Raw genomic sequence first — 72,089 nt, 5'->3', positions numbered from 1 at the left:
AATTTACAGAAAATATCCAAAATACAACATGCTACTAGTATGCACCCACGCTACACCATCCATAATATACCCAAATCACAGTTCCTTAGAATTAAATGCATTGGTTCAAACCATACTGCTTTTGAGGAAGCCAAAACAGATCTTAAAAATAGATTCTTAGAAAGGGGATATAACTTTTTTGATATCCACTCTGCCAGCACATGGTCTGATAAACAAGAAAGAAACACATTACTACATTATAAGGTATCGCCGGAAACAACACAAACAAATATTCTTAGATTTGTTACTACATATGGCAGAAATCACAGTACCATTAGAAACATTCTGGATGATAATTGGAATATTTTATTAGCTAATAATCATCTCAGGGAAATATTGGGACCCAGATGTCAATTTTCTTATAGGAGAGGTAGAACTCTGGGTAATCTATTTTCACATTACAAACATAAGGAAAGTGGAGGGGCTAAATACAAACAGTTAACAATATCAGGTGATCCACTCTTGGGCACATTCCCCTGTGGCCATTGTATCTCATGTAACCAAGTCAACAAGTTGAAACAATTTACCAGTGCTAATACTAGCAATGTATATGATCTAAGGATCTTCGGTAACTGCTCTAGCACTTGGGTAATATATTTGGTCACATGCCAATGCTCTGCATTTTATGTTGGACAAACATCATGTTCACTAAGAATCAGGATTGGGGAACACAGGAGTGATATCAGGAACAATAAGGATACTAGTGCATTGTACCGGCATACTATCAAACACTCAAATTCCAAGTTTATATTTTCAGTCATTGATTAAATTACTGGTGTCCGGAGCAATATACAAGGTTGGCACAGTATCCTAAATCATAAAGAGAACTATTGGATCACTCATCTAGGGTCTCTTTTTCCCCCTGGATTGAATGACCATCTTTAAACATGTTTTGAATATAATGAGTATAAAGAATTTTGATTTAAATAATGGCCCAATATAGCTTACTGGTTGTGAGATATATACTCTTATAAGATATACTTCTCACATTTGTTGTTTAGTGAAAATGTATTGGTATGACTTAGGTCACCAGTATATAGTATTATGTTTGTATTATGACCTCTTTGCCCGTTTAATAATTATTATGAATAGTTTTGACGGATTGCTCAATTACATTGAATATTACCTTCCCCTATAAGAATATTCGTTCATTTATTTTAGTACATTGGATATGTGCAGCAATAATATAGATGAATATTTGGATTGTCAATACTTACCTGTAACATTTATATACTGATTTTTTTTTGGCCTATTATATATATGTTTCTCTCAACAAATTAAGACTTTGCAATTTTGCTATGTAGATATATATATATATATATATATATATATATATATATATATATAATTTTATATATATATATATATATATATATATATATATATATATTGTTTTATATATACATGAATTATGGTGTTTAAACATTTTTTTTGTATAAGCCTAACTATATGTATGCCTACCAACACTTTTTTCTCTCTCTTTTGTCTTTTTTGATATGTAAATTGTGTTTAAAATACTGTGCCTTTGGCATATATTTTCTCTTTGCAGTGTTGGATTATACCAATGCTGCTATTGATGGAGGTAACATATAAATATTTATGGCATTGGATACTGGTAATTCAAATTTGTTACACTGAAGAAGGCAGTTTGCCGAAACCGGTTTGTCGTTTTTTATTGCAGGATATTTTGGTCCTGCAACTTCTGCAAGTAATACCTTATTTAAAATAAACAGGACTTTCACTGCTTATGCTGGCCTCTTGTGTTGCAGAAATTAGAACAGGTCAATTAGGTTGTCATACATAAGTTACAAAGGGTCATTTAAGGTTAATGACCTGTTAACTGAGGGTGTGGAGCTAGGAACTAAACATTCTATTTAAGGGGTAAAATAAAACATTTCAGAGCTTTACTGGAAAGGCTCACCAAGACTCTGTTACAGTCTGCTTTGAGAGAAATGTTTGATTACTTCGTATTTCTTATAGTTTGTACTACTTGATTCACTTTTTCTATTTTGTTTATAATGATTTGTTTTCTTTACACTGTGTTTTACTTGTATTCACTTTTAACTGCATATTAAAACTTGAAAGGAGACTACAGCTATTTCTCTTGTGAGTCAGACAGAAACTAGAACAGATCAATGAAGAAGTCACACATAAGTTACAACAGGTCATTTAAGGTTAATCATCTGTGAACTGAGAGGGTGGAGCTGGGAACTCAAACTTCTATTTAAGGTGTAAAGTAAAACATTTCAGAGATTTACAGGAAAGGCATATCCAGTCTCTGCTACAGTTTGTTGTGAAGGAAAGGTTAGTTTGCATGTCATTTGCTGTATTTTATATTACTTTATTGCCTTTTTCTATTTTATATACTGGTATTTGTTTATTTTACACTGTGTTCTACTTCCATTCTGCTTTTAACTGCATATTAAAACTTGAAAAGAGATCACAGCTGTGTCTTTTGTGAGTCAGAAAGAAATTAGAACAGGTCAAGTTAAGGAGTCACACATAAGTTACAACAGGTCAGTTAGGTTAATCATCTATGAACTGAGGAGGTGGAGCTAGGAACTAAACCTTCTACCTATTGCAAAATAAAACATTTCAGAGCTTTACTGGGAAGGCTTGCCCAGTATCTGCAACAGTTTGTTGTGATGGAAAGGTTAGTTTGCTTCTAATTAGTTATATTTTCTATTGCTTTATTGCCTTTTTTATTTTGTACACAGCGTTTTGTTTTCTTTATACTGAATTTTGATTGTATTCTGTTTTTAACTTCATATTTAACTTTGAAAAGAGACCGCAGCTCTGTCTCTTGTGAGTCAGACAGAAATTCAAACATGTCAATTAAAAAGTCACACACAAGTATCCAACAGGTTAGTTAAGATTAATTATCTGTGAACTGAGGGGTTAGAGCAAGGAACTAAACCTTCTATTTAGGGGTAAAATAAAATGGTTCAGAGCTTTTCTGGAAAGGCTCACCCAGTCTCTGCTACTGTTCATTTTGAGCGAAAGGTTAGTCTGCTTCTTATTTGTTGTATTATTTGTTTTACTTTATTCCCGTTTTCTATTTTGTATACTGTTTTTTGCTTACACTATGTTTTACTCGTTTTATGCTTTTACCTGCATATTAAAACTTGAAAAAAGACCACAGCTCTGTCTCTTGTGAATCAGACAGCAATTAGAACAAGTCAATTAAGGAGTCACACATAAGTTACAACAGGTCAGTTAAGGTTAATCATCTGTAAGCTGAGTGGGTGGAGCTATTTATTATTTAAGGGGTTAAATAAAATGTTTCAGAGCTTTACTGGAAAGGCTCACCCAGTCTCAGCTACAGTTTGTTGTGAGGATAAAGTTAGCTTGCTTCTTATTTGTTGTATTTTGTATTACTTTATTCTCTTTTTCTATTTTGTATTCTGTGATTTGTTTTCTTCACACTGTGTTTTACTTGTTTTAAGCATTTAACTGCATATTAAAATTTGAAAAGAGACCACAGCTCTGTCTCTTGTGAGTCAGAGAGAAATTAGAACAAGTCAATTAAGGAGTCTCACTTAAGTTACAAATTGTCAATTAAGGTTAATCATCTGTTAACTGAGGGTGTGGAGCTAAGAACTAAGCATTCTATTTACGGGGTAAAATAAAACATTTCAGAGCTTTACTGGAAAAGCTCACCCAGACTCTGCTACAGCTTACTGTGAGAGAAAGGTTAGTTTGCTTTTTATATGTTGTAGTTTGTACTACTTTATTGTATTTTTCTATTTTGTATACAGTGATTTGTTTTCTTAATACTGTGTTTTACTTGTATTCTGCTTTTAACTGCATATTAAAACTTGAAAAAAGACCACAGCTCAGTCTATTGTGAGTCAGACAGAAATTAGAACATGGCAATGAAGGAGTCATACATAAGTTACAACAGGTCAGTCAAGGTTAATCATCTGTGTGCTGAGGGGTTGGAGCTAGTAACTACCTTCTATTTAAGGGGTAAAATAAAATGTTTCAGAGCTCTACTGGAAAGGCTCACCCAGTCTAAGTAACAGTTTGTTGTGAGGGTAAGGTTAGTTTGCTTTTTATTTGCTGTATTTTGTATTACTTTATTCTCTTTTTCTATTTCGTATACTGCAATTTGTTTTCTTCACACTGTATTTTACTTGTTTTATGCATTTAACTGCATATTAAAACGTGAAAAGAGACCACAGCTCTGACTCTTGTGAGTCAGACAGAAATTCAAACATGTCAGTTAAGGAGTCACATTTAAGTTTCCAACAGGTCAGTTAAGATTAATTATCTGTAAACTGAAAGGGTGGAGCTAGGAACTAAACCATCTATTTAAGGGGTAAACAGAATGGTTCAGAGCTTTACTGGAAAGGCTCACCCAGTCTATGCTACTATTTGTTTTGAGTGAAAGGTTAGTCTGCTTTGTATTTGTTGTATTTTATATTACTTTATTGCCTTTTCTTTTTTGTATACTGTGTTTTGTTTTCTTTACAATGTATTTTACTTTTATTCTGCTTTTAAAAGCGTATTAAAACTTGAAATGAGAACACAGTTCTGTCTCTTGTGATCATACAGAAATTAGAACAGGTCAATTAAGGAGTCACACATAAGTTACAAAGGGTCAGTGAAGGATAATCATCTGTGAACTGCAGTGTTGGAGCTAGGAGCTAAACATTCTATTTAAGGGTTAAAATAAAACATTTCAGAGCTCTACTGGAAAACCTCACCTAGACTCTGCTACAGTTTTCTCTAATGGAAAGGTTAGTTTGATTCTTATGTTATTGCCTTTTTGTATTTTGTATACAGTGATTTGCATTCTTTACACTGTTTTACTTGTATTCTGGTTTTAACTGCATACTAAAACTTTGAAAGAGACCACAGCTCTGTCTCTTGTTTGTCAGACAGGAATTAGAACAGGTGAATTAAAGAGTCACACATAAGTTACAACAGGTCATTTAAGGTTAATCATCTGTGAACTGAGAGAGTGGAGCTAGTGACTCAAACTTCTATTAAGGCGTAAAGAAAAACATTTCAGAGATTTACTGGAAAGGAGTATCCAGTGTCTGCTACAGTTTGATGTGAGGGGAAAGATTAGTTTGCATCTTATTTGTTTTGTTTTGTATTACTTTACTGCCTTTTTCTATTTTGCATTCTCTGGTTTATTTTCTTTACACTGTTTTTACTTGTATTCTGCTTTTAACTGCATATTAAAACTAGAAAAGAGAGCATAACTCTGTCTCTTGTGAGTCAGACAGAAATTAGAACAGGTCAATCAAGGAGTCACACATAAGTTACAACAGGTCAGTAAAGGTTAATCATCTGTGAACTGAGGGGGTGGAGCTAGGAACTAAGCCTTCTATTTAAGGGTAAAAATAAAAAAAAATCTCAGCTTTAATGGAAAGGCTCACTCAGTTTTTGCTACATTTTGTTGTGAGGGTAAGGTTAATTTGCTTATTTGTTGTTTTTTAAATTACTTTATTGCTTTTTTCTATTTTGTAAAATTTGATTTGTTTTCTTTACATTGTGTTTTACTTGTGTTCTGCTTTTAGCTACATATTAACACTTGAAAAAAGACCACATATCTGTCTCTTGTGAGTCAGACAGAAATTAAAACAGGTCAATTAAGGAGTCTCACATAAGTTACAAAAGGTCAATTAAGATTAATCATCTATGAGCTGAGGAGGTGGAGCTGGGAGCTAAACTTTCTGTTTAAAGATTAAAATAAAAGGTTTCAGTGCTTCACTTGAAAGGCTCACCCAGTCTCTGCTACAGTTTGTTGTGAGAGAAAGGTTAGTTTGCATCTTATTTGTTGTATTTTGTATTACTTTATTGCCTTTTTCTATTTTGTATAATGTGATTTGTTTTCTTTACACTGTTTTACTTGCATTCTGCTTTTAACTGCATATTAAAATGTGAAAAGAGACCACAGCTCTGTCTCTTGTGAGTCAGATAGCAATTATAACAAGTCAATTAAGGAGTCATACATAAGATACAACAGATCAGTTAAGGTTAATCATCTGTAAGCTGAGTGGGTGTAGCTAGGAACTAAACCTTCTATTTAAGTGCTAAAATAAAATTTTTCAGAGATTTAATGGAAAGGCTCACCCAGTCTTGGCTGCAGTTTGTTGTGAGGGTAAGGTTAGTTTGCTTCTTATTTGTGGTATTTTTTATTTCTTCTTTTTTTCTATTTTGTATTATGTGATTTGTTTTCTTCACATTGTGTTTTACTTGTTTTATGCATTTAACTGCATATTAAAACTTGAAAAGAGACCACAGGTCTGTCTCTTGTGAGTCAGACAGAAATTAGAACAAGTCAAATAAGGAGTCTCACATAAGTTTAAAAGAGTCAGTTAAGGTTAATCATCTGATAACTGAGGGTGTGGAGCTAGGAACTAAACATTATATTTACGGGGTAAAATAAAACTTTTCAGAGCTTTACTGGAAAGGCCCACCCAGACTCTGCTGCAGCTTACTATGAGGGAAATGTTAGTGTTCTTCATATTTGTTGTAGTTTCTAATACTTTATTGTCTTTTTCTATTTTGTATACAGTGATTTGTTTTTTATACTGTGTTTTACTTGTATTCTGCTTTTAACTGCATATTAAAACTAGAAAAAAGACCACAGCTCCATCTATTGTGAGTCAGACAGAAATTAGAACATGGCAATGAAGGAGTCACACATAAGTTACAACAGGTCAGTCAAGGTTAATCATCTGTGAGTGGAGGGGGTGGAGCTAGGAACTAAACCTTCTATTTAAGCGGTAAAATAAAATATGTCAGAGCTTTACTGGAAAGGTTCACCCAGTCTTGGCTACAGTTTGTTTTGAGTGCAAGGTTAGTTTTCTTCTTATTTGTTGTATTTTGTATTACTTTATTCTCTTTTTATATTTCGTATACTGTTATTTGTTTTCTTCAAACTGTGTTTTACTTGTTTTATGCATTTAACTGCATATTAAAACTTGAAAAGAGACCATAGCTCTGTCTCTTGTGAATCAGAGAAAAATTAGAACAGGTCAATTAAGGAGTCACACATAAGTTACACAGGGTCAGTTAAGGTTAATCATCTGTTAACTGAGGGTGTGGTGCTAGGAACTAAACATTCTAGTTACAGGGTAAAATAAAACATTTTAGAGCTTTACTGGAAAGGCTCACCCAGACTCTGCTACAGCTTGCTGTGAGCGAAAGGTTAGTTTGCTTCTTATTTGTTGTAGTTTGTACTACTTTATTGTCTTTTTCTATTTTGTATACAGTGATTTGTTTTCTTTATACTATGTTTTAATTGTATTCTGATAAAACAACCAAAGCCAAGGCGGAAAATAAAACAAATAAAGATAAAAACCACCAACTTCAGGTACAAATAAACCAGGTCCCAGAATTGCAGAAAAAGAATTTTATATCCACTGCGTGTTGAATACAATAGCAGCAAAGGAACAGTATCCACAAATACACAAGCACGGGGCCGCATAACTAGTTAGCATGGCGGAGTCTCGTTCGTTATCGGAATTAACCAGACAAATCGCTCCACCAACTAAGAACGGCCATGCACCACCACCCACAGAATCGAGAAAGAGCTATCAATCTGTCAATCCTTTCCGTGTCCGGGCCGGGTGAGGTTTCCCACCAGGAGTGGAGCTTGCGGCTTAATTTGACCCAACACGGGAAACCTCACCCGGCCCGGACACGGAAAGGATTGACAGATTGATAGCTCTTTCTGTGGGTGGTGGGGCATGGCCGTTCTTAGTTGGTGGAGCATTTGTCTGGTTAATCTCCGCCATGCTAACTAGTTATGCGGCCCCGTGCTTGTGTATTTGTGGATACTGTTCCTTTGCTGCTATTGTATTCAACACGCAGTGGATATAAAATTCTTTTTCTGCAATCCTGGGACCTGGTTTATTTGTACCTGAAGTTGGTGGTTTTTATCTTTAATTGTATTCTGCTTTTAACTGCATATTAAAACTTGAAAAATGAGCACATTTTGGAATCTTGTGAGTCAGACAGAAATTAGAACAGGTCAGTGAAGGAGTCACACAAAAGTTACAACAGGTCATTTAAGGTTACTCATCTGTGAACTGAGGTTTAGGATCTAAGAACTAAACATTCTATTTAAGGAGTAAAATAAAACATTTCAGAGCTTTATTGGAAAACCTAACCCAGACTCTGCTATAGTTTGCTATGATGGAAAAGTTAGTTTGATTCATATATTATTGCCTTTTTCTATTTTGTGTACAGTGATTTGCTTTATTCTGCTTTGAACTGCATACTAAAACTTTGAAAGAGACCACAACTCTGTCTCTTGTTTGTCAGACAGAAATTAGAACAGGTCAATTAAGGAGTCACACATAAGTTACAACAGGTCATTTAAGGTTAATCATATGTGAACTGAGGGAGTGGAGCTAGTGACTCAAATTTCTATTTAAGGCATAAAGTAAAACATTTCAGATATTTACTGGAAAGGCATATCCAGTGTATGCTAAAGTTTGATGTGAGGGAAAGCTTAGTTTGCATCTTATTTGTTGTGTTTTGTATTAGTTTATTGCCTTTTTTTTTATTTTGTATCCTGGGATTTGTTTTTTACACTCTGTTTTACTTCCATTCTGCAATTAAGTGAAAATTAAAACTTGAAAAGAGACCACAGCTCTGTCTCTTGTGAGTCAGACAGAAATTAGAACAGGTCAGTTAAGGAGGCACACATAAGTTACAGCAGGTCAGCTAATGTTAATCATCTGTGAACTGAGGGGATGAAGCTAGGAACTAAACCTTCTATTTAATGGGTAAAATGAAACATTTCAGAGCTTTAATGGAAAGTCCCACCTAGTCTCTGCTATGGTTTGTTTTGAGGGTAAGTTTACTTTATTCTTTATTATTATTATTTATTTTTTCTATTGTGTATACTGTGATGTGCTTTCTTTACACTGTGTTTTACTTGTTTTACGCTTTTAACTGCATATTAAAACTTGAAAAGAGACCACAGCTATGTCTCTTGTGAATCAGACAGAAATTAGAACAGGTCAATTAAGGAGTCTTCCATAAGTTACAAAGGGTCAGTTAAGGTTAATCATCTGCTAACTGAGGGGTTGGAGCTAGGAACTAAATATTCTATTCTAGGGGTAAAATAAAACATTTCAGGGCTTTACTGGAAAGGCTCACCCAGACTCTGCTACAGTTTGCTGTTAGGGTAATGTTACTTTGCTTCATATTTGTGGTAGTTTGTACCACTTTATTACCTTTTTCTATTTTGTATACTGGGATTATTTTCTTTACACTGTGTTTTACTTGTTTTATGCTTTTAACTGCATATTAAAACTTGAAAAGAGACCACGGCTCTGTCTCTTGTGAGTCAGACAGAAATTAGAACAGGTCAATTAGGGAGTCATACATAAGTTACAAAGGGTCATTTCAGGTTAATCACCTGTTAACCATGGGGTGAAGCTAGGAGCTAATCATTCTATTTAAGGGGTAAAATAAAACATTTCAGAGCTTTACTGGAAAGGCTCACCCAGACTCTACTGCAGTCTGCTTTGAGAGAAAGGTTAGTTTACTTCATATTTGTTATAGTTGTACCACTTTTTTTGGCTTTTTCTGTTTTGTATATAGTGATATGTTTTCTTTACACTGTGTTTTATTTGTATTCTGCTTTTAACTGCATATTAAGACTTGAAAACAGACTACAGCTCTGTGTCTTGTGAGTCAGACAGAAATTATAACAGGTGAGTGAAGTAGTCACCCATAAGTTATAACAGGTTATTTAAGGTTTATAATCTGTGAACTGAGGGGGTGATGATAGGAACTCAAACTTCTATTTAAGGGGTAAAGTAAAACATTTCAGAAATTTACAGGAAAGGCATACTCAGTCTCTACTACAGTTTGTTGTGAAGGAAAGGTTAGTTTGCATGCCATTTGCTGTATTTTATATTACTTTATTGCCTTTTTCTTTTTTGTATACTGGGATATGTTTTTTTTAACACTGTGTTCTACTTCCATTCTGCTTTTAATTGCTTATTAAAACTTGAAAAGAGACCACAGCTCTGTCTCTTGTGAGTCAGACAGCAATTAGAACAAGTCAGTTAAGGAGTCACACATAAGATACAACAGATCAGTTAAGGTTAATCATCTGTAAGCTGAGTGGGCGGAGCTAGGAATTAATGCTTCTATTTAAGGGGTAAAATAAAATGTTTGAGAGATTTCTGGAAAAGCTCACCAAGTCCCTGCTACAGTTTGTTGTGAGGGTAAAGTTAGTTTGCTTTTTATTTGTTGTATTTTGTATTACTTTATTCTCTTTTTTCTATTTTGTATTCTGTGATGTGTTTTCTTTATCCTGTGTTTTACATGTATTCTGCTTTTAACTGCATATTAAAACTTGAAAAAAGACCACAGCTCTGTCTCTTGTGAGTCAGACAGAAATCAGAACAAGTCAATTAAGGAGTCTCACATAAGTTACAAAGGGTCAGTTAAGGTTAATCATCTGCTAATCATCCTTGTCTTTTCAAATACCATAAACTCCCATCGTAATAATAACAATCTCTCATCAGCACTATTTCTGGATCTGTCAAAGGCCTTTGATATGGTGGATCATAAACTTTTAATCAATACATTGCCTTCACTAGGTCTTGACACCATTGCTGTACAATGGTTTAGTTCCTATCTATCTGGCAGAAAACAAGCAGTTTTATGGCAGACCAAACTCTCTAAGCTACTACCCAATACATTAGGAGTACCTCAAGGATCTATTCTAGGGCCGCTATTATTTTCCATTTTTATCAATGATCTGCATACAGTTACTCCTAATGCCAGTTGTATACAATATGCAGATGATTCCACGTTAATCTGCTCTGGTACTACCCCTTCAGATTTACAACTGTTAACCCAGTCTACTTTCAGCAAAATAGAAAACTGGCTCTCCAGTCGTCGCCTGATTCTCAATCCAAAAAAAACTAAAATGTTGTTGTTTCTTCCAACAAAAAAGTCCTACCCCATTAACTTTACTATCCAAGCAAAGGATGGGACCATTATTTCTCCAGACCTCTCGACAAAATTACTAGGGGTAACCATAGACAACAAACTAAAATTTGATATACCATAAGCCAAATAATTAAGACCATTAACAAAAAGCTAGGCTCTTTATATAAAATAAAAAGCTTCCTGACCCCCCAAGCTAAAATGGCCATTGCCCAGACTCACCTCCTCTCATCACTCCTGTACTCGTCCCCCTTACTTCACAATATAAGTAAAACTGTCATGAACAAACTCTCTAAATGCTACAATCATATTGCAAGGTTTGTTACTGGGTCCCCATATAGGACCCATCATTGTACCAATTTAGCCAAACTCAACTGGTCTGAGCTTCCTAACCTAATTACTTTCAACCTACTAGTCCTTACTCACAAAATCATATATAACCCTGAATATGGTCCTTCCCTCAAAGCACTACTTCCCCTTTGTAATAATCCCCGCCCATTGAGGTCATCCAACCGTCTCCTAATCCAATCACTCAAAACTAATAACTCTGCTGGAGACTTCCTTCTCTCCAACGCTGCAGGTAAAATTTGGAACAAACTTCCCCATGATATTATATCCATCTCTACTTTAAGTCAATTTAAAGCTAAGCTAAAAACTCATCTGGGCTCAATGCGAAGTTGCCATTGCCTAAACCCGGGATAGTCCACTCTAGAATGTAATAACTGTCTATAACTCATGAATATTCTACATCTCCTTACTATCCTACTCCTCTTACATTTAAAATAAATTAGAAAGAATAAGTTAGAATGCTCTTATTTTGAATGTATATTTTGCTTCATTGTTTAGTTAAGTGTTTTGTAACCTGTGTTTTGGAGCTTTTCTCCCCGGGCCTCCGCTGAAAATGGACATGCATCCAGTCGGATCCTCCCGGTCAACAAATGTAAAATAAATAAATAAAATAAATAAATAAATGAGGGTGTGGGGCTAGGAACTAAACATTCTATTTATGGGGTAAAATAAAACATTTCAAAGCTTTACTGGAAAGGCTCACCCAGACTCTAGTACAACTTGTTGTGAGGGAAAAGTTAGTTTGCTTCTTATTTGTTGTAGTTTGTACTACTTTACTGTCTTTTTCTATTTTGTATACAGTGATTTGTTTTCTTTATACTGTGTTTACTTGTATTCTGCTTTTAACTGCATATTAAAACTTGAAAAAAGACCACAGCTTGGTCTCTTATGAGTCAGACAGAAATTAGAACAGGTCAATGAAGGAGTCGCAAATAAGTTACAACAGGTCATTTAAGTTTAAGCATCTGTGAACTGACTGGGTGGTGCTAGTGAATGAAACTTCTATTTAAGCCATAAAGTAAAACATTTTAGAGATTTACTAAAATGGTGTATCCAGTGTCTGCTACAGGTTGATGTGAGGGAAAGGTTAGTTTGCATCTTATTTTTTTGTGTTTTGTATTACTTTATTGCCTTTTTCTATTGGGCATACTGGGATTTGTTTTCTTTACACTGTGTTTTACTTCCATTCTTCTTTTAAATGCATATTAACACTTGAATAGAGACACAGCTCTGTCTCCTGTGAGTCAGACATATTAGAAGAGGTCAATTAAGGAGTCACACATAGGTTAGAAAGTGCAGTTAAAGTTAATTATCTGTGAGCTGAAGGGGTGCAGCTTGGAACTAAACTTTAATTTTAAGGGGTAAAATAAAATGTTTCAGAGCTTTACTTGAAAGGCTCACCCAGTCTCTGCTGCAGTTTGTTGTGAAGGAAAGGTTAGTTTGCATCTTATTATTTGTATTTTGTATTACTTTATTGTCTTTTTCTATACTGTATACTGTGATTTGTTTTCTTTACACTGTTTTACTTGCATTCTGCTTTTTACTGCATATTAAAATTTGAAAAGAGTCTGCAGCGCTGTCTCTTGTGAGTCAGACAGAAATTAGAACAGGTCAATTAAGGAGTCACACATAAGTTACAAAGGGTCAGTTAAGGTTAATCATATGTTAACTGAGGGCGTGGAACTAGGAACTAAACATTCTATATTTAAGAGGTAAAATAAAACATTTCAGAGCTTTACTAGAAAGGCTCACCCAGACTCTGCTACCACTTGCTGTGAGGGGAAAGGTTAGTTTGCTTCTTATTTGTTATTTTGTTATTACTTTTATGCCTTTCCTTATTTTGTATTCTGTGGTTTGTTTTCTTTACACTGTGTTTTACTTGTATTCTGCTTTTAACTGCATATTAAAACTTGGAAAAAGACCACAGCTCTGTCTCTTGTGTGTCATACAGAAACTAGAACAGATGAAATAATAAGTCACACATATGTTAGAAAGAGCAGTTAAGGTTAATAATCTGTGAGCTGAGGGGATGGAGCTAACAACTAAACTTTCTCTTTAAGGGGAAAAATAAAATGTTTCACAGCTTTTCTGGAAAGGCTCATCCAGTCTCAGCTGCAGTTTAATGTGAGGGAAAGGTTATTCTGCTTCTTATTTAATGTATTTTGTATTACTGTATTGCGTTTTTCTATTTTGTATACTGTGATTTGTTTTCTTTACACTGTTTTCCTTCCATTCTGCTTTTAACTGCATATTAAAACTTGAAAAGAGACTGCAGCACTGTCTCTTGTGAGTCAAACAGAAATTGGAACAGGCCAATCAAGGAGTCATACATAAGTTACAACAGGTCAGTTAAGGTTAATCATCTGCGAGCTGAGGGAGTGGAGATAGGAACTAAAGTTTCTATTTAAGGGGTTAAATAAAATGTTTCAGAGCTTTATTGGAAAGGCTCACCCAGTCTTACCTCCAGTTTATTGTGAGGTAAAGCTTTTTCTGCTTCTTATTTGTTGTATTTTGTATTACTTTATTGCCATTTTCTATTATGTTTACTGTACTTAGTTTTTTTTACACTGTGTTTTACTTGTATTCTGCTTAAAAACTTCATATTAAAACTTAAAACATAAAAAGATAGTGAGTCAGACAGAAGTTAGAACAGGTCATTAAGGAGTCACATATAAGTTACAAAGGGTCAGTTAAGATTAATTATCTGTGAACTGAGTGGATGGAGCTAGTACCTAAACCTTCTAATTAAGGGGTAAAATAACATGGTTCAGAGCTTTACTGGAAAGGCTCACCCAGTCTCTGCTACTGTTTGTTTTGAATGAATGGTTAGTCTGATTCTTATTTGTTATAGTTTGTATTACTTTATTCCCTTTATCTATTTTGTATACTGTGGTTTGTTTTGTTTACACTATGTTTTACTTATTTTATGCTTTTACCTGCATATTAAAACTTGAAAGGTGACCACAGCTCTGTCTCTTGTGAGTCAGACAGCAATTAGAACAATCAATTAAGGAGTCATACATAAGATACAACAGGTCAGTTAAGTTTAATCATCTGTAAGCTCATTGGGTGTAGCTAGGAACTAAACCTTCTATTTAAGGGGTAAAATAAAATGTTTCTGAGCTTTACTGGAAAGTCTCACCCAGTCTCGGCTACAGTCTGTTGTGAGGATAAGGTTAGTTTGCTTCTTTTATGTTGTATTTCTTATTTATTCTCTTTTTTTTCTATTTTGTATTCTGTGATTTGTTTTCTTCACATTGTGTTTTATGCATTTAACTGCATATTAAAACTTGAAAAGAGACCACAGGTTTATCTCTTGTGAGTCAGACAGAAATTATTAGCAAGTCAATTATAACAAATCATCTGTTAACTGAGGTTGTGGAGCTTGGAACTAAACATTCCATTTATGGGGTGAAATAAAACATTTCAGAGCTTTACTGGAAAGGCTCAACCAGACTTTGTTGCAGCTTACTGTGAGGGAAGGGTTAGTGGTCTTCTTATTTTTTTGTAGTTTGTACTACTTTATTGTCTTTTTCTATTTTGTATACAGTGATTTGTTTTTTTTTTATACTGTGCTTTACTTGAATTCTGCTTTTAACTGCATATTAAAACTTGAAAAAAAGACCACAGCTCAGTCTATTGTGAGTCAGACAGAAATTAGAACAGGGCAAAGGAGTTGCACATAAGTTACAACAGGTCAGTCAAGGTTAATCATCTGTGAGCAGATGGGGTGGAGCTAGGAACTAAACCTTATATTTAAGGGGTAAAATAAAATGTTTCAGAGCTTTACTGGAAAGGCTCACCCAGTCTCGGCTACAGTTTGTTGTGAGGGTAAGGTTAGTTTGCTTCTTATTTGTTGTATTTTGTATTAATTTATTCTCTTTTTCTATTTCGTATACTGTGATTTGTTTTTTCACACTGTGTTTTACTTGTTTTATGCATTTAACTGCATATTAAAACTTGAAAAGAGACCACAGCTCTGTATCTTGTGAGTCAAGAGAAAAAATAGAACAGGTCAGTTAAGGAATCACACATAAGTTACACAGTGTCAGTTAAGGTTAATCATCTGTTAACTGAGGATGTGGTGCTAGGAACTTAACATTCTATTTACATGGTGAAATAAAACATTTTAGAGCTTTGCTGGAAAGGCTCACCCAGACTCTGCTACAGCTTGCTGTGAGCAAAAGGTTAGTTTGCTTCTTATTTGTCATAGTTTGTACTACTTTATTGTCTTTTTCTATTTTGTATACATTTATTTGTTTTCTTTATACTGTGTTTTACTTGTATTCTGCTTTTAACTGCATATTAAAACTTGAAAATAAAAACACAGCTTGGACTCTTGTGAGTCAGAAAGAAATTAGAACAGGTCAATGAAGGAGTCACACATAAGTTACAACAGGTCATTTAAGGTTACTCATCTGTGAACTGAGGGGTGGTGCTAGTGATGCAAACTACTATTTAAGGCATAAAGTAAAACGTTTCAGAGATTTACTAAAATGGCCTATCTAGTGTCTGCTACAGTTTGATGTCAGGGGAAAGGTTAGCTTGTATCTTATTTGTTGTGTTCTGTGCTACTTGTTTGCCTTTTTCTATTTTGTATATTAGGATTTGTTTTCTTTACACTGTGTTTACTTCCAGTCTGCTCCTAACTGCATATTACAACTTGACAGGAGACCACAGCATTGTCTCTTGTGAGTCAGACAGAAATTTAAATATGTCAGTTAAAGAGTCACACATAAGTTTCCAACAGGTCAGTTAAGATTAATTAACTGTGAACTGAAAGGGTGGAGCTAGGAACTAAACCTTCTATTTAAAGGGTAAATCAAAATGGTTCAGAGCTTTACTGGAAAGGTTCACCCAGTCTCTGCTAATATTTGTTTTGAGCAAAAGGTTAGTCTGCTTCTTATTTGTTGTATTTTGTATTACTTTATTGCATTTTTCTTTTTTGTATAATGTGTTTTGTTTTCTTTACAATGTATTTTACTTTTATTCTGCTTTTAACTGCATATTAAAACTTGAACTGAGACCACAGCTCTGTCTCTTGTGAGTCCTACAGAAATTAGAACAGGTCAATTAAGGAGTCACACATAAGTTACAGAGGGTCAGTGAAGGATAATCATCTGTGAACTGAGGTGTTGGAGCTAGGAACTAAACATTCTATTTAAGGGGTAAAATAAAACATTTCAGAGCTTTACTGGAAAGGCTCACCCAGACTCTGCTACAGTTTTCTCTGATGGAAAGGTTAGTTTGATTCTTATATTGTTGCCTTTTTGTATTTTGTATACAGTGATTTGCTTTCTTTACACTGTTTTACTTGTATTCTGCTTTTAACTGCATACTAAAACCTGAAAAGAGACCACAGCTCTGTCTCTTGTTTGTCAGACAGAAATTAGAACAGGTCAGTCAAGGAGTCACACATAAGTTACAGCAGGTCATTTAAGGTTAATCATCTGTGAACTGAGGGAGTGGAGCTAGTGACTCAAACTTCTATTTAAGGCATAAAGTAAAACATTTCAGAGATTTTACTGGAAAGGTGTATCCAGTGTCTGCTACAGTTTGACATGAGTGAAATGTTAGTTTGCATCTTATTTGTTGTGTTTTGTATTACTGTATTGCCTTTTTTATTTTGTATACTGGGATTTGTTTTATTTACACTGTGTTTTACTTCCATTCTGCTTTTAGCTGCATATTAACACTTGAAAAGAGACCACAGCTCTGTCTCCTGTGAGTCAGACAGAAATTAGAACAGGTCAATTAAGCAGTCACACATAATTTACAACAGGTCAGTTAAGGTTAATCATCTGTGAACTGAGATGGTGCAGCTAGGAACTAAAGCTTTTATTTAAGGGGTAAAATAAAAAAATCAGAGCTTTACTGGAAATGCTCACCCAGTCTCAGCTTCAGTTTGTTGTGAAGGAAAGGTTAGTTTGCTTCTTATTTGTTGCATTTTTTACTTTATTTCCTTTTTCTATTTTGTATTCCCTGGTTTATTTTATTTACACTGTGATTTACTTGTGTTCTTCTTTTAACTGCACATTAAAACTTGAAAAGAAGCCACAGCTCTTTCTCTTGTGAGTCAGACAGAAATTAGAACAGGTGAATTAAAGAGTCACACATAGGTTAGAAAGGGCAGTTAAGTTTAATTATCTATGAGCTGAGGGGGTGGAGTTAGGAAATAAACTTTCTATTCAAGGGGTAAAATAAAATGTTTCAGAGCTTTACTTGAAAGGCTCACCCAGTCTCTGCTACAGTTTGTTGTGAGGGTAAGGATAATTTGCATCTTATTTGTTGTATTTTGTATTACTTGATTGCCTTTTTCTATTTTGTATACTGTAATTTGTTTTCTTTACACTGTGTTTTACTTGTGTTCTGCTTTTAACTGCATATTAAAACTTAAAAAGAGACCACAGCTATGTCTCTCGTGAGTCAGACAGAAATTAGAACAGGTCGTTTAAGAAGTCACACATAAGTTTCAATAGGTCAGTTAAGGTTAATAAACTGTGAGATGAGGGGGTGGAGCCAGCAACTAAACTTTCTATTTAAGGGGAAAAATAAAATGTTTCAGAGCTTTTCTGGAAAGGCCCATCCAGTCTCGGCTACAGTTTAAAGTGAGGTAAAGGTTATTCTGCTTCTTATTTGTTGTATGTTATATTACTTTATTGACTTTTTTATTTTATACACTGTTTTTTTTACACTGAGTCAGACAGAAATTAGAAGAGGTCAATTAAGGAATCACACATAAGTTACAATAGGTCAGTTAAAGCTAATCATCTGTGAACCGAGGTGGTGGGGCTAGGATCTAAACCTCCTACTTAAGAGTAAAGTAAAACTTTTCAGAGCTTTACTGGAAAGCACACCCAGACTCTGCTAAAGTTTGCTGTGAGGGAAAGGTTAGTTTGATTGTTATTTGTTGTATTTGTCTCTACTTTATTGCCGTTTTCTATTTTGTATACTGTGTTTGACTTATATTCTGCTTTTAACCACATAGTAAAACTTGAAAAGAGACCACAGCACTGTCTCTTGTGAGTCAGACAGAAATTAGAACAGGTCAATTAAGGAGTTGCGCATAAGTTACAACAGGTTAGTGAAGGTTCATCTGTGAAGGGAGGGGGTGGAGCTAGTAACTAAACCTTCTATTTAATGGGTAAAAAAAATGTTTCAGAGCTTCACTTTAAAGGCTCACCCAGTCTCTGCTATAGTTTGTTGTGAGGGTAAGGTTAGTTTCTTCTTATTTGTTGTATTTTGTATTACTTTATTCCCTTTTTCTATTTTGTACACTGTGATTTGCTTTCTTTACACTGTGTGTTACTTGTTTTATGCTTTTAACTGCATATTAAAACTTGAAAAGAAACCACAGCTCTGTCTTCCGTGAGTCCAACAGAAATTAGAACAGGTCAATTAAGGAATCACACATAAGTTACAACAGGTCAGTTAAAGCTAATCATTTGTGAACTGAGGAGTGGAGCTAGGAACTAAACCTTCTATTTAAGGAGTAAAGTAAAACATGTCAGGGATTTCCTGAAAAGGCATACCCAGTCTCTGCTACAGTTTTTTGTGAGGGAAAGGTTAGTTTGCAGCTTATTTGTTGTATTTTGTATCACATTTTTGCCTTTTTATATTTTGTATAATGTGATTTGTTTTCTTTTCACTTTTTGTCTTGCATTCTGCTTTTAACTGCAGATTAAACCTTGAAAAGAGACCACAGATTTGTTACTTGTGAGTCAGACAAAAATTAGAACAGGTCAGTAAAGGAATCACAAAGAAGTCACAACAGGTCAGTTAAGATTAATCATCTGTGAGCTGAGGGAGTGGTGCTAGGAACTAAACCTTCTATTTAAGGGGGAAAATAAAATGTTTCAGAGCTTTACTGGAAAGGCTCACCCATTCTCGGCAACAGTTTGCTGTGAGGGAAAGGTTATTCTGCTTCTTATTTGTTGCATTTTGTATTACTTTATTGCCTTTTTCTATTTTGTATACTGTGATTTGTTTTCATTTCACTGTTTTTTGCATTCTGCTTTTAACTGCAGATCAAACCTTGAAAAGAGACCACAGATTTGTTTCTTGTGAGTCAGACAAAAAATAGAACAGGTCAATAAAGGAGTCACACAGAATTTACAACATGTCAGTTAAGATTAATCATCTGTGAGCTGAGGGGGTGGCGCTAGGAACTAAACCTTCTATTTAAGGGGTAAAATAAAATGTTTAAGAGCTTAACTGGAAAGGCTCACCCAGTATTGGCTACAGTTTGTTGTGAGGGAAAGGTTAGTCTGCTTTTTATTTGTTGTATTTTGTATTACTTTATCGCCTTTTTCTATTTTGTATGCTGTGTTTTGTTTTCTTTACAAAGTGTTTTACTTGTATCCTGCATTAAACTGCATATTAAAATGTGAAAAGAGACCACACCTCTGTCTCTTGTGAGTGAGACAGAAACTAAAACAGGTCAACTAAGGAGTCACACATTAGTTACAACAGGTCAGTTAAGGATCTGTGAAGTGAGGGGTGGAGCTAGGAACTAAACCTTCTGTTTAAGGGGTAAAATAAAACATTTTAGAGCTTTAATGGAAAGTCTCACCCAGTCTCTGCTACTGTTTGTTGTGAGGGTAAGGTTAGTTTGCTTCTTATTTGTTGTATTTTGTATTACTTTATTCACTTTTTCTATTTTGTATACAGTGATTTGTTTTTTTTTTTTTTACATGGTGTGTTCCTTGTATTCTGCTTTTAGCTGTATATTAAAGCTTGTAAAGAGACAACAGCTCTGTCTCTTGTAAGTCAGACAAAATTAGAATGGGTCACTTAAGGAGTCACGCATAAGTTACAACAGGTCAGTTAAGGTTAGTCATTTGTGAAATAAGAGGGTGGAACTAGGAACTAAAGCTTTTATTTAAGGGGTAAAATAAAAAAAATCAGAGCTTTACTGGAAAGGCTTGCCCAGTCTCTGCTTCAGTTTGTTGTGAGGGAAAGGTTAGTTTGCTTCTTATTTGTTTTAATTTTATTACTTTGTTGTCTTTTTTATTTTGTATACTGTGGTTTATTGTCTTTACACTGTGTTTTACTTGTATTCTGCTTTTAACTGCATATTAAACCTTGAAAAGAGACCACAGCTCTGTCTTTTGTAAGTCAGACAGAAATTGGAACAGGTCAGTTATGGAGTCACAAATAAGTTACAACAGGTCAGTTAAGATTAATTATCTGTGAGCTGAGGGGTGAAGCTAGGAAGTAAACCTTCTATTTAAAGCAAAAAATAACATGTTTCAGAGCTTTACTGGAAAGGCTCCCCCTTTCTTGGCTACAGTTTGTTGTACGGGAAGGGTTATTCTGCTTCTTATTTGTTGTATTTTTTATTACTTTATTGCCGTTTTCTATTTTGTATACTGTGATTTGTTTTCTTTTCACTGTTTTTTTGCATTCTGCTTTTAACTGCAGATTAAACCTTGAAGAGACCACAGATTTGTTTCTTGTGAGTCAGACAAAAATTAGAACAGGTCAATAAAGGAGTCACACAGAAGTTACAACATGTCAATTAAGATTAATCATCTGTGAGCTGAGGGGTGGTGCTAGGAACTAAACCTTCTATTTAAGAGGTAAAATAAAATCGTTTAGAGCTTTACTGGAAAGGCTCACCCAGTATAGGCTACAGTTTGTTGCGAGGGAAAGGTTAGTCTGCTTCTTATTTGCTGGATTTTGTATTATTTTATTGCCTTTTTCTATTTTGTATACTGTGTTTTGTTTTCTTTACAAAGTGTTTTACTTGTATTCTGCTTTTAACTGCATATTAAACTGTGAAAAAAGACCACAGCTCTGTCTCTTGTGAGTGAGACAGAAACTAAAAAAGGACTATTACGGAGTCACACATAAGTTACAACTGGTCAGTTAAGGATCTGTGAAGTGAGGGGTGGAGCTAGGAACTTAACTTTCTATTTAAGGGGTAAAATAAAACATTTCAGAGTTTTCATGGAAAGTCTTACCCAGTCTCTGCTACTGTTTGTTGTGAGGGTAAGGTTAGTTTGCTTCTTATTTGTTGTATTTTGTATTACTTCATTCACTTTTTCTATTTTGTATACTTTTTTTTTCTTTCTATAGTGTTTTACTTGTTTTATACTTTTACCTGAATATTAAAACTTGAAAAAAGACCACAGTTCTGTCTCTTGTGAGTTAGACAGAACTAAAACAGGCCAGATAAGGAGTCACACATAAATTACAACAGGTCAGTTAAGGTTAATCATCTGTGAAATGAGGGGGTGCAGCTAGAAACTAAATCTTTTATTATTTAAGTGGTAAAATAAAATGGTTAATAGCTTTACTGGAAAGACACACCCATTCTCTGCTACTGTTTATTTTGAGCAAAGGTTAGTCTGCTTCTTATTAGTTGTATTTTGTAGTTCTTTATTGCCTTTTTCTATTTTGTATACTATTTTTTGTTTTCTTTACAATTTATTTTACTTGTATTCTGCTTTTAATTGCATATTAAAACTTGAAATGAGACCACAGCTCTATCTTTTGTGAGTCAGATAGAAATTAGAACAGGTTAATTAAGGTCTCACACATAAGTTACAAAGGGTCAGTGAAGGGTTATCATCTGTGAACTGAGGTGGTGGAGGTAGGAATTAAAAATTCTATTTTAAGGGGTAAAATAAAACATTTCAGAGCTTTACTGGAAAACCACACCCAACCTCTGCTACAGTTTGCTCTGATGGAAAGGTTAGTTTGCTTCTTATTTGTTGTAGTTTATATTACTTTTATTACATTTTTCTATTTTGTATACAGTGATTTGTTTTTTTACATGGTGTGTTCCTTGTATTCTGCTTTTAGCTGTATATTAAAGCTTGTAAAAAGACAACACCTCTGTCTCTTGTAAGTCAGACAAAAATTAGAATGGGTCACTTAAGGAGTCACGCATAAGTTACAACAGGTCAGTTAAGGTTAGTCATTTGTGAAATAAGAGGGTGGAACTAGGAACTAAAGCTTTTATTGAAGGAGTAAAATAAAAAAAAAATCAAAGCTTTACTGGATAGGCTTGTCCAGTCTCTGCTTCAGTTTGTTGTGAGCGAAAGGTTAATTTGCTTCTTATTTGTTTTAATTTTATTACTTTGTTGTCTTTTTCTATTTTGTATACTGTGGTTTATTTTCTTTACACTGTGTTTTACTTGTATTCTACTTTTAACTGCATATTAAACCTTGAAAAGAGACCACAGCTCTGTCTTTTGTAAGTCAGACAGAAATTGGAACAGGTCAGTTATCGAGTCACAAATAAGTTACAACAGGTCAGTTAAGATTAATTTTCTGTGAGCTGAGGGGTGAAGCTAGGAACTAAACCTTCTATTTAAAGCAAAAAATAAAATGTTTCAGAGCTTTACTGGAAAGGTTCACGAATTCTTGGCTACAGTTTGTTGTGAGGGAAGGGTTATTCTGCTTCTTATTTGTTGTATTTTGTATTACTTTATTGCCTTTTTCTATTTTGAATACTGTGATTTGTTTTCTCTTCACTGTTTTTTTGCATTCTGCTTTTAACTGCAGATTAAACCTTGAAGAGACCACAGATTTGTTTCTTGTGAGTCAGACAAAAATTAGAACAGGTCAATAAAGGAGTCACACAGAATTTACAACATGTCAGTTAAGATTAATCATCTGTGAGCTGAGGGGTGGTGCTAGGAACTAAACCTTCTATTTAAGAGGTAAAATAAAATCTTTTAGAGCTTTACTGGAAAGGCTCACCCAGTATAGGCTACAGTTTGTTGTGAGGGAAACGTTAGTCTGCTTCTTATTTGCCTTATTTTGTATTACTTTATTGCCTTTTTCTATTTTGTATACTGTGTTTACTTTTCTTTACATTGTGTTTTATTTGTATTCTGCTTTTAACTGCATATTAAACTGTGAAAAAAGACCACAACTCTGTCTCTTGTGAGTGAGACAGAAACTAAAAAAGGACTATTAAGGAGTCACACATAAGTTACAACAGGTCAGTTAAGGATCTGTGAAGTGAGGGGTGAAGCTAGGAACTAAACCTTCTATTTAAGGGGTAAAATAAAACATTTCAGAGCTTTCATGGAAAGTCCCACCCATTCTCTGCTACTGTTTCTTGTGATGGTAAGGTTAATTTGCTTTTTATTTGTTGTATTTTGTATTACTTTATTCACTTTTTCTATTTTGTATACTGTGATATTTTTCTTTCCATAGTGTTTTACTTGTTTTATACTTTTACCTGAATATTAAAACTTGAAAAAAGACCACAGCTCTGTCTCTTGTGAGTTAGACAGAACTAAAACAGGCCAGATAAGGAATCACACATAAATTACAACAGGTCAGTTAAGGTTAATCATCTGTGAAATGAGGGGGTGGAGCTAGAAACTAAATATTTTATTTAAGGGGTAAAATAAAATGGTTAAGAGCTTTACTGGAAAGGCACACCCAGTCTCTGCTACTGTTTATTTTGAGCAAAGGTTAGTCTGCTTCTTATTTGTTGTATTTTGTAGTTCTTTATTGCCTTTTTCTATTTTGTGTACTGTTTTTTGTTTTCTTTACAATTTATTTTATTGTATTCTCCTTTTAATTGCATATTAAAACTTGAAATGAGACCACAGCTCTATCTTTTGTGAGTCAGATAGAAATTAGAACAGGTTAATTAAGGTCTCACACATAAGTTACAAAGGGTCAGTGAAGGGTTATCATCTGTGAACTGAGGTGGTGGAGGTAGGAATTAAAAATTCTATTTTAAGGGGTAAAATAAAACATTTCAGAGCTTTACTGGAAAACCACACCCAACCTCTGCTACAGTTTGCTCTGATGGAAATATTAGTTTGCTTCTTATTTGTTGTAGTTTATATTACTTTTATTACCTTTTTCTATTTTGTATACAGCAATTTTTTTTACACTGTGTGTTCCTTGTATTCTGCTTTTAACTGTATATTAAACCTTGAAAAGAGACCACAGCTCTGTCTCTTGTGAGTCAGACAGAAATTAGAACAGGTCAATTATGGAGTCACAAATAAGTTACAATAGGTCAGTTAAGATTAATTATCTGTGAGCTGAGGGTTGACGCTAGGAACTAAACCTTCTATTTAAACAAAAAATAAAATGTTTCAGAGCTTTACTGGAAAGGCTCACCCATTCTCGGTTACAGTTTGTTGTGAGGGAAGGGTTATTCTGCTTCTAATTTGTTGTATTTTGTATTACTTTATTGCCTTTTTCTATTTTGTATACTGTGATTTGTTTTCTTTTCACTGTTTTTTTTTCATTCTGCTTTTAACTGCAGATTAAACCTTGAAGAGACCACAGATTTGTTTCTTGTGAGTCAGACAAAAATTAGAACAGGTCAATAAAGGAGTCACACAGAAGTTACAGCATGTCAGTTAAGATTAATCATCTGTGAGCTGAGGGGTGGTGCTAGGAACTAAACCTTCTATTTAAGAGGTAAAATAAAATCGTTTAGAGCTTTACTGGAAAGGCTCACCCAGTATTGGCTACTATTTGTTGTGAGGGAAAGGTTAGTCTGCTTTTTATTTGTTGTATTTTGTATTACTTTATGGCCTTTTTCTATTTTGTATACTGTGTTTTGTTTTTTTACAAAGTGTTTTACTTGTATCCTGCATTAAACTGCATATTAAATGTGAAAAGAGACCACACCTCTGTCTCTTGTGAGTGAGACAGAAACTAAAACAGGTCAACTAAGGAGTCACACATTAGTTACAACAGGTCAGTTAAGGATATGTGAAGTGAGGGGTGGAGCTAGGAACTAAACCTTGTATTTAAGGGTAAAATAAAACACTTTAGAGCTTTAATGGAAAGTCTCACCCAGTCTCTGTTACTGTTTTTTGTGAGGGTAAGGTTAGTTTGCTTGTTATTTGTTGTATTTTCTATTACTTTATTCACTTTTTCTATTTTGTATACTGTGATATTTTTTCTTTCCATAGTGTTTTACTTGTTTTATACTTTTACCTGAATATTAAAACTTGAAAAAAGACCACAGCTCTGACTCTTGTGAGTTAGACAGAACTAAAACAGGCCAGATAAGGAGTCACACATAAACTACAACAGGTCAGTTAAGGTTAATCATCTGTGAAATGAGGGGGTGGAGCTAGAAAATAAATCTTTTATTTAAGGGGTAAAATAAAATGGTTAAGAGCTTTACTGGAAAGGCACACCCAGTTTCTGCTACTGTTTAATTTGAGCAAAGGTTAGTCTGCTTCTTATTTGTTGTATTTTGTAGTTCTTTATTGCCTTTTTCTATTTTGTATACTGTTTTTTTTTATTTACAATTTATTTTACTTGTATTCTGCTTTTAATTGCATATTAAAACTTGAAATGAGACCACAGCTCTATCTTTTGTGAGTCAGATAGAAATTAGAACAGGTTAATTATGGTCTCACACATAAGTTACAAAGGGTCAGTGAAGGGTTATCGTAACTGAGGTGGTGGAGGTAAGAATAATTTGTTGTATTTTGTATTACTTTATTGCTTTTTTTATTTTGTGTACTGTGATTTGTTTTCTTTACACTGTTTTACTTGCATTGTGCTTTTAACTGCATATTAAACCTTGAAAAGAGACCACAGCTCTGTCTTTTGTGAGTCATACAGAAATAAGAACAGGTCAATTATGGAGTCACAAATAAGTTACAATAGGTCAGTTAAGATTAATTATCTGTGAGCTGAGGGTTGAAGTTAGGAACTAAACCTTCTATTTAAAGCAAAAAATAAAATGTTTCAGAGCTTTACAGGAAAGGCTCACCCATTCTCGGCTACAGTTTGTTGTGAGGGAAGGGTTATTCTGCTTCTTATTTGTTGTATTTTGTATTACTTTATTGCCTTTTTTATTTTGTATACTGTGACTTGTTTTCTTTTCACTGTTTTTTTTTTTTTTTGCATTCTGCTTTTAACTGCAAATTAAACCTTGAAGAGACCACAGATTTGTTTCTTGTGAGTCAGACAAAAATTAGAACAGGTCAATAAAGGAGTCACACAGAATTTACAACATGTCAGTTAAGATTAATCATCTGTGAGCTGAGGGGTGGTGCTAGGAACTAAACCTTCTATTTAAGAGGTAAAATAAAATCTTTTAGAGCTTTACTGGAAAGGCTCACCCACTATTGGCTACAGTTTGTTGTGAGGGAAAGGTTAGTCTGCTTCTTATTTGCTGTATTTTGTATTACTTTATTGCCTTTTTCTATTTTGTATACTGTGTTTTGTTTTCTTTACATTGTGTTTTATTTGTATTCTGCTTTTAACTGCATATTAAACTGTGAAAAAAGACCACAGCTCTGTCTCTTGTGAGTGAGTCAGAAACTAAAAAAGGACTATTAAGGAGTCACACATAATTTACAACGGGTCAGTTAAGGATCTGTGAAGTGAAGGGTGGAGCTAGGAACTTAACCTTCTATTTAAGGGGTAAAATAAAACATTTCAGAGCGTTCATAGAAAGTCTCACCCAGTCTCTGCTACTGTTTGTTGTAAGGGTAAGGTTAGTTTGCTTCTTATTTGTTGTATTTTGTATTACTTTATTCACTTTTTCTATTTTGTATACTGTGATTTTTTTTTTCTTTCCATAGTGTTTTACTTGTTTTATACTTTTACCTGAATATTAAAACTTGAAAAAAGACCACAGCTCTGTCTGTTGTGAGTTAGACAGAACTAAAACAGGCCAGATAAGGAGTCACACATAAATTACAACAGGTCAGTTAAGGTTAATCATCTCTGAAATGAGGGGGTGGAGCTAGAAAATAAATCTTTTATTTAAGGGGTAAAATAAAATGGTTAAGAGCTTTACTGGGAAGGCACACCCTGTTTCTGCTACTGTTTAATTTGAGCAAAGGTTAGTCTGCTTCTTATTTGTTGTATTTTGTAGTTCTTTATTGCCTTTTTCTATTTTATATACTGTTTTTTTTGTTTTCTTTACAATTTATTTTACTTGTGTTCTGCTTTTAATTGCATATTAAAACTTGAAATGAGACCACAGCTCTATCTTTTGTGAGTCAGATAGAAATTAGAACAGGTTAATTAAGGTCTCACACATAAATTACAAAGGGTCAGTGAAGGGTTATCGTAACTGAGGTGGTGGAGGTAGGAATTAAAAATTCTATTTTAAGGGGTAAAATAAAACATTTCATAGCTTTACTGGAAAACCACACCCAACCTCTGCTACAGTTTGCTGTGATGGAAAGGTTAGTTTGCTTCTTATTTGTTGTAGTTTATATTACTTTTATTACCTTTTTCTATTTTGTATACAGTGATTTTTTTTTTTTTTTACACGGTGTGTTCCTTCTATTCTGCTTTTAACTGTATATTAAAGCTTGCAAAGAGACAACAGCTCTGTCTCTTGTAAGTCAGACAAAAATTAGAATGGGTCACTTAAAGAGTCATGCATAAGTTACAACAGGTCAGTTAAGGTTAGTCATTTGTGAAATGAGAGGGTGGAACTAGGAACTAAAGCTTTTATTTAAGGAGTAAAATAAAAGAAAATCAGAGCTTTACTGGAAAGGCTCACCCAGTCTCTGCTTCAGTTTTTTGTGAGGGAAAGGTTAATTTGCTTCTTATTTGTTTTATTTTTATTACTTTATTGCCTTTTCCTATTTTGTATACTGTGGTTTATTTTCTTTACATTGTGTTATACGTGTATTCTACGTTTAACTGCATATTAAAACCAGAAAAGAGGCCATAACTCTGTCTCTTGTGAGCCAGACAGAAATTAGAACAGGTCAATTAAGGAGTCTCACATAAGTTACAACAGGTCAGTTAAGGTTAATCATCTGAGAACTGAGGGTGTGGAGTTAGGAATAAATCATTCTACTTAACGGGAAAAATAAAACATTTCAGAGCCTACTGGAAAGGCTCACCTAGTCTCTGCTACATTTTGTTGTGAGGGTAAGGTTAGTTTGCTTCTCAGTTGTTGCATTTTGTATTAATTTATGGTCTTTTTCTTATTCGTATACTGTGATTTGTTTTCTTTACTCTGTATTTTATTTGAATTCTGCTTTTAAGCATATTAAAACTTGAAAGGAGACCACAGCTCTGTATCTTGTGAGTCACAGAGAAATTAGAACAGGTCAATTAAGGAGTCGCACATAAGTTACAACAGGTCAATTAAGATTAATCATCTATGAACTGAGGAGGTGGGGCTAAGATCTAAAGGTTGTATTTAAGTGGTAAACTAAAAAAAATCAGAGCTTTACTGTAAAGGTTCACCCAGTCTCTGATTCAGTTTGTTGTGAGGGAATGGTTAGTTTGCATCTTATTTGTTGTATTTTGTATTACTTTATTGCTTTTTTCTATTGTGTGTAGTGTGATTTGTTTTCTTTACACTGTTTTACTTGCATTCTGCTTTTAACTGCATATTAAACCTTGAAAGGAGACCACAGCTCTGTCTTTTGTGAGTCAGACAGAAATTAGAACAGGCCAATTATGGAGTCACAAATAAGTTACAACAGGTCAGTTAAGATTAATTATCTGTGAGCTGAGGGGCTAGAGCTAGGAACTAAACCTTCTATTTAAGGCAAAAAATAAAATGTTTCAGAGCTTTACTGGAAAGGCTCACCCATTCCAGGCTACAGTTTGTTGTGAGGGAAAGGTTATTCTGCTTCTTATTTGTTGTATTTTGTATTACTTTATTGCTTTTTTCTATTTTGTATACTGTGATTGGTTTTCTTTTCACTGTTTTTTTTTTGCATTCAATTAAGGAGTCACACATAAGTTACAACAGGTCAGTTAAGGTTAATCATCTATGAACTGAGGAGGTGGGGCTAAGATTTAAAGGTTGTATTTAAGTGGTAAAATAAAAAAAAAATCAGAGCTTTACTGGAAAGGCTCACCCAGTCTCTGATTTAGTTTTTTATGAGGGAATAGTTAGTTTGCATCTTATTTGTTGTATTTTGTATTACTTTATTGCTTTTTTCTATTTTTTTACTGTGGTTTGTTTTCTTTACACTGTTTTTTGCATTCTGCATTTAACTGCAGATTAAACCTTGAAAAGAGACGACAGATTTGTTTCTTGTGAGTCAGACAAAAATTAGAACAGGTCAATAAAGGGGTCACACAGAAGTTACAACATGTCAGTTAAGATTAATCATCTGTGAGCTGAGGGGTGGCACTAGGAACTAAACCTTCTATTTAAGGGGTAAAATACATTTTGAAGAGCTTTACTGGAAAGGCTCACCCATTATTGGCTGCAGTTTGTTGTGAGGGAAAGGTTAGTCTGCTTTTTATTTGTTGTATTTTGTATTACTTTATTGCCTTTTTCTATTTTGTATACTGTGTTTTGCTTTCTTTACATTGTGTTTTACTTGTATTCTGCTTTTAACTGCATATTAAAACGTGAAAAAAGACAACAGCTCTGTCTCTTGTGAGTGAGACAGAAACTAAAACAGGTCAATTAAGGAGTCACACATAAGTTACAACAGGTCAGTTAAGGATCTGTGAAGTGAGGGGTGGAGCTAGGAACTAAACCTTCTATTTAAGGGGTAAAATAAAACATTTCAGAGCTTTAATGGAAAGTCTCACCCAGTCTCTGCTACTGTTTGTTTTGAGGGTAAGGTTAGTTTGCTTCTTATTTGTTGTATTTCATATTACTTTTTTCGCTTTTTCATACTGTTGTTTTTTTTTTCTTTCCATAGTGTTTTACTTGTTTTATGCTTTTACCTGCGTATTAAAACTTGAAAAAAGACCACAGCTCTGTCTCTTGTGAGTTAGAGAAGCACTAAAACAGGTCAGATAAGGAGTCACACATAAATTACAACAGGTCAGTTAAGGTTAATCATCTGTGATATGAGAGGGTGGAGATAGAAACTAAATATTTTATTTAAGGGGTAAAATAAAATGGTTAATAGCTTTACTGGAAAGGCACACCCAGTCTCTGCTACTGTTTATTTTGAGCAAAGGTTAGTCTACTTCTTATTTGTTGTATTGCTTAGTTCTTTATTGCCTTTTTCTATTTTGTATACTGTTTTTTGTTTACTTTACAATTTATTTTACTTGAATTCTGCTTTTAATTGCATATTAAAACTTGAAATGAGACCACAGCTCTTCCTTTTGTGAGTCAGATAGAAATTAGAACAGGTTAATTAAGAACTCACACATAAGTTACAAAGGGTCAGTGTAGGATTATCTTCTGTGCAGTGAGGTGGTGGAGGTAGGAATTAAAAATTCTATTTTAAGGGGTAAAATAAAACATTTCAGAGCTTTACTGTAAAACCACACCCAACCTCTGCTACAGTTTGCTCTGATGGAATGGTTAGTTTGCTTCTTATTTTTGTAGTTTATATTACTTTTATTACCTTTTTCTATTTTGTATACAGTGATTTTTTTTACACGTTGTGTTACTTGTATTCTGCTTTTAACTGTATATTAAAGCTTGTAAAGAGATAGCTCTGTCTCTTGTAAGTCAGACAAAAATTAGAATGGGTCACTTAAGGAGTCACGCATAAGTTACAACAGGTCAGTTAAGGTTAGTCATCTGTAAACTGAAAGGGTGAAACTAGGAATTAAAGCTTTTATTTAAGGGATAAAAAAAATCAGAGCTTTACTGGAAAGGCTTACCCAGTCTCTGCTTCAATTTGTTGTGAGGGAAAGGTCACTTTGCTTTTTATTTGTTTTATTTTTATTACTTTATTGCCTTTTTCTATGTTGTATACTGTGGTTTCTTTTCTTTTCACTGTGTTTTACTTGTATTCTACTTTTAACTGCATATTAAAACCAAAAAAGAGACCATAACTCTGTCTCTTGTGAGTCAGTCAGAAAGTAGAACAGGTCAATTAAGGAGTCTCACATAAGTTACAACAGGTCAGTTAAGGTTAATCATCTGAGAACTGAGGGTGTGGAGCTAGGAATAAATCCTTCAACTTAACGGGAATAATAAAACATTTCAGAGCTTACTGGAAAGGCTCACCTAGTCTCTGCTACAGTTTGTTGTGAAGGTAAGGTTAGTTTGCTTCTCAGTTGTTGCATTTTGTATTACTTTATGGCCTTTTTCTTATTCTTATACTGTGATTTGTTTTCTTTAGTCTGTATTTTACTTGTATTCTGCTTTTAACCATATTAAAACTTGAAAGGAGACCACAGCTCTGTATCTTGTGAGTCACAGAGAAATTAGAACAGGTCAATTAAGGAGTCACACATAAGTTACAACAGGTCAGTTAAGGTTATCATCTATGAACTGAGAAGGTGGGGCTAAGATCTAAAGGTTGTATTTAAGTGGTAAAATTAAAAAAATCTGAGCTTTACTTGAAAGGCTCACCCAGTCTCTGATTCAGTTTGTTGTGAGGGAATGGTTAGTTTGCATATTATTTGTTGTATTTTGTATTACTTTACTGCTTTTTTCTATTTTGTGTACTGTGATTTGTTTTCTTTACACTGTTTTACTTGCATTCTGCTTTTAACTGCATACTAAACCTTGAAAAGAGACCACATCTCTGTCTCTTGTGAGTCAGAAAGAAATTAGAACTGGTCAGTTAAGGAGTCAAAAATAAGTTACAGCAGGTCAGTTAAGATTAATTATCTGTGAGCTGAGGGGTGAAACTAGGAACTAAACCTTCTATTTAAGGCAAAAAAATGTTTCAGAGCTGTACTGGAAAGGCTCACCCATTCTCGGCTACAGATTGTTGTGAGGGAGAGGTTATTCTGCTTCTTATTTGTTGTATTTTGTATTACTTTATTGCCTTTTTCCATTTTGTATACTGTGATTTGTTTTCTTTTCACTGTTTTTTTTTTTTTTGCATTCTGCTTTTAACTGCAGATTAAGCCTAGAAAAGAGACCACATATTTGTTTCTTGTGATTCAGACAAAAATTAGAACAGGTCAATAAAGGAGTCACACAGAAGTTACAACAGGTCAGTTAAGGTTAATCATCTGAGAACTGAGGGTGTGGAGCTAGGAATAAATCCTTCTACTTAACGGAAAAAATAAAACTTTTCAGAGCTTACTGGAAAGGCTCACCCAGTATCGGCTACAGTTTCTTGTGATGGTAAGGTTAATTTGCTTCTTATTTGTTGTATTTTGTATTACTTTATTCGCTTTTTCTATTTTGTATACTTTTTTTTTCTTTCCATAGTGTTTTACTTGATTTATGCTTTTACCTGCGTATTAACACTTGAAAAAGACCACAGCTCTTTCTCTTGTGAGTCGGACAGAAGTTACAACAGGTCAATTAAGGAGTCTCACATAAGTTACAACAGGTCAGTTAAGGTTAATCATCTGAGAAATGAGGGTGTGGAGCTAGGAATAAATCCTTCTACTTAACGGGAAAAATAAAACTTTTCAAAGCTTACTGGAAAGGCTCACATAGTCTCTGCTACAGTTTGTTCTGAGGGTAAGGTTAGTTTGCTTCTCCGTTGTTGCATTTTGTATTACTTTATTGCCTTTTTCTTATCCTTATACTATGATTTGTTTTCTTTACACTGTATTTTACTTGTATTCTGCTTTTAACTACATATTAAAACGTGAAAAAAGACCACAGCTCTGTCTCTTGCGAGTGAGACAGAAACTAAAACAGGTCAATTAAGGAGTCACACATAAGTTACAACAGGGCAGTTAAGGATCTGTAAAGTGAGGGGTGGAGCTAGGAACTAAACCTTCTATTTAAGGGGTAAAATAAAACATATCAGAGCTTTAATGGAAAGTCTCACCCAGTCTCTGCTATTGTTTGTTGTGAGGGTAAGGTTAGTTTGCTTCTTACTTGTTGTATTTTGTATAACTTTATTCACTTTTTCTATTTTGTATACTGTGATTTGTTTTTCTTTCCATAGTGTTTTTCTTGTTTTATGCTTTTACCTGCGTATTAAAACTTGAAAAAAGACCACAGCTCTGTCTCTTGTGAGTTAGACAAGAACTAAAACATTCCAGATAAGGAGTCACACATAAATTACGGTTAAGGTTAATCATCTGTGAAATGAGGGGGTGGAGCTAGAAACTAGATCTTTTATTTAAGGGGTAAAATAAAATAAAACCAATATGAGGATCCTTGTCGGCAGAGACCATGCAAATAAATCCTTAACGCATTTATTTAAGATATCCAACAGAGCGTTTTCGCCACAGAACACCGTGGCTTCTTCAGAGGTAATACAAAACAAACATAAAACACTCCGTTTAAATCAGGCAAACCAGGAAGTGACATCTTCCTATTTCCTGAAAACGGCAGCAAATTTTTAAATCTTATAAACATTTTAAAAAGTTTTTAAAAATACCTGCAAGGCACTCAATGTAAAACATACTCAAGACTATTACAGCTTATAAAACCTAATAAGATTACCGTACGGATGTTCAATGTACGTTAACTTGAAACTAAAAAACCAAACAAGGAGAAAAAACCTCTCCTAAAGAATGTACATAAATATGCAGAACTACAAGACAAGTTACTACTAACTATAACTTATGCCTATAAGTGAGTAAAACTGTATATAGCCACAAAACATACAGGTGACTGTAAGGCAAAGTTCGTTAAATGAACCCTAATAGATATATTTAGGACAATACCTAAATAAAATAAAACTTGTATAGTGTGTGTATATCACTATTATAGAACTACCACTAACCCCTATGTGTAATAAATGGGAAACCAACTAATTACTAAAGGGTAAGGCAAACATTGAATTACCAACCAAATGGAACAAAATCTATCTTAGATAACTTTTCAATTTTAGGACAGGGGCTATGTTGCAGTTACTGTTCAGCCCAGGATGACTAAATGCATCCAAACGCAACTGCCATTCCAGCTCCCGATTTTCCAAAATTAACGAAATAGGGCCACCCCTAACTTTTAATGGTACGTGGTCGATGGCCATAAATTGGAAGCTATGACCTGGGTTCAAGGCTATGTGCTTCGCTAGTGCGTTGTCATCTTTACTGTTCTTAATCGCATACAAATGTTCGTACATTCGGTCCCGGACACGCCTGTCCATTTTCCCAATGTAGAACCCTTGGCAACAGTTACACATAGCAATGTAAATAATAGATTTACTCTCACAATTAAGAGTAAACCTGATGTCATACTTTTTGTCCCTGACCTGGAATGACTCACCAGTACGAACCTTGTTACAAAATTTGCAGAAACCACATCTAAACATACCTCTCCTTTTATGAAATGTACCTTGGGGTACGTCCCTTTGTAATAGTTCCTTGAGATTATTTGATCTTCTAAAGATAAAACTGGGCTCACTACCTAGTTTTTCAACCAGCAGTGCATTGGAAGAAATAAGGTGCCAGTTCTTCCTTATAATTTCCAAAATACCTTTAGAATTATTACTAAAAGTAGTAATAAAACTCAAGGAAAAATCACATTCTTCACCTCTTGGTGTTATTATGGCACTCACCTCATTCCTAAGAGGAAACACTTCTGAACCTATGTTGGTACTAGGGTCAATATGTACAACATTTTGTTGGAATAGTAAAGGTTTGTAAAAACCATTATTCCTTTTAAAAGCAACTTCCCCTATAAGTTCTAGTAGCATTTTATCTGGGTAACCTCGACTAATGAACATCTCTCTTAGTAAGGAACATTCCTTAGTAAAGTCCACCAACGTACTGCACATTCTTCCTGCCCTCACCAGCTGTCCTTTCACGATGGACCTTTTCTGCTTGTACGGGTGGAAGCTGGTGAAGTGCAGGAATGAATTGCAGTATGCAGATTTTCTAAATACAGTTGACGTCAGTGCCTGATCCATAGTTTCCTTTACTAGTTTGACATCGAGGTAGTCTATCTCACTAGTTGAAAATTTAAATGTAAATTTTAAAAATTCAGTTGTTGAATTGATAGTTTCCACAAAAGTTGCAGCTTCTACTTCCGAGCCCCTGAACAATATAAACATATCGTCCAGGAACCAGGTATAAAATATGACAGGTTCCATAAGACCAGGGACCCTCTTTAAGATGTTAGCCTCCCAATATCCCATAACGTAGTTTGCTACTCCAGCCCCACAAGGGGAGCCCATCGCCACACCCCGTTTCTGTAAGAAAAAATCACCATTAAAGGTAAAATGATTACTGGTCAAAACAATTTCCAGTAACTCTGTGGCCAGATCTACTTCCAATTTAGAAGCCCCAAAACCCTGGAGCATAGACCCAATCCACTCCACCACTTCTTGATGCGGTATAGAAGTGTATAGGTCTATGACATCTATGGTTAAAAAATTATTACCACTGTTATAAGGGATACAATTTATACTATCAAGGAACGACCACGAATCCTTACATATACTAGGAATCCCTTTAATGTATTTATCCAGTATATTTGTAATGAGCTTCGAGCAAGGGTACGTGATGGATGACCTACCGTCAATCAACACCCTCATAGGGGGATTATTAATGCTCTTATGAATTTTAGGGATTCCGAACATGACAGGTATTTTTGAACAATTTATGTCAATATAGTTGTACAAGTTCATATAAATTTTTCCCGTCAGGAACAGATCCCTAAAATATCCCCTAATTCTCTGGCTGCTGCCATTGACTTCACTCTTTGAAGATTTTATATAAGCATCAGTCTCAAGTAACATGGTCATCTTCTCATTATATGTTGTATTATCAAATATCACTAACCCACCACCCTTATCAGGTTTTAATACCCGTACAGGCAACCGACTTATCTCATCTAATAGTAGCATCTGTTCTTTAGTAATGTTAGAATATTTAAGACTAGTTCTATCATTGCTGTTAGTAGCTAGAAATCTGAAATCCATTTCACATATGTTCTCAAACAATTGTAGAGTTGAGTGTAATGGAGGATTAAACACACTGGCTAATTTCAAGGTACATGTACTAGCAACTCTACCTTCTTCATTTAAGTTCTCAGTGTCAGTTGATTGGTTGAACATCAATTTAAGATTCATTTTCCTCACAAAACACTTAAGTTCTATGATTTCCTTAGCAATACTCCCATTCCTGCTCGGAACAAAGGTGTTACCAAAAGCTAGTAATTCAACCAGCTGTTCGTCAAGAATAATGTCGGAAAAATTATAAATCTTAAAATCGCCGTTCTTGTTAGTAAGAATGGCGGGATGACCATTTTCTAAGGTTAAGTGGGGTGGGTCAGTGTGCAACAATAAAGGAGAGGGTGGGCCAACTCTATTTGGCCTATTAGTGTCTAAAATTGCATCTAATTCCTTCTCCTGTTCACATAAGGCTTGCTGCTGCATTGGCCTAAAAAATTGTTCTTATTACCAATGTTCTGGTTACTTGATTTATTGTTAGTATTTGATCCATGTTGGAAATTACTAGGTCCCCCTTTGTTTCTGGCAAACCCCTTAATTCTATTGCTCCTCCTTGGTCCTGGGTTTACATATCCTTCATTATTGTCTTCTTCTATTATGTCATCCAACCCATTCCTGTCTTCTTCCACTTCTATCGTCTGGCTATCACCAATACCACCCAGACGAATGTCCCTAGGTCCCTTTAAGTTAGGGTAGGCACATTTTTTCGAATAGGCTTCCCTATCTCTAACCAATTTTTTATTTTTATTTCCCTTCAACTTTATCAGTAAAGTGTCAATGCTAGATAAGATCCGTCCATAATCGAATCTATATCTATTAAAGTCCAGGTCAATTTTAATGTCTTTGTCCAAGTTGTTAATTTCATTCATTAGAGAGTCCATATGCAATGCGTAATGCTTAATAATCAGTTCTAACAGTTCAACTCCTTGTTTTTGGAAAAGTACTTCTAAGTCAACCGAGAAGTCCTGGTCGGTTATTAAGCCTGATGGCGTAAAGTTGTTCCGTAACCCTTTCGGTACCAAGTTTTCAATAATACACTGTTTAAAGTAGGCCGACTCCAACTGCAACTTTTTCAATTTAAGCAGTTTGGAGTCAAACATTTTAAGCTTGTCCGCTAAACATGTATTATTATTAGATGCAACAGTACCAGTTAGCATACCTTGTTGGCCAAACATAAGGTTAGTAGTGTCCAACAGCCAGCCCCCTAGGTCCGGTAACCCAGAGCCGGTTCCGGCAGATCCATTTTCAGCATTATCCCATCCTGTTGTAACAGTCCGTTGGTCGGAATTAGAGCGTTCATTTGAAGCCACTACTGCATAAGAGGCTGGGTGTCCCGCCCCCTCTTCATTCACAGGGCCGACACCGGAGAGTGAAAAAATACCTCCCTGGCTATTTCCTGAACCAGCCACGTTATTAGCCATAAGGTTCCGCCGTTCCAGCTGTGCAGCTGGAATCCAATCGTCTAGGCTCCCTTGACTCAGCCCCGTCCTACTGACAACACCAGAAAGTCCTTCTCTCGAAGCCCGAAACATAGCCTGCATATCGTCCATCCTTGAGTTCATCTGGTCAAGCCTGGCGGACAGCCCGGCTATTAAACCAGCTAAATCCATGTCAACATTATCACTGCCACTCGCCATAAAGCCACCTTACTAGGAAACTGCCGAAACAAACAGGAATCCTCACAAAAACAACCACGAACAAAAGAAAAAATAGCCAAACCAAACAAAACCAATATGAGGATCCTTGTCGGCAGAGACCACGCAAATAAATCCTTAACGCATTTATTTAAGATATCCAACAGAGCGTTTTTGCCACAGAACACCGTGGCTTCTTCAGAGGTAATAAAAAACAAACATAAAACACTCCGTTTAAATCAGGCAAACCAGGAAGTGACATCTTCCTATTTCCTGAAAACGGCAGCAAATTTTTAAATCTTATAAACATTTTAAAAAGTTTTTAAAAATACCTGCAAGGCACTCAATGTAAAACATACTCAAGACTATTACAGCTTATAAAACCTAATAAGATTACCGTACGGATGTTCAATGTACGTTAACTTGAAACTAAAAAACCAAACAAGGAGAAAAAACCTCTCCTAAAGAATGTACATAAATATGCAGAACTACAAGACAAGTTACTACTAACTATAACTTATGCCTATAAGTGAGTAAAACTGTATATAGCCACAAAACATACAGGTGACTGTAAGGCAAAGTTCGTTAAATGAACCCTAATAGATATATTTAGGACAATACCTAAATAAAATAAAACTTGTATAGTGTGTGTATATCGCTATTATAGAACTACCACTAACCCCTGTGTGTAATAAATGGGAAACCAACTAATTACTAAAGGGTAAGGCAAACATTAAATTACCAACCAAATGGTTCAAAAATACCTGTCATGTTCGGAATCCCTAAAATTCATAAGAGCATTAATAATCCCCCTATGAGGGCGTTGATTGACGGTAGGTCGTCCATCACGTACCCTTGCTCGAAGCTCATTACAAATATACTGGATAAATACATTAAAGGGATTCCTAGTATATGTAAGGATTCGTGGTCGTTCCTTGATAGTATAAATTGTATCCCTTATAACAGTGGTAATAATTTTTTAACCATAGATGTCATAGACCTATACACTTCTATACCGCATCAAGAAGCGGTGGAGTGGATTGGGTCTATGCTCCAGGGTTTTGGGGCTTCTAAATTGGAAGTAGATCTGGCCACAGAGTTACTGGAAATTGTTTTGACCAGTAATCATTTTACCTTTAATGGTAATTTTTTCTTACAGAAACGGGGTGTGGCGATGGGCTCCCCTTGTGGGGCTGGAGTAGCAAACTACATTATGGGATATTGGGAGGCTAACATCTTAAAGAGGGTCCCTGGTCTTATGGAACCTGTCATATTTTATACCTGGTTCCTGGACGATATGTTTATATTGTTCAGGGGCTCGGAAGTAGAAGCTGCAACTTTTGTGGAAACTATCAATTCAACAACTGAATTTTTAAAATTTACATTTAAATTTTCAACTAGTGAGATAGACTACCTCGATGTCAAACTAGTAAAGGACACTATGGATCAGGCACTGACGTCAACTGTATTTAGAAAATCTACATACTGCAATTCATTCCTGCACTTCACCAGCTTCCATCCGTACAAGCAGAAAAGGTCCATCGTGAAAGGACAGCTGGTGAGGGCAGGAAGAATGTGCAGTACGTTGGTGGACTTTACTAAGGAATGCTCCTTACTAAGAGAGATGTTCATTAATCGAGGTTACCCAGATAAAATGCTACTAGAACTTATAGGGGAAGTTGCTTTTAAAAGGAATAATGGTTTTTACAAACCTTTACTATTCCAACAAAATGTTGTACATATTGACCCTAGTACCAACATAGGTTCAGAAGTGTTTCCTCTTAGGAATGAGGTGAGTGCCATAATAACACCAAGAGGTGAAGAATGTGATTTTTCCTTGAGTTTTATTACTACTTTTAGTAATAATTCTAAAGGTATTTTGGAAATTATAAGGAAGAACTGGCACCTTATTTCTTCCAATGCACTGCTGGTTGAAAAACTAAGTAGTGAGCCCAGTTTTATCTTTAGAAGATCAAATAATCTCAAGGAACTATTACAAAGGGACGTACCCCAAGGTACATTTCATAAAAGGAGAGGTATGTTTAGATGCGGTTTCTGCAAATTTTGTAACAAGGTTCGTACTGGTGAGTCATTCCAGGTCAGGGACAAAAAGTATGACATCAGGTTTACTCTTAATTGTGAGAGTAAATCTATTATTTACATTGCTATGTGTAACTGTTGCCAAGGGTTCTACATTGGGAAAACGGACAGGCGTGTCCGGGACCGAATGTACGAACATTTGTATGCGATTAAGAACAGTAAAGATGACAACGCACTAGCAAAGCACATAGCCTTGAACCCAGGTCATAGCTTTCAATTTATGGCCATCGACCACGTACCATTAAAAGTTAGGGGTGGCCCTATTTCGTTAATTTTGGAAAATCGGGAGCTGGAATGGCAGTTGCGTTTGGATGCATTTAGTCATCCTGGGCTGAACAGTAACTGCAACATAGCCCCTGTCCTAAAATTGAAAAGTTATCTTAGATAGATTTTGTTCCATTTGGTTGGTAATTTAATGTTTGCCTTACCCTTTAGTAATTAGTTGGTTTCCCATTTATTACACACAGGGGTTAGTGGTAGTTCTATAATAGCGATATACACACACTATACAAGTTTTATTTTATTTAGGTATTGTCCTAAATATATCTATTAGGGTTCATTTAACGAACTTTGCCTTACAGTCACCTGTATGTTTTGTGGCTATATACAGTTTTACTCACTTATAGGCATAAGTTATAGTTAGTAGTAACTTGTCTTGTAGTTCTGCATATTTATGTACATTCTTTAGGAGAGGTTTTTTCTCCTTGTTTGGTTTTTTAGTTTCAAGTTAACGTACATTGAACATCCGTACGGTAATCTTATTAGGTTTTATAAGCTGTAATAGTCTTGAGTATGTTTTACATTGAGTGCCTTGCAGGTATTTTTAAAAACTTTTTAAAATGTTTATAAGATTTAAAAATTTGCTGCCGTTTTCAGGAAATAGGAAGATGTCACTTCCTGGTTTGCCTGATTTAAACGGAGTGTTTTATGTTTGTTTTTTATTACCTCTGAAGAAGCCACGGTGTTCTATGGCGAAAACGCTCTGTTGGATATCTTAAATAAATGCGTTAAGGATTTATTTGCGTGGTCTCTGCCGACAAGGATCCTCATATTGGTTTTGTTTGGTTTGGCTATTTTTTCTTTTGTTCGGGGTAAAATAAAATGGTTAAGAGCTTTACTGGAAAGGTACACCCAGTCTCTGCTACTGTTTATTTTGAACAAAGCTTAGTCTGCTTCTTATTTGTTGTATTTTGTAGGTCTTTATTGCCTTTTATATTTTGTATACTGTTTTTTGTTTTGTTTACAATTTATTTTACTTGTATTATGCTTTTAATTGCATATTAAAATTGAAATGAGACCACAGCTCTATCTTTTGTGAGTCAGATAGAAATTAGAACAGGTTAATTAAGGACTCACACAGTTACAAAGTGTCAGTGAAGGATTATCATCTGTGAAATGAGGTGGTGGAGGTAGGAATTAAAAATTCTATTTTAAGGGGTAAAATAAAACATTTCAGAGCTTTACTGGAAAACCACACCCAACCTCTGCTACAGTTTGCTCTGATGGAAAGGTTAGTTTGCTTCTTATTTGTTGTAGTTTATATTACTTTTATTACCTTTTTCTATTTTGTATACAGTGATTTGTTTTTTTTACACGGTGTGTTACTTGTATTCTGCTTTGAACTGTATATTAAAGCTTCTAAAGAGACAACAGCTCTGTCTCTTGTAAGTCAGACAAAAATTAGAATGGATCACTTAAAGAGTCATGCATAAGTTACAACAGGTCAGTTAAGGTTAGTCATCTGAGAACTGAAAGGGTGGAACTAGGAATTAAAGTTTTTATTTAAGGGGTAAAATAAAAAAAAAATCAGAGCTTTACTGGAAAGGCTCACACAGTCTCTGTTTCAGTTTGTTGTGAGGGAAAGGTTAATTTGCTTCTAATTTGTTTTATTTTTATTACTTTATTGTTTTTTTTTCTATTTTGTATACTGTGGTTTGTTTTCTTTACACTGTGTTTTACTTATATTCTACTTTTAACTGCATATTAAAACCAGAAAAGAGACCATAACTCTGTCTCTTGTGAGTCAGACAGAAATTAGAACAGTTAAATTAAGAAGTCTCACATAAGTTACAACTGGTCAGTTGAGGTTAATCATCTGAGAACTGAGGGTGTGGAGCTAGGAATAAATCCTTCTACTTAACGGGAAAAATAAAACATTTCAGAGCTTACTGAAAAGGCTCACCTAGTCTCTGCTGCAGTTAGTTGTGAGGGTAAGGTTAGTTTGCTTCTCAGTTGTTGCATTTTGTATTACTTTATGGTGATTTTCTTATTCTTATACTGTGATTTGTTTTCTTTACTCTGTATTTTACTTGTATTCTGCTTTTAAGCATATTAAAACGTAAAAGGAGACCAGAGCTCTGTATCTTGTGAGTCACAGAGAAATTAGAACAGGTCAATTAAGGAGTCACACATAAGTTACAACAGGTCAGTTAAGGTTAATCATCTATGAACTGAGGAAGTGGAGCTAAGATCTAAAGGTTGTATTTATGTGGTAAAATAAAAAAAAAAATCAGAACTTTACTGAAAAGGCTCACCCAGTCTCTGATTCAGTTTGTTGTGAGGGAATGGTTAGTTTGCATCTCATTTGTTGTATTTTGCATTACTTTATTGCTTTTTTCTATTTTGTGTACTGCAATTTGTTTTCTTTACACTGTTTTACTTGCATTCTGCTTTTAACTGCATATTAAACCTTTAAAAGAGACCACAGCTCTGTCTCTTGTGAGTCAGACAGAAATTAGAACAGGTCAATTATGGAATCACAGATAATTAATCTTAACTGATGTGTTGCAACTTATCTGTGAGCTGAGGGACTGAAGCTAGGAAGTAAACCTTCTATATAAGGCAAAAAATAAAATGTTTCAGAGTTTTACTGGAAAGTCTCACCCATTCTCAGCTACAGTTTGTTGTGAGGGAAAGGTTATTCAGCTTCTTATTTGTTGCATTTTGTATTACTTTGCCTTTTTCTATTTTGTATACTGTGATTTGTTTTTCTTTTCACTGTTTTTTTGCATTCTGCTTTTAATTGCAGATTAAACCTAGAAAAGAGACCACAGATTTGTTTCTTGTGATTCAGACAAAAATTAGAACAGGTCAAGTAAAGGAGTCACACAGAAGTTACAAGAGGTCAGTTAAGATTAATCATCTGTGAGTGAGGGGGTGGTGCTAGGAACTAAACCTTCTATTTAAGGGGTAAAATAAAATGTTTAAGAGCTTTACTGGAAAGGCTCACCCAGTATTGGCTACAGTTTGTTGTGAGGGAAAGGTTAGTCTGCTTCTTATTTGTTGTATTTTGTATTACTTTATTGCCTTTTTCTGTTTTATATACTGTGTTTTGTTTTCTTTACATTGTGTTTTACTTGTATTCTGCTTTTAACTGCATATTAAAATGTGAAAAAATACCACAGCTCTGTCTCTTGTGAGTGAGACAGAAGCTAAAATAGGTCAATTAAGGAGTCACACATAAGTTACAAGAGGTCAGTTAAGGATCTGTGAAGTGAGGGGTGGAGCTAGGAACTAAACATTCTATATAAGGGTAAAATAAAACATTTCAGAGCTTTAATAGAAAGTCTCACCCAGTCTCTGCTACTGTTTGTTGTGAATGTAAGGTTAGTTTGCTTCTTATTTGTTGTATTTTGTATTACTTTATTCGCTTTTTCTATTTTGTATACTGTGATTTTTTTCCATAGTGTTTTACTTCTTTTATGCTTTTACCTACATATTAAAACGTGAAAAAAGACCACAGCTCTGTCTCTTGTGAGTGAGACAGAAACTAAAACAGGTTAATTAAGGAGTCACACATAAGTTACAACAGGTCAGTTAAGGATCTGTGAAGTGAGGGGTGGACCTAGGAACTAAACCTTCTATTTAAGGGGTAAAATAAAACATTTCAGAGCTTTAACAGAAAGTCTCACCCAGTCTTTGCTACTGTTTGTTGTGAAGGTAAGGATAGTTTGCTCATTATTTGTTTTGTTTTTTATTACCTTATTCACTTTTTCTATTTTGTATACTGTGATTTTTTTTTCCGTAGTATTTTACTTGTTTATGCTTTTACCTGCGTATTAAAACTTGAAAAAAGACTGCAGCTCTGTCTCTTGTGAGTTGGACAGAAGTTACAAAAGGTCAATTAAGGAGTCTCACATAAGTTACAACAGGTCAGTTAAGGCTAATCCTCTAAGAACTGAGGGTGTGGAGCTAGGAATAAATCCTTCGACTTAACGCGAAAAATTAAAGTTTTCAGAGCTTACTAGAAAGGCTCACCTAGTCTCTGCTACAGTTTGTTCTGAGGGTAAGGTTAGTTTGCTTCTCAGTTGTTCCATTTTGTATTACTTTATTGCCTTTTTCTTATTCTTATACTGTGATTTGTTTTCTTTACACTGTATTTTACTTATATTTTGCTTTTAACTTCATATTAAAACTTGAAAGGAGACCATAGCTCTGTATCTTGTGAGTCACACAGAAATTAGAACAGGTCAATTAAGGAGTCACATAAGTTACAACAGGTCAGTTAAGGTTCATCATCTATGAACTGAGGGGGTGGGGCTAAGGTCTAAAGGTTTTATTTAAGTGGTAAAATAAAAAAAATCAGAGCTTTACTGGAAAGGCTCATGCAGTCTCTGCTTCAGTTTGTTGTGAGGGAATGGTTAGTTTGTTTCTTATTTGTTGTATTTTTATTCTTTTATTGCCTTTTCTAATTTGTGTACTGAGGTCTGTTTTCTTTACACTGTGTTTTACTTGTATTCTGCTTACTTTTATCTGCATAATAAAACTTGAAATGAGACCACAGCCCTGTCTCTTGTCAGTCAGACAGAAATTAAAACAGGTCAATTAAGGAGTCACACATATGTTACAAAGGGTCAGTGAAGGATAATCAGCTGTGAACTGTGGTGGTGGAGCTAGGAACTAAAACTTCTATTTAAGGGGTAAAATAAAACATTTCAGAGCTTTACTGGAAAACATCACCCAGACTTTGTTACAATTTGCTCTGATGGAAAGGTTAGTTTGCTTTTTATTTGTTGTAGTTTATATTACTTTTATTGCCTTTTTCTATTTTGTATACAGTGGTTTGTTTTCTTTACGCTGTGTTTTACTTGTATTCTGCTTTTAAATGCATACTAAAAGTTGAAAAGAGACCACAGCTCTGTCTCTTGTGTGTCAGACAGAAATTAGAACAGGTAAATTAAAGAGTCACACTTAAGTTACAACAGGTCAGTTAAGGTTAATCATCTGTGAACTGATGGGTTGGAGATAGGAACTAATCCTTTTTTTCATGGATAAAGTAAAACATTTCAGAGATTTACTGGAAAGGCTTACACCGTCTCTGCTACAGGTTGTTGTAAAAAAAGGTTAATTTGCTTTGTATTTGTTGTATTTTTATGTTACTTTATTGTCTTTGTCTATTTTGTATACCGTGATTTGTTTTCTTTACACTGTGTTTTACTTGATTTTCTGCTTTTAACTGTATATTAAAACGTGAAAAGAGACCTCGGCTCTGTCTCTTGTGAGTCGGACAGAAATTCAAGCAGGTCAGTTAAGGAGTCAAACATATGTTTTTAACAGTTCAGTTAGGATTAATTATGTGTGAACTGAGGGGGTGGAGCTAGGAACTAAATCTTCTATTTAAGGGGTAAAATAAAATCTTTCAGAGCTTTACTGGAAAGGCTCACCCAGTTACTGCTACAGTTTGTTGTGAGGGAAAGGTTAATTTATTTCTTATTTTTTGTATTTTATGTTACTTTGTTGCCTTTTTCTATTTTGTATAATGTGATTTGTTTTCTTTACACTGTTTTACTTGTATTCTGCTTTTAACTCCATATTAAAACTTGTAAAGAGACCACAGCTCTCTCTCTCTTGTGAATCAGACAAAAATTTGAACAGGTCAGTTAAGGAGTCACTCATAAGTTGCAACAGGTCAGTTAAGGTTAGTCAGCTGTGAACTGAGGGGTGGAGCTAGAATCTAAAGCTTTTATTTAAGGGGTAAAATAAAATATTTCAGAGCTTTACGGGAAAGGCTCACCCTGTCTCTGCTTCAGTTTCTTGTATGGGAAAGGTTAGTTTGCTTCTTATTTCTTGTATTTATATTACTTCTTTGCATTTTGCTATTTTGTATACTGTGATGTCTCTTCTTTATACTGTGTTTTACTTGTATTCTGCTTTTAACTGCATATTAACACTTAAAAAGAGAACACAGCTCTGTCTCTTGTGAGTCAGGCATAAATTAGAACAGGTCAATGAAGGAGTCACACATAAGTTACAACAGGTCAGGTAAGGTTAATCATTTGTGAACTGAAAGGGTGGCGCTAGGAACTAAACCTTCTATTTAGAGAGTAAAGTAAAACATTTCAGAGATTTACTGGAAAGGCGTACCCAGTCTCTGCTATTGTTTGTTGTGAGGGAAAGGTTAGTTTGCATCTTATTTGCTTTATTTTGTATTACTTTATTGCCTTTTTCTATTTTGTATACTGTGATTTGTTTTCTTTACACTGTTTTACTTGCATTATACTTTTAACTGCATATTAAAATGTGAAAGGAGACCACAGCTCTGTCTCTTGTTAGTTAGACAGAAACTAATACAGGTCAAATAAGGAGTCACACATAAGTTACAACAGGTCAGTTAAGTTTAATCATCTGTGAAGTGAGGGGGTGGAGCTAGGAACTAAATCTTATATTTAAGGGGTAAAATAAAATGATTAAGAGCTTTACTGGAAATGCTCACCCAGTCTCTGCTACTATTTATTTTTTGCAATGGTTAGTCTGCTTCTTATTTGCTGTATTTTGTATTACTTTATTGCCTTTTTCTATTTGGTATACTGTTTTTTTCTTTACAATTTACTTTACTTGTATTCTGCTTTTAATTGCTTATTAAAACTTGAAATGAGACCACAGCTCTATCTCTTGTGCATCAGACAGAAATTAGAATTGGTTAATTGAAGAGTCACACATAACTTTCAAAGGGTCAGTAAAGGATAAACATCTGTGAACTGAGGTGGTGGAGGTAGGAATTAAAAATTCTATTTTAAGGGGTAAAATAAAACATTTCAGAGCATTAATGGAAAACCACACACAGATTCTGCTACAGTTTGCTCTGATGAAAAGGTTAGTTTGCTTCTTATTTGTTGTAGTTTATATTAATGTTATTGCCTTTTCTATTTTGCATACAGTGATTTGTTTTCTTTACACTGTGGGTTGCTTGTATTCTGCTTCTAACTTCATAGTAAAGCTTGAAAAGAGACCACAGCTCTGTCTCTTGTGAGTCAGACAAAAATTAGAACAGGTCAATTAAGGAGTCACGCATGAGTTACAACAGGTCAGTTAAGGTTAGTCATCTGCGAACTGAGAGGGTGGAACTAGCAACTAAAGCTTTTAATTAAGGGGTAAAATAAAAAATAGAGCTTTACTGGAAAGGCTCACCCATTCTCTGCTTCAGTTTGTTGTGAGGGAAATGTTAATTTTCTTCTTATTTGTATTATCTTTATTACTTTATTGCCCTTTTATATTTTGTATACTGTGGTTTGTTTTCATTACACTGTGTTTTACTTGTATTCTACTTTTAACTGCATATTAAAACCAGAAAAGAGGCAATAACTCTTTCTCTTGTGAGTCAGACAGAAATTAGAACAGGTCAATTAAGGAGTCACACATAAGTTACAACAGGGCACTTAAGGTTAATCATCTGTGAACTCAGGGGTGGAGCTAGGAACTAAACCTTCTATGTAAAGGGTAAAATAAAACATTTCACAGCTTGAATGGAAAGGCTCACTCAGTCTCTGCTTCAGTTTGTTCTTAGGGAAAGGTTAGTTTGCTTATTATTTGTTGTATTTTTATAACTGTAATGCCTTTTTTATTTTGTATACTGAGGTTTGTTTTCTTTACACTGTGATGTACTTGTATTCAGCTTTTAACTGCATATTAAAACCAGAAAAGAGACCATAACTATGTCTCTTGTGAGTCAGACAGAAATTAGAACAGGTCAATTCAGGAGTCACACAAAAGTTACAACAGGTCAGTTAAGGGTAATCATCTGTGAACTGAGGGGTGAATCTAGGAACTAAACCTTCTATTTAAATCGTAAAATAAAACATTTCAAAGCTTTAATGGAAAGGCTCACTCAGTCTCTGCTATATTTGATTGTGAGGGTAAGGTTAGTTTGCTTCTTATTTGGTTTTTTTATTACTTTATTGCTTTTTTCTATTTTGTATAATGTGATTTGTTTCTTTACACTGTGTTTTACTTGTATTCTCCTTTTAACTGCATTTTAAAACTTGAAAAGAGACCACAGCTCTGTCTCTTGTGAGTCAGACAGAAATTCATGAATGTCAATTAAGGAGTCACATATAAGTTTTCAACAGCTCAGTTAGAATTAATTATCTGTGACCTGAGGGGGCAGAGCTAGGTACTAAATCTTCTATTTAAGGTGTAAATTAAAATCTTTCAAATCTTAATTGGAAAGACTCACCCTTTTACTGCTACAGTTTGTTGTGAGGGAAAGGTTAGTTGATTTTGTATTTTATGCTACTTTATTGCCTTTTTCTATTTTGCATAATGTGATTTGTTTTCTTTACATTTTGTTTTATTTGTATTCTTCGTTTAACTGCATATTAAAACTTGTAAAGAGACCACAGCTCTCTCTCTCTTGTGAGTCAGACAGAAATTAGAACAGGTCAGTTAAGGAGTTACGCATAGGTTACAACAGGTCAGTTAAGGTTATTCATCTGTGAACTGAGGGGTTGGAGCTAGGAACGAAAGCTTTTATTTAAGGGGTAAAATGAAATAATTCAGAGCTTCACGGAAAAGTTTCACCCAGTCTCTGCTTCTGTTTCTTGTGAGGGAAATGTTAGTTTGCTTCTTATTTCTTGTATTTTTATTACTTTTTTTGCCTTTTTTTCTATATTGTTTACTGTGATTTCTTTTCTTTACACTGTGTTTTACTTGTATTCTGCTTTTAACTGTATAACACTTAAAAAGAGACCACAGCTCTGTCTCTTGTGAGTCAGACATAAATAAGAACAGGTCAATGAAGGAGTCACACATACTTTACATTAGGTCAGGTAAGCTTAATCATCTGTGAACTGAGGGGGTGGAGCTAGGAACTAAACCTTCTATTTAAGGTGTAAAGTAAAACATTTCAGAGATTTACTGGAAAGGCGTACCCAGTCTCTGCTATGGATTGTTGAGAGGGAAAGGTTAGTTTGCATCTTATTTGTTGTATTGTGTATTACTTTATTGCTTTTTTTTATTTTATGTACTGTGATTTGTTTACTTTATGCTGTTTTACATGCATTCTGCTTTTAAATGCATATTAAACATGGAAAAGAGACCATAGCTCAGTCTCTTGTGAGTCAGATAGAAATTAGAACAGGTAAATTAAGGAGTCATGCATAAGTTACAACAGTTCAGTTAAGGTTAGTCATCTGCGATCTGACGGTGTGGAGCTAGGAACTAAAGCTTTTATTTAAGGGGTAAAATAAAATATTTCAGAGCTTTACTGGAAAAGCTCACCCAGTCTCTGCTTCAGTTTCTTGTTAGGGAAAGGTTAGTTTGCTTCTTATTTGTTGTATTTTTATTACTTTTTTGCCTTTTTCTATTTTGTATACTGTGGTTTATTTTCTTTACACTGTGATTTACTTTATTCTGTTTTTAACTGTATATTAAAACTTGAAAAGAGACCACAGCTCTGTCTCTTGTGCATCAGACATAAGTTAGAACAAGTCGGTGAAGGAGTCACACATAAGTTACAACAGGTCAGTTAAAGTTAGTCATCTGCGAACGTCTTCTTCTTTCGGCTGGTCCCATTAGGGGTCGCCACAGCAGATCAACTGTTTCCATTTCTTCCTGCCTTCTGCATATTGTTCTGTCACGCCAACCACCTGCATGTCCTCTCTCACCACATCAATAAACCTTATCTTAGGCCTTCCTCTTTTCCTGTTACATGGCAGCTACATCCTTAGCATCTTTTTCCCAATATACTCTGCATCCCTCCTCAGCACATGCCCAAACCAATGTAATCTTGCCTCTCTGGCTTTGACTCCAAATCTTCCAGCCTGGGCTGACCCTCTAATATACTTATTCCTAATCCTGTCTATACTCATCATATCCAGTGCAAATCTTAACATCTTCAACTCTGCCACATCAACCTCTGACTCCTGCCTTTTTGTCATTGCCACTGTCTCCAACCCATATAACACAGCTTGTCTCATTACCCTCTTGTAGACCTTCCCTTTCATTCTTACTGGTACTCGTCTGTGCGAACTAAGAGGGTGGAACTAGGAACTAAAGCTTTTATTTAAGGGGTAAAAATAAAAAAATAATAGAGCTTTATTGGAAAAGGCTCACCCAGTCCCTGCTTCAGTTTGTTCTGAGGGAAAGGTTACTTTGCTTATTTGTTTTATTTTTATTACTTTCTTGCCTTTTTCTATTTTGTATACTATGGTTTATTTTCTTTACCCTGTGTTTTACTTGTATTCTACTTTTAACAGCATATTAAAACTAGAAAAGAGAACATAACTCTGTCTCTTGTGAGTCAGACAGAAATTAGAACATGTCAATTAAGGAGTCACACATAAGTTACAACCGGTCAGTTAAGGTTAATCATCTGTGAACTCAGGGGGTGGAGCTAGGAACTAATCCTTCTATTTAAAGGGTAAAATAAAACATTTCAGAGCTTTACTGAAAAGGCTCACACAGTCTCGGCTACAGTTTGTTTTGAGGGAAAGGTTAGCTTGCTTCCTATTTGAGTATTTTGTAGAAGCTGTAGATTTAATTTAAAATCTTTTTTTCTCTAAAAACTGCATTTTACCTGATTTTGGCCTAACACTCAAGTGTGGGGTCATTTATTGCACTGTTGTGATTATTTTGCTGCTTGTGTATCTCTGCTAGCATTAAACTACAACAAAAAGAAAAAAAACAAAAAAATCTTGCTTTTTTCCCACTTTCAGAAAGTTAATAAAGTTCAGTTACAGATTTGCTGTTCTGAACTGTTTAGAAGTTTCTAGAAGGCCAGTGCTTGCTTGGGCTAAAGGGAAGTCTCTGTGTTCACCAGTGGGAGTGGTTAACACTGAACAGGCTGCCTGTCCTGGAGGAGTGGTTACTACCTAGAAGCTGTAGTTTTATTGGCCATTTTGGGTCAATTCTAAACTCCTTGATCTCTCTCTCTTAAAACCCTACAACTCTCTTTTTGCGCGGTTTTGCGCACTGAGCAGCGTCGGGCAGCGCCACCTAAACAGGTTTAAACTATTCTAGGCTCCACAAAGTCTGCTCTTCACTTTTTCTCTTAGAACTGTTCAAACTCTCAAAGTAATCACTCTATTCTCTTTATAAAGCCATGCACTTGCTCAGCTCTTATAAGGAAACACGAAATAACTAAAGCACTACACCCTACTTGACTTCTCATAAGTATTAGACTCCCGATTGGTCCTTCCTGATCAAGTGAAAAATCAGTTCCCTTCCCTAATCTGATCAGTAAAAAAAACAGTTCCCTGCACTAATCTGGTATGTCCAAGGGTCAATTTCAAGGTTACTCTCCAGTCCAGCTGGTGAATCTGGGAATTTTGAGGCAATGTTACAATTGCCTTATGTACACAGACAACCATCTCCTCCTTCCAACAAACTCTAATACATGTGAGAGATGCAGTTACACAGCCAAACTGGAGGCAGAGCTCTCTCAACCCAAGACTGGCACAGTCAGTCAGGAGGAAAAGGTAACCACCCACACCACAAATCCAGTCTCACACAGACCTATTGCATCTGCATACCCAACACATAAATACGCAAAAACATACTCTGAGGCTCTAAATAAAAATCAGCCTAAACAGCAAAGACCTTCTAAGCAGATATCCAAGCAACAGCCACCCCTCAACAATACCCACAAATCACATATCTTACAAAATCAGTGTGCCTCACAGTCACAGCCCATAAGGCCAAACAACACACCAAATACACTTGTTATAGGGGACTCTATTGTCCGGCACACTGACGTCCCACTCACCAGACTGAACAAGGAGAAGGTCACTGTAAGCTGCCTGTCAGGTGCCAGGATCCGCCACATAACGCAAGCACTCAGATCACTCCAAAGCAAGTACAAGTATGACTCTGTCATTGTCCATGCTGGTGTGAATGATCTGAGATGTACCACCCTGGACTACATGAAAAGAGACATAGAGGAGCTCTCTGACCATGTAGCCCAGGCTGGTATGTCCCTGACCTTCAGTAGCATCTTGTCTAACCAAGAATGATGCCACAGTATAAAGACAAAATGATCGGTTTCAACAATTGGCTAAAGTATTGGTGTCATTCAAAGGGGTCTGTCAGCCTGGGATGACGTGCTCGACAAGCCACGTTGCTTCGCTAGGGATGGCTTGCACCTGTCACACTTAGGCTTTTGTATACTGGCCAAGGCTCTTGCCACCCCCATAGTTCCTTTTTTAGGCAAGGTTCAAAGGACAAACCCACCTCCATAGATAACCCAAAGATAAAAAAACTAAAGGTAATGCTACTCAGTGCCAAAAGTCTAAACCTCAAGATGCACGCACTCCAGACTCTCCTCAGTATGGAGAAAATCGATGTCTGTGCAGTAACAGAAACCTAGTTCAAGGCTCCTGAGAGCACCCCGGCACTACCAGGTTATAACTCATGCCATGCGCTTCTGCCCCAAAACTTGGACAGAAGCACAAAAGGAGGGGGAGTATCTATATTCATCAAAGATACCTACACCTCCAGGTTAGTGGCACTGTGCAAAGCATCGGAAACCATCCATGTGCAACTAACAGCGGGCAAAACTGCCTTTCAGTTTGTAGCCTGCTACACAACACCCTCCCTATTACAGGAACCCCACTTGGCATTCCTGAGAACACTGGAGAATATGAAGGTCTCTCCAAACACTATGTTATTGGGTGACTTCAACTACCCAAACATTGACTGGGAAAACTACTCAAGCCCAAACACCCTCGCCCAATGATTCCTTGAATTTATAAACTCTAACGCAATGGAACAACTGATCACCGCTCCCACAAGAGGGAACAACATATTGGACCTGGTCATCACCAACATGGGGACTCTATGTTCCACACCAGAGGTAAACCCCTTATTGGTAAGATCAGACCATAAACAAATTTCCCTGGACATCCATATCCCATCCCCACCCCCAGCCAAGGAAATCACTGTAAAGAATTTCTCCAAAGCCAACTTTGCACTTCACAAGACTGAGGTGGAATCCTTCAAAGCCCCTGGGCCAGAGGATAATACAGCCCAATCAGCAGAATCTTTTACAAATGCATTCTATGAGCACCTGCAGGAATGCATGGATCGTGCTATCCCAAATAAAACCAAGACTCACTCCTCCAAAAACAGGAGACCGGTCTGGTGGACCCCACCATAAATAAGCTATACAACAGAAGGAGGAAGTTACTACATGACAGAGCAAAATCCCAAAAAGGGAAGGCATCTCTGATCAGTATTAGCAAGAAACTTCGATCCCTCATAAAAATCATCAAAGGCCAGTTTTGAAAGAAAAATTGCCCTAGACACTAAAGATAATCACAAGGCCTTCTTTAGTTATGTCAGAAACATGGGCGGAAACTCCCAGATATGCTCTGAATTGTTGCATAACGGTACAAAATGTACCAAACCTACAGCCATAGCCAACATCCTGGCAGACAGATTCAGAGCAACCCCCCCCTTCCCCCCGAAGGAGCAAATGCCTATCCCAACTGAATGTAACCTCCCTGACATCACAGATGCACAGGTGAAAGCTGCCCTCTCCAAAGCCAAAAACACAGCATCTATGGAACCGGACGGTGTCCCAGGCTGTGGCTTACATGAGCTCCAAGAAGAACTGAACCCTCACATTAAGTCACTGTTCAAACTTAGCCTTACTACAGGATATGCACCCAAAGAATGGCGTATAGCTACAGTGGTCCCACTCCACAAAGGTGGTGCCATAACGGACCCCAGGAACTATTGCCCCATAAGCCTGACTAGTCTGGTCTGTAAAGCTATGGAGCATATTATAATGGAACTCATAAACAAAGACATTGGGAGCCTCCAGACACTGGACCCTACCCAATTCAGCTTTGTTAAGGGCAGATCTTGCATCTTAAACCTAGTTGATTTCTTTGAAACAGTTACCAAAGCCATAGATGAGGGCAAGGTAGTCCACACAGCCAACATGGACCTTGCAAAAGCCTTCGACACAATACCCCACTCAGGCATCATAAATAAGCTTACCAGCTTAAATATCAACCCCTATATCACAAGATGGGTTGCAAACTGGCTCAGAGATAGAATCCACATGGTCAGAATCACAGGTGCCATATCCAAATCCAAACCAGTTACAAGTGGCATCCCACAGGGCTCAGTTCTGGGACCTCTCTTGTTCGGTATATACTTCTCTGAGGTTCAGGCTAACACGGTGGGATTATGGCTGACAAAGTTGGCAGATGACTGCAAACTGGGGGCCATAATCGAATCTCCAGCTGACACAAGCATCCTCCAAAAGGGTCTCACAGAGATGGATGCTTGGTGCCAGACCCACGGCCTCAAGCTAAATGCTAAAAAGTTCATAGTCATCCCCTTTGAGAAAAACAAGGTGCCCTCAAATTACCACATAGGTGGTAATCCATTAAGTACAGAAGAAGTAATTAGAGATTTGGGGACCAACGTAGATAGTAATCTCTCCTTTGATAATCACATTGCCAAAGTGGTTAGAAAGACCTTCTATATAGCCCACCTTATCACGAAAGGGTTCGCATCTAGATCAAGAGAGGTCATTGTGCCCCTCTACTCATCACTCATCAGGCCCATAATTGAATACAATGCCCCTTTTGGGATGTACCTTACCCGACACCTGCAGCAACTGGAGAGACCCCAATTGTACCTCACCAAGAGGATCATGGGCTACAAACAGATGTCCTATGCAGCTCGACTAAAGAAACTCCAGCTCTACTCAGTTGCTTACCGCCTACTTAGAGGCGATCTATACCTGATGTACAAAGCCATGTCAAACCCAGAATTAATGGACATGTTCCACCTCAAAAAAATCAAAGTCCCTTAGAGCTACAATTCCAGGGACCTAAACCTCAGCACAAAAATAAATAGGACATGCTGGAGGGACAGATTCATTTCCCAAAGGCTCCCCTCACTCTGGAATAGAATCCCAATTCATGTTAGACATAGCCCCTCACTGACCCTCTTCAAGCGAAATTTGGACGCGTGGATGGGAAATCACAAATTCACCCCTGGGATCTCTCCTGTGTCCCTGCTAGACAGAGGCACAGTAAACTAATCTTAAAAGGGTACCTTCTGTGACCTACTTTACAGAGGCACAGTAAGCTAATCTAATAGGGAGGCGGAAGCCAAATACACTCTGGCTAGGCTTATAAATGCCCTAGGGCAGATAGCCTAATATATACCTATGAACCTATGAACTTTATTGCCTTTTTCTGTTTTGTATACTGTGTTTTGTTTTCTTTACACTGTGTCTTACTTGTATTCTGCTTTTAATTGTATATTAAAACATGAAAAGAGACCACAGCTCTGTCTTGTGAGCTAGAGAGAAACTAAAGCAGGTCAAATAAGGAGTCAAACATAACTTACAACAGGTCAGTTAAGGTTAATCATGTGTGAAGTGAGCGGTGAAGCTAGGAAGTAAATCTTCTATTTAAGGGGTAAAATAAAATGGTTAAGAGCTTTACTGGAAAGAGTCACCACATCTCTGTGACTGTTTATTTTGAGCAAAGGTTAGTCTGCTTCTTATTTGTTGTATTTTGTATTACTTTATTGCCTTTTTCTATTTTGTATACTGTTTTTTATTTTCTTTACAATTTATTTTACTTGTATTTTGCTTTTAATTGCATATTAAAACTTGAAATGAGAACATAACTCTATCTCTTGTGAGTCAGACAGAAACTGGAACAGGTTAATGTCACACATGAGTTAGTGAAGGATAATAATTTGTGAACTGAGGGGTGGAGGTAGGAATTAAAAATTCTATTTTAAGGGGTAAAATAAAACATTTCAAAGCTTTAGTGGAAAACCACACCCAACCTCTGCTACAGTTTGCTCTGATAGAAAGGTTAGTTTGCTTCTTATTTGTTGTAGTTTATATTACTTTTATTGCCTTTTTCTATTTTGTATACAGTGATTTGTTTTCTTTACACTGTGATTTACTTGTATTCTGCTTTTAACTGCATATTAAAACCAGAAAAGAGACCATAACTATGTCTCTTGTGAGTCAGACAGAAATTAGAACAGGTCAATTCAGGAGTCACACAAAACTTACAACAGGTCAATTAAGGTTAATCATCTGTGAACTGAGGGGTGAATCTAGGAACTAAACCTTCTATTTAAATCGTAAAATAAAACATTTCAAAGCTTTAATGGAAAGGCTCACTCAGTCTCTGCTATATTTGATTGTGAGGGTAAGGTTAGTTTGCTTCTTATTTGTTTTTTTTTAATTACTTTACTGCCTTTTTCTATTTTGTATAATGTGATTTGTTTCTTTACACTGTGTTTTACTTGTATTCTCCTTTTAACTGCATTTTAAAACTTGAAAAGAGACCACAGCTCTGTCTCTTGTGAGTCAGACAGAAATTCAACAATGTCAGTTAAGGAGTCACACATAAGTTTTCAACAGCTCAGTTAGAATTAATTATCTGTGAACTGAGGGGGCAGAGCTAGGTACTAAATCTTCTATTTAAGGTGTAAATTAAAATCTTTCAAATCTTAATTGGAAAGACTCACCCTGTTACTACTACAGTTTGTTGTGAGGGAAAGGTTAGTTGATTTGGAATTTTATGCTACTTTATTGCCTTATTCTATTTTGCATAATGTGATTTGTTTTCTTTACACTTTGTTTTACTTGTATTCTGCTTTTAACTGCATATTAAAGCTTGTAAAGAGACCACAGCTCTCTCTCTCTTGTGAGCCAGACAGAAATAATAACAGGTCAATTAAGGAGTTACGCATAGGTTACAACAGGTCAGTTAAGGTTATTCATCTGTGAACTGAGGGGATGGAGCTAGGAACGAAAGCTTTTATTTAAGGGGTAAAATAAAATAATTCAGAGCTTTACGGAAAAGTTTCACCCAGTCTCTGCTTCTGTTTCTTGTGAGGGAAAGGTTAGTTTGCTTCTTATTTCTTGTATTTTTATTACTTTTTTGCCTTTTTCTATATTGTATACTGTGATTTCTTTTCTTTACACTGTGTTTTACTTGTATTCTGCTTTTAACTGTATAACACTTAAAAAGAGACCATAGCTCTGTCTCTTGTGAGTCAGACATAAATAAGAACAGGTCAATGAAGGAGTCACACATACTTTACAACAGGTCAGGTAAGCTTAATCATCTGTGAACTGAGGGGGTGGAGCTAGGAGCTAAACCTTCTATTTTAGGTGTAAAGTAAAACATTTCAGAGATTTACTGGAAAGGCGTACCCAGTCTCTGCTATGGATTGTTGAGAGGGAAAGGTTAGTTTGCATCTTATTTGTTGTATTTTTTATTACTTTATTGCTTTTTTCTATTTTGTGTACTGTGATTTGTTTTCTTTATGCTGTTTTACTTGCGTTCTGCTTTTAAATGCATATTAAACCTTGAAAAGAGACCATAGCTCAGTCTCTTGTGAGTCAGATAGAAATTAGAACAGGTAAATTAAGGAGTCATGCATAAGTTACAACAGGTCAGTTAAGGTTAGTCATCTGCGAACTGAGGGGGTGGAGCTAGGAACTAAAGCTTTTATTTAAGGGGTAAAATAAAATATTTCAGAGCTTTACTGGAAAGGCTCACCCAGTCTCTGCTTCAGTTTCTTGTGAGGGAAAGGTTAGTTTGCTTCTTATTTGTTGTATTTTTATTACTTTTTGCCTTTTTCTATTTTGTATACTGTGGTTTATTTTCTTTACACTGTGATTTGCTTTATTCTGCTTTTAACTGTATATTAAAACTTGAAAAGAGACCACAGCTCTGTCTCTTGTGCGTCGGACATAAGTTAGAACAGGTCGGTGAAGGAGTCACACATAAGTTACAACAGGTCAGTTAAGGTTAGTCATCTGCGAACGTCTTCTTCTTTCGGCTGGTCCCGTTAGGGGTTGCCACAGCAGATCAACTGTTTCCATTTCTTCCTGTCCTCTGCATCTTTTTCTGTCACGCCAACCACCTGCATGTCCTCTCTCACCACATCAATAAACCTTATCTTAGGCCTTCCTCTTTTCCTGTTACCTGGCAGCCACATCCTTAGCATCTTTTTCCCAATATACTCTGCATCCCTCCTCAGCACATGTCCAAACCAATGTAATCTTGCCTCTCTGGCTTTGTCTCCAAACCTTCCAACCTGGGCTGACCCTCTAATATACTTATTCCTAATCCTGTCTATCCTCATCATATCCAGTGCAAATCTTAACATCTTCAACTCTGCCACGTCAACCTCTGACTCCTGCCTTTTTGTCATTGCCACTGTCTCCAACCCATATAACACAGCTGGTCTCACTACCCTCTTGTAGACCTTCCCTTTCATTCTTAATGGTACTCGTCTGTGCAAACTAAGAGGGTGGAACTAGGAACTAAAGCTTTTATTTAAGGGGTAAAAATAAAAAAAAATAGAGCTTTATTGGAAAGGCTCACCCAGCCTCTGCTTCAGTTTGTTCTGAGGGAAAGGTTACTTTGCTTCTTATTTGTTTTATTTTTATTACTTTCTTGCCTTTTTCTATTTTGTATACTATGGTTTATTTTCTTTACCCTGTGTTTTACTTGTATTCTACTTTTAACTGCATATTAAAACTAGAAAAAAGAACATAACTCTGTCTCTTGTGAGTCAGACAGAAATTAGAACATGTCAATTAAGGAGTCACACATAAGTTACAACCGGTCAGTTAAGGTTAATCATCTGTGAACTCAGGGGGTGGAGCTAGGAACTAATCCTTCTATTTAAAGGGTAAAATAAAACATTTCAGAGCTTTACTGAAAAGGCTCACGCAGTCTCGGCTACAGTTTGTTTTGAGGGAAAGGTTAGCTTGCTTCCTATTTGAGTATTTTGTAGAAGCTGCAGTTTTATTGGCCATTTTGGGTCAATTCTAAACTCCTTGATCTCTCTCTCTCTCTCTCTCTCTTAAAACCAGACTGCCTCATGGTTTTGGCATCTTTTCAGGCTTGCTAGTTGTTGCTGAAGCACCTACCAAGAGGAGAAAATGCTGAGAGAAGAAAAGGAGCCACTTTTGTAATTTTTAAGTATTTTCTTCTGATTTTTTGTTAAGTTTTACTGATTTGCCACCTACTTTTTGGCATTTTCTGGCTTGCTAAACTTTATATCTGTAACAGTAACAGTACTTGGAACACATCTAGAGCCTGTTTACTGCATTTCCTGTGTTGCACTTAATTTAAAATCGTTTTTTTCTCTAAAAACTGCATTTTACCTGATTTTGATCTAACACTCAAGTGTGGGGTCATTTATTGCACTGTTGTGATTATTTTGCTGCTTGTGTATCTCTGCTACTTTTAAACTACAAAAAAAAAAGAAAAAAAAAAAAAAGATCTTGCTTTTTTCCAACTTTCTGAAAGTTAAGAAAGTTAAGTTACAGATTTGCTGTTCTGAACTGTTTGGAAGTTTCTAGAAGGCCAGTGCTTGCTTGGGCTAAAGGGAAGACTCTGTGTTCACCAGTGGGAGTGGTTAACACTGAACAGCCTGCCTGTCCTGGAGGAGTGGTTACTACCTAGAAGCTGTAGTTTTATTGGCCATTTTGGGTCAATTCTAAACTCCTTGATCTCTCTCTCTTAAAACCCTACAACTCTCTTTTTGCACGGTTTTGCGCACTGAGCAGCGTCGGGCAGCACTGCCTAAACAGGTTTAAACTATTCCAGGCTCCACAAAGTCTGCTCTTCACTTTTTCTCTTAGAACTGTTCAAACTTTCAAAATAATCACTCTATTCTCTTTCTAAAGCCCTGCACTTGCTCAGATCTTATAAGGAAACACTAACGAACTAAAGCACTACACCCTCCTTGACTTCTCATAAGTATTAGACTCCCAATTGGTCCTTCCTGATCAAGTGAAAAATCAGTTCCCTTCCCTAATCTGATCAGTAAAAAAAACAGTTCCCTGTACTAATCTGGTATGTCCAAGGGTCAGTTTCAAGGTCACTCTCCAGTCCAGCTGGTGAATCTGGGATTTTTGAGGCAATGTTACAATTGCCTTATGTACACAGACAACCCTCTCCTCCTTCCAACAAACTCTAATACATGTGAGAGATGCAGTTACACAGCCAAACCGAAGGCAGAGCTCTCTTAACCCAAGACTGGCACAGTCAGTCAGGAGGAAAAGGTAACCACCCACACCACAAATCCAGTCTCACACAGACCTATTGTATCTGCATACCCAACACATAAACGCACAAAAACATACTCTGAGGCTCTAAATAAAAATCTGCCTAAACAGCAAAGACCTCCTAAGCAGATATCCAAGCAACAGCCACCCCTCAACAATACCCACAAATCACATATCTTACAAAATCAGTGTGCCTCACAGTCACAGCCCATAAGGCCAAACAACACACCAAATACACTTGTTATAGGGGACTTTATTGTCCGGCACACTGACGTCCCACTCACCAGACTGAACAAGGAGAAGGTCACTGTAAGCTGCCTGTTGGGTGCCAGGATCTGCCACATAATGCAAGCACTCAGGTCACTCCAAAGCAAGTACAAGTATGACTCTGTCATTGTCCATGCTGGTGTGAATGACCTGAGACGTACCTCCCTGGACTACATGAAAAGAGACATAGAGGAGCTCTCTGACCATGTAGCCCAGGCTAGTATGTCCCTGACCTTGAGTAGCATCTTGCCTTCACCAAGAATGATGCCACAGTATAAAGACAAAATGATCAGTTTCAACAATTGGCTAAAGTATTGGTGTCATTCAAAGCTGATCCAGTGTCTGTCAGCCTGGGGTGACTTGCTCGACAAGCCACGTTGCTTCGCTAGGGACGGCTTGCACCTGTCACACTTAGGCTTTTGTATACTGGCCAAGGCTCTTGCCACCCCCATAGTGCCTTTTTTAGGCAAGGCTCAAAGGACAAACCCACCTCCATAGACAACCCAAAGATAAAAAAAGTAAAGGTAATGCTACTCAATGCCAGAAGTCTAAACCTCAAGATGCACGCACTCAAGACTCTCCTCAGTATGGAGAAAATCGATGTCTGTGCAGTAACAGAAACCTGGTTCAAGGCTCCTGAGAGCTCCCCAGCACTACCAGGTTATAACTCATACCATGCGTTTCGGCCCCAAAACTCGGACCGAAGCACAAAAGGAGGGGGAGTATCTATATTCATCAAAGATACCTACACCTCCAGGTTAGTGGCACTGCATGAAGCATAGGAAACCATCCATGTGCAACTAACAGTGGGCAAAACTGCCTTTCAGTTTGTAGCCTGCTACAGAACAAGCTCCCTATTACAGGAAACCCACTTGGCATTCCTGAGAACACTGGAGAATATGAAGGTCTCTCCAAACACTATGTTATTTGGTGATTTCAACTACCCAAACATTGACTGGGAAAACTACTCAAGCCCAAACACCCTCGCCCAATGGTTCCTTGAATTTATAAACTCTAACACAATGGAACAACTGGTTACCACTCCCACAAGAGGGAACAACATATTGGACCTGGTCATCACCAACATGGGGACTCTATGTTCCACACCAGAGGTAAACCCCTCATTGGTAAGATCAGACCATAAACAAATTTCCCTGGATATCCATATCCCGTCCCAACCCCCAGCCAAGGAAATCACTGTAAAGAATTTCTCCAAAGCCAACTTTGCACTTCACAAGACTGAGGTGGAATCCTTCAAAGCCCCTGGGCCTGAGGATAATACAGCCCAATCAGCAGAATATTTTACAAATGCATTCTATGAGCACCTGCAGCAATGCATGGATCGTGCTATCCCAAATAAAACCAAGACTCACTCCTCCAAAAACAGGAGACCGGTCTGGTGGACCCCGGCCATAAATAAGCTATACAACAGAAGGAGGAAGTTACTACATGACAGAGCAAAATCCCAAAAAGGGAAAGCATCTCTGATCAGTATTAGCAAGAAACTTCGATCCCTCATAAAATCATCAAAGTCCAGTTTTGAAAGAAACATTGCCCTAGACACTAAAGATAATCACAAGGCCTTCTTTAGTTATGTCGGAAACATGGGCAGAAACTCCCAGATATGCTCTGAATTGTTGCATAATGGTACAAAATATACCGAACCTACAGCCATAACCAACATCCTGGCAGACAGATTCAGCGCAAACTTCTCCCCCCTTCCCCCCCAAAGGAGCAAACGTCTATCCCAACTGAATATAACCTCCCTGACATCACAGATGCACAGGTGAAAGCTGCCCTCTCCAAAGCCAAAAACACAGCATCTATGGGATCGGACGGTGTCCCAGGCTATGTCTTACATGAGCTCCAAGAAGAACTGAACCCTCACATTAAGTCACTGTTCAGACTTAGCCTTACTACAGGATATGTACCCAAAGAATGGTGTACAGCTACAGTGGTCTCACTCCACAAAGGTGGTGCCACAACGGATCCCAGAAACTATCGCCCCATAAGCCTGACTAATCTGGTCTGTAAAGCTATGGAGCATATTATCATGGAACTCATAAACAAAGACATTGGGAGACTCCAGACACTGGACCCTACCCAATTCAGCTTTGTTAAGGGCAGATCTTGCATCTTAAACCTAGTTGATTTCTTTGAAACAGTTACCAAAGCCATAGATGAGGGCAAGGTAGTCCACACAGCCTACCTGGACCTCACAAAAGCCTTCGACACAATACTCCAGTAAGGCATCATAAATAAGCTTACCAGCTTAAATATCAACCCCTATATCACAAGATGGGTTGCAAACTGGCTCAGAGATAGAACCCACATGGTCAGAATTGCAGGTGCCGTGTCCGAATCCAAACCAGTTACAAGTGTTGTCCCACAGGGCTCAGTTCTGGGACCTCTCTTGCTCAGTATATACTTCTCTGAGGTTCAGGCTAACACGGGGGGGGGGGTTATGGCTGACAAAGTTCGCAGATCACTGCAAACTGGGGCCCATAATTGAATCTCCAGCTGACACAAGATTCCTCCAAAAGGGTCTCACAGAGACGGATGCTTGGTGCCGGAGCCACGGCCTCAAGCTAAATGCTAAAAAGTGCATAGTCATTCCATTTGAGGAAAAACAAGGTGCCCTCAAATTACCACATAGGTGGTAATCCATTAAGTATGGAAGAAGTAATTAGAGATTTGGGGTCCAACGTAGATAGTAATCTCTCCTTTGATAATCACATTGCCAAAGTGGTTAGAAAGACCTTCTATATAGCCCACCTTATCATGAAAGGGTTCGCATCTAGATCAAGAGAGGTCATTGTGCCCCTCTGCTCATCACTCATCAGGCCCATAATTGAATACAATGCCCCTTTTGGGATGTACCTTACCCGACACCTGCAGCAACTGGAGAGACCCCAAAAGTACCTCACCAAGAGGATCATGGGCTACAAACAGATGTCCTATGCAGCTCGACTAAAGAAACTCCAGCTCTACTCAGTTGCTTACTGCCTACTCAGAGGCGATCTATGCCTGATGTACAAAGCCATGTCAAACCCAGAATTAATGGACATGCTCCACCTCAAAAAAATCTAAGTCCCTTAGAGCTACAATTCCAGGGACCTAAACCTCAGCACAAAAATAAATAGGACATGCTGGAGGGACAGATTCATTTCCCAAAGGATCCCCTCGCTCTGGAATAGAATCCCAATTGATGTAAGACATAGCCCCTCGCTGACCCTCTTCAAGCGAAATTTGGACGTGTGGATGGGAAATCGCAAATTCACCCCTGGGATCTCTCCTGTGTCCCTGCTAGACAGAGGCACAGTAAACTAATCTTAAAAGGGTACCTTCTGTGACCTACTTTACAGAGGCACAGTAGGCTAATCTAATAGGGAGGCAGAAGCCAAATACACTCTGGCTAGGCTTATAAATGCCCTAGGGCCTTATAAATGCCCTAGGGCAGATAGCCTAGTATATACTTATGAACCTATGAACTTTATTGCCTTTTTCTGTTTTGTATACTGTGTTTTGTTTTCTTTACACTGTGTCTTACTTGTATTCTGCTTTTAATTGTATATTAAAACATGAAAAGAGACCGCAGCTCTGTCTCTTGTGAGTTAGAGAGAAACGAAAACAGGTCAAATAAGGAGTCAAACATAAGTTACAACAGTTCAGTTAAGGTTAAGCATGTGTGAAGTGAGTGGTGGAGCTAGGAAGTAAATATTCTATTTAAGGGGTAAAATAAAATGGTTAAGAGCTTTACTGGAAAGGGTCACCACATCTCTGTGACTGTTTATTTTGAGCAAAGGTTAGTCTGCTTCTTATTTGTTGTATTTTGTATTACTTTATTGCCTTTTTCTATTTTGTATACTGTGGTTTGTTTTCTTTACAATGTGTTTTACTTGTATTCTACTTTTAACTGCATATTAAAACCAGAAAAGAGACCATAACTCTGTCTCTTGTGAGTCAGACAAAATTAGAACAGGTCCATTAAGGAGTCACACATACGTTACAACAGGTCAGTTAAGGTTAATCATCTGTGAATTCAGGTGTGGAGCTGGGAACTAAACCTTCTATGTAAAGGGTAAAATAACACATTTCAGAGATTTAATGGAAAGGCTCACTCAGTCTCTGCTATATTTTGTTGTGACAGTAAGGTTAGGTTGCCTCTCATTTTCTTATTACTTTATTGCCTTTTTTATTTTGCATAATGTAATTTGATTCTTTACACTGTGTTTTACTTGTATTCTGCTTTTAACTGCTTATTAAAACTTGAAAAGAGACCACATCTCTGTCGCTGTTGAGTCAGACAGAAATTCAAGCATGTCAATTAAGGATACACACATAAGTTTTCAACAGTTCAGTTAGGATTAGTTATCTGTAAACTGTGTGGGTGGAGCTAGGAACTAAATTTTCTATTTAAGGGGTAACATAAAATTTTTCAGATCTTTACTGGAAAGCCTCACCCAGATACTGCTACAGTTTGTTGAGAGGGAATGGTTAGCTTGCTTCTTATTTATTTTATGTTACTTTATTGCCTTTTTCTATTTTATATAATGTGATTTGACTTCTTTACACTGTGTTTTACTTGTATTTTGTTTTAAATGCATATTAAAACTTGTAAAGAGACCACAGCTCTGTCTCTTGTGTGTCAGACATAAATTAGAACAGGTCAATGAAGGATTAACACACTAGTTACAACAGGTCAGGTATTGTTAATCATCTGTGAACTGGGGGGGTGGAGCTAGGAACTAAACCTTCTATTTAAGGAGTAAAGAAAAACATTTCAGAGATTTCCTGGAAAGGCGTACCCAGTCTCTGCTATAATTTGTTGTGAGGGAAGGGTTAGTTTGCATCTTATTTGTTGTATTTTGTATTACTTTATTGCCTTTTTCTATTTTAAATATTGTGATGTATTTTCTTTACACTGTTTTATTTGCATTCTTCTTTTAACTGCATATTAAACTTTGAAAAAAGACCACAGCTCTGTCTCTTGTGAGTCAGACAGAATCTAGAACAGTTTAATTAAGGAGTCACACATAAGTTACAACAGGTCAGTTAAGATTAATAATCTGTGAGCTGAGGGGATGGAGCTAGGAACTAAACCTTCTATTTAAGCCATTAAAATAAAATTATTTGCTGTATTTTGTATTACTTTATTACCTTTTTCTATTTTGTAAACTTTGATTTGTTTTCATTTCACTGTATTTTACTTGTATTCTGCTTTTAACTGCATATTAAAGCTTGAAAAGAGAGCACAGCTCTGTCTCTTGTGAGTCAGACAAAAATAAGAACAGATCAATAAAGGAGTCACACATAAGTTACAACAGGTCAGTTGTGGTTAGTCATCTGGGAACTACGAGGGTGGAACTAGGAACTAAAGCTTTTATTTAAGGGGTATAATAAAAAAAAAATCAGAGCTTTACTGGAAAGGCTCGCCCAGTCTCTGCTTCAGTTGGTTTGAGGGAAAGGTTACTTTGCTTCTTATTTGTTTTATTTTTATTACTTTATTGCGTTTTTCTATTTTGTTTACTGTGGTTTGTTTTCTTTACCATGTGTTTTACTTGTATTCTACTTTTAACTGCATATTAAAACTAGAAAAGAGAACATAACTCTGTCTCTTGTGAGTCAGACAGAAATTAGAACATGTCGGTTAAGGAGTCACACATAAGTTACAACTGGTCAGTTAAGGTTAATCATCTCTGAACTCAGGGGGTGGAGCTAGGAACTAATCCTTATATGTAAAGGGTAAAATAAAACATTTCAGAGCTTTACTGGAAAGGCTCACACAGTCTTGGCTACAGTTTGTTGTGAGGGCAAGGTTAGCTTGCTTCCTATTTGTTGTATTTTGTATTACTTTATTGTCTTTTTCTGTTTTGTATACTGTGTTTTGTTTTCTTTACACTGTGTCTTACTTGTATTCTGGTTTTAATTGTATATTAAAACATGAAAAGAGACCACAGCTCTGTCTCTTGTGAGTTAGAGAGAATCTAAAACAGGTCAAATAAGGAGTCACACATAAGTTACAACCGGTCAGTTAAGGTTAATCATCTGTGAACTCAGGGGCTGGAGCTAGGAACTAATCCTTCTATGTAAACGGTAAAATAAAACATTTCAGAGCTTTAATGGAAAGGCTCACTCAGTCTCTGCTTCAGTTTATTGTTAGGGAAAGGTTAGTTTGCTTCTTATTTGTTGAATTTTTATTATTTTATTTACTTTTTCTATTTTGTATACTGTGTTTTTTTTCTTTACACTGTGTTTTACTTGTAGTCTGCTTTTAACTGCATATTAAAACTAGAAAAGAGACCATAACTCTGCCTCTTGTGAGTCAGGCATAAATTAGAGCAGGTCAATGAAGGAGTCACAAATAAGTTACAAAAGGTCCGTTAAGATTAATTATCTGTGAGTTGAGGGGTGGAGCTAGGAACAAAATCTTCTATTTAAGGCATAAAATAAAATGTTTCAGAGCTCTACTGGAAAGGCTCACACAGTCTTGGCTGCAGTTTGTTGTGAGGGAAAGGTTAGTTTGCTTCTTATTTGTTGTATTTTGTATTACGTTATTGCCTTTTTCTATTTTGTATACTGTGATTTGTTTTCTTTTCACTGTTTTTTTGCATTCTGCTTATAACTGCAGATTAAACCTTGAAAAGAGACCACAGATTTGTTTCTTGTAATTCAGACAAAAATTAGAACAGGTCAATAAAGGAGTCACACAGAAGTTACAACAGATCAGTTAAGATTAATCATCTGTGAGCTGAGGGGGTGGCACTAGGAACTAAACCTTCTATTTAAGGGGTAAAATAAAATGTTTAAGAGCTTTACTGGAAAGGCTCCCCCAGTATCGGCTTCAGTTTGTTGTGAGGGAAAGGTTAGTCTACTTCTTATTTGTTGTATTTTGTATTACTTTATTGCCTTTTTCTATTTTGTATACTGTGTTTTGTTTTCTTTACATTGTGTTTTACTTGTATTCTGCTTTTAACTGCATATTAAAACTTGAAAAAAAGACCACAGCTCTGTCTCTAGTGAGTCAGACAGAAGTTACAACAGGTCAGTTAAGGAGTCTCACATAAGTTACAACAGGTCAGTTAAGGTTAATCATCTGAGAACTGAGGGTGTGGAGCTAGGAATAAATCCTTCTACTTAACGGGAAAAATAAAACTTTTCAGAGCTTACTGGAAAGGCTCACCTAGTCTCTGCTACAGTTTGTTCTGAGGGTAAGGTTAGTTTGCTTCTCAGTTGTTGCATTTTGTTTTACTTTATTGTCTTTTTCTTATTCTTATACTGTGATTTGTTTTCTTTACATTGTATTTTATTTGTAGTCTGCTTTTAACTTCATATTAAAACTTGAAAGGAGCCCACAGCTCTGTATCTTGTGAGTCACACAGTAATTAGAACAGATCAATTAAGGAGTCACACATAAGTTACAACAGGTCAGTTAAGGTTAATCATCTATGAACTGAGGGGGTGGGGCTAAGATCTAAAGGTTTTATTTAAGTGGTAAAATAAAAAAATCAGAGCTTTACTGGAAAGGCTCACCCAGTCTCTGCTTCAGTTTGTTGTGAGGGAATGGTTAGTTAGCTTCTTATTTGTTGTATTTTTATTTGTTTATTGCCTTTTCTAATTTGTGTACTGTGGTCTGTTTTCTTTACACTGTGTTTTCCTTGTATTCTTCTTACTTTTAACTGCATACTATAACTTGAAATGAGACCACAGCCCTGTCTCTTGTGAGTCAGACAGAAATTAAAACAGGTCAATAAAGGAGTCACACATAAGTTACAAAGGGTCAGTGAAGGATAATCATCTGTGAACTGAGGTGGTGGAGCAAGGAACTAAAACTTCTATTTAAGGGGCAAAATAAAATATTTCAGAACTTTACTGGAAGTCATCACGCAGACTTTGCTACAATTTGCCCTGATGGAAAGGTTAGTTCTTTTTATTTGTTGTAGTTTATATTACTTTTATTGCCTTTTTCTATTTTGTATACAGCGATTTGTTTTCTTTAGGTTATGTTTTACTTGTATTCTGCTTTTAACTGCATACTAAAAGTTGAAAAGAGACCACAGCTCTGTCTCTTGTGTGCCAGACAGAAATTAGAATAGGTCAATTAAGGAGTCACACATAAGTTACAACAGGTCAGTTAAGGTTAATCATCTGTGAACTGATGGGTTGGAGATAGGAACTAAACCTTTTTTTCATGGATAAATTAAAACATTTCAGAGATTTACTGGAAAGGCTTATGCTGTCTTTGCTACAGGTTGTTGTAAAAAAGGTTAGTTTGCTTTCTACTTGTTGTATTTTTGTGTTACTTTATTGTCTTTGTCTATTTTGTATACCGTGACTTATTTTCTTTACACTGTGTTATACTTGATTTTCTTCTTTTAATTGTATATTAAAACTTGAAAAGAGATGACGGGTCTGTCTCTTGTGAGTCAGACAGAAATTCAAGCAGGACAATTAAGAAGTCACACATAAGTTTTCAACAGTTCAGTTAGGATTAATTATCTGTGAACTGAGGGGGTGGAGCTAGGAACTAAATCTTCTATTTAAGGGGTAAAATAAAATCTTTCATAGCTTTACTGGAAAGGCTCACCCAGTTACTGCTACAGTTTGTTGAGAGGGGAAGGTTCATTTATTTCTTATTTTTTGTATTCTATGTTACTTTGTTGCATTTTATTATTTTGTATAATGTGATTTGTTTTCTTTACACTGTTTTACTTGTATTCTGCTTTTAACTGCATATTAAAACTTGTAAAGAGACCACAGCTCTCTGTGAGTCAGACAAAAATTTGAACAGGTCAGTTAAGGAGTCATTCATAAGTTACAACAGGTCAGTTAAGGTTAGTCATCTGCGAATGTCTTCTTCTTTCAGCTGCTCCCGTTAGGGGTCGCCAAGGCACAGCAACTGTTTCCATTTCTTCCTGTCCTCTGCATCTTGCTCTGTCACACCAACAACCTGCATGTCCTTTCTCACCACATCCATAAACCTTATCTTAGGCCTTCCTCTTTTCCTGTTACCTGGCAGCTTCATCCTTAGCATCTTTTTCCCAATATACTCTGCATCCCTCATCAGTACATGTCCAAACCAATGTAATCTTGCCTCTCTGGCTTTGTCTCCAAACCTTCCAACCTGGGATGACCCTCTAATATACTTATTCCTAATCCTGTCCATCCTCATCACACCCAGTGCAAATCTTAACATCTTCAACTCTGCCACGTCAAGCTCTGGCTCCTGCCTTTTTGTCATTGCCCCTGTCTCCAACACATATAACACAGCTAGTCTCACTACCCTCTTGTAGACCTTCCCTTTCACTCTTACTGGTACTCGTCTGCGTGAACTAAGAGGGTGGAACTATGAACTAAAGCTTTTATTTAACTGCATATTAAAACTAGAAAACAGAACATAATTCTGTCTCTTCTGAGTCAGATGGAAATTAGAACAGGTAAAATAAAACATTTCAGAGCTTTACTGGAAAGGCTCACACAGTCTCTGCTACAGTTTGTTGTGAGGGAAAGGTTAGCTTGCTTCCCATTTGTTGTATTTTGTATTACTTTATTGTCTTTTTCTTATTTTTTATACCGTGTTTTGTTTTCTTTACACTGTGTCTTACTTGTATTCTGCTTTTAATTGTATATTAAAAAATGAAAAGAGACCACAGATCTGTCTCTTGTGAGTTAGAGAGAAACTAAAACAGGTCAAATAAGGAGTCACACATAAGTTAGAACAGGCCAGTTAAGGCTAATCATCTGTGAAGTGAGGGGGTGGAGCTAGGAACTACATCTTCTATGTAAGGGGTAAAATAAAATGGTTAAGAGCTTTATTGTAAAGGGTCACCCCATCTCTGCGACTGTTTATTTTGAGCAATGGTTAGTCTGCTTCTTATTTGTTGTATTTTGCATTACTTTTTTGCCTTTTTCTATTTTGTATACTTTTTGGTTCCTTTACAATTTATTGTACTTGTATTCTGCTTTTAATTGGATATTACAACTTGAAATGAGACCAGATCTCTGTCTCTTGTGAGTCAGACAGAAATTAGAACAGGTTAATTAAGGAGTCACACATAAGTTACAAAGGGTCAGTGAAGGATAATAATCTGTGAACTGAGGTGGTTTAGCCTACAATTAAAAATTCAATTTTAAGGAGTAAAATAAAACATTTCAGAGTTTTACTGGAAAACCACACCCACATTCTGCTACAGTTTGCTCTGATGAAAAGGTTAGTTTGCTTTTTATTTGTTGTAGTTTACATTACTTTTATTGCCTTTTTCTATTTTGTATACAGTAATTTGTTTTCTTTGCACTTTGTTTCACTTGTATTCTGCTTTTAACTGCATACTAAAAGTTGAAAAGAGACCACAGCTCTTTCTCTTGTGTGTCAGATAGAAATTAGAACAGGTCAATTAAGGAGTCACACATAAGTTACAACAGGTCAGTTAAGGTTAATCATCTGTGAACTGATGGGTTGGAGATAGGAACTAAACCTTTTATTTAATGGATAAAGTAAAACATTTCAGAGATTTACTGGAAAGGCTTACACAGTCTCTGCTACAGTTTGTTGTAAGGGAAAGGTTAGTTTGCTTCTTATTTGTTTTATTTTTATTACATTATTGCCTTTTTTCTATTTTGTATACTGTGGTTTGTTTTCTTTACCCTGTGTTTTACTTGTATTCTACTTTTAACTGCATATTAAAACTAGAAAAGAGAACATAATTCTGTCTCTTTGGAGTCAGACAGAAATTAGAACATATCAATTAAGGAGTCACACATAAGTTACAACTGGTCAGTTAAGGTTAATCATCTGTGAACTCAGGGGGTGGAGCTAGGAACTAATCATTCTATGTAAAGGGCAAAATAAAAAATTTCAGAGCTTTACTGGAAAGGCTCATGCAGTCTCGGCTACAGTTTGCTGTGAGGGAAAGGTTAGCTTGCTTCCTATTTGTTGTATTTTGTATTACTTTATTTTTGTTTTCTGTTTTGTATACTGTGTTTTGTTTTCTTTACGCTGTGTCTTACTTGTATTCTGCTTTTAATTGTATATTAAAAAATGAAAATAAACCACAGCTCTGTCTCTTGTGAGTTAGAGAGAAACTAAAACAGGTCAAATAAGGAGTCACACATAAGGTACAACAGTTCAGTTAAGGTTAATCATCTGTGAAGTGAGGGGGTGGAGCTAGGAACTAAGTCTTCTATTTAAGGGGTAAAATAAAATGGTTAAGAGCTTTACTGGAAAGGGTCACCCCATCTCTGTGACTGTTTATTTTGAGAAAAGGTTAGTCTGCTTCTTATTTGTTGTATTTTGTATTACTTTATTGCCTTTTTCTATTGTGTATACTGTTTTTTGTTTTCTTTACAATTTATTTTACTTGTATTTTGCTTTTAATTGCATATTAAAACTTGAAATGAGAACATAACTCTATTGCTTGTGAGTCAGTCAGAAAATGGAACAGGTTAATTAAGGAGTCACACATAAGTTATAAAGGGTCAGTGAAGGATAATCATTTGTGAACTGAGGGGGTGGAGGTAGGAATTCAAAATTATATTTTAAGGGGTAAAATAAAACATTTCACAGCTTTAGTGGAACACCACATCCAACCTCTGCTACAGTTTCCCCTGATAGAAAGGTTAGCTTGCTTCTTATTTGCTGTAGTTTATATTACTTTTATTGCCTTTTTCTATTTTGTATACAGTGATTTGTTTTCTTGACACTGTGTGTTACCTGTATTCTGCTTTTATATGCATATTAAAGCTTGAAAAGTGACCACAGCTATGTCTCTTGTGAGTCAGACAAAATTT

The sequence above is a fragment of the Protopterus annectens genome, chromosome 3.part1 (assembly GCF_019279795.1).
Source record: "Protopterus annectens isolate FY-2018-M chromosome 3.part1, PAN1.0, whole genome shotgun sequence".
NCBI lineage: Eukaryota > Metazoa > Chordata > Ceratodontiformes > Protopteridae > Protopterus > Protopterus annectens.
This window is presented reverse-complemented; position numbering follows the sequence as displayed.